We start from the raw sequence: 72,089 nt of genomic DNA on the forward strand, positions 1-72,089 counted from the left end.
GACAGACAGACATGTTCATCACCATTCATTTAACAATCTAAGTGACAATATAGAGGTTTAGAGGAGGATACAGGCAGGCAGAAGGTACTCAAGCCCTGGCTGTCAAATTCAACAAATATCTTCATAATTAGATTGATGTTCGTTAATGAGATTTGGAATGCCAGTGAAATGTGTGATTCTTTTATAAACTGGAGAGATTGGCAGGTGCGTTCCTATCTCCAACTAGCATTTCCCTCTATTAATTCCAACATAAATGATGAATACGTCCACCAACATACAGCTACATGAGCAGAATTTATAATCCATGGAATTTATGCTATAATATGGACGTGTGGAATCTATTAAACAACCAACTGAAACAACGCTGTAGTCTACGGCAGGTTGACGGGATACACCTGTGGAATCGACTGTATGCTACTGTAGTCGACTCTCCTCTCTAATCACAGTAAGAATGGCAGTAAGTGATGTGTTCACTGCACAACCCCGCCAGTGGATTAGCATTGAATCAATTCATTAAATGTTTTCAGCCATTCACAAACTTTCTTGTCTCCTACAAAGTTGTATTCTGTATTGACAATTATTTTGTTCAGAAGTCTCTGTCTGCCATTATCCTGTGGATAATGGCCTCTGTCCCAGTGCATTGTGGCTCTAGTCAGATATCAACTTCAAAGACATTCAATAAAACAAATAACAGACAAATCCTACTGTTTTAATGAGGGCTGAGATGCTAATAAGCCCATTGCTTTCTATTCCACTGTGGCGTGCGTGCAGGGCCCTCTCTCACTGCGTCTCTGGCACAGAGGCATAGCTCCCAGAAGGCCGCGGGGGAGAGCGAGGAAGCAAGCGTTGTGGAGGAGGTAGAGGGCCCTCAAAAGTCTGAGACACTCTGACAGGCCAAATGAAGGGGAGTCACTGGGAGTCAGTCGCTGGGCATGGTGGGAGTCAGTCGCTGGGCATGCTGGGAGTCAGTCGCTGGGCATGCTGGGAGTCAGTCGCTGGGCATGCTGGGAGTCAGTCGCTGGGCATGGCGACGACAGCGCAGTGATTCAGTTCTGCTCTGCTCGTCAAGAGGCACCACTGACCCAAGAACAACCATGAAACACAATAAGGTGATAATGAGCAGAAGTAAGAGAGACGGAGCCAACCTCGCCCTGCCGCGCCTCGTCCACAGGTCCTACACTCTACTGCTAGCTGTAGTCATCCCCTAGTCTCTTGATCAACTCGAACGCTCGCTTCGCTGTCCTTAATTAATTAGCTCCCATGGTGAGAATACATTAGTGTCTGGAGTCTTGCTGCGTGCACACTTAATTCAATCGAAACAAACACTTTACGAACCAATTTATTCAAAAGGCACTATAAAATGGATCATGCAGAGCCGTGGCCTTCTTGAAGGATAAGCATGGGGATCTTCTCTAAGATAACTTCAAAGCGAGGGAGATGGGAGAACGCAGGGATTTCATTTCTGGCTTTCATTTGACATTTTAGTAATTTAGCAGACACTTTTATCCAGAGTGACCTACAGGACCAATTAGAATTAAGTGCCTTGCTCAAGGGCACGTCGGTAGATTTTTCACCTAGCCGGCTTGGGGATTCAAACCAGCAACTTTTTGGTTACTGTCCCAACGGTCTTATCCACTAAGCTACTTGCCGCCCCGCCCCTTTCACACAGAAAACAAATCAAACATTGGCAGGCTCCAAAGGCTTGTGAGCGTTCCCTATTTGAAAACAATGCAGATGATTCCCAGTGGAAATCAGCACCACGCCACTCTCAGCGTGAGCCGGGCGGCGCTATTGTTAGCAAGTTGTGACGCGAGACACCTATAGAGAGACCACAGCATGCGTCCCCCATGCCCTCACAGAGCTCTAACAGAGTCAAACAACAGGATCATCTTCCATTGTCTAGAAATTAGAAACACAACCACGTATATAATCAGGTAGACAAACGGGTCGTTCAGGACAGGTATTCACACACTAATCACAGTATCCAACTGCAAAACCTCCCCTCTAAAACCTGCCATTACTGCCAAGCTTATCCTCTGTGAGTGCTCAGTGAGGGGCCAAGAAAAATACCTAACTTCACACATAAACCTTCACAAACCCCCGATGCCCAGGTAAACACAGAAGACATGGAAGAGAAGGGACCAGAGGAAAACACTGTAATTTCACTGAAATAGATATTCTCATTGGCAACAATCACAAAATCATAGTAGGCATACTACAAGGACGTTCGTTAGGAGTGAAGAAGAGTCCTAGGCGGGATGCACTTCCCTACAGTAACCTGCTCTCTCGGATAGTGGTGATGGTTTCAGAGAGACGGCTAGCGGAAGATAAGCCAGCGGGATAGAGGGAGGAAAAGAAGAAGGAAGAGAGCTGATCTGTCAATCAGATGGGGGTGCAATGCCAGGCAGAGAAGCATGGCTGACTGACTTAGCACAGTGAGAGAAAATTAATCTGATCAAAGTCCTGATCAGGAGCCAGTGTTGATTGCTCCAATGCTCTGGGTCCATCCAAAAACGCTTCTAATTGGTGAATTAAGTTACTGAGACCGTGTTCAGTGACATTCAGCCAGACTGACTTGGTAGCACTGACATGAATGTTAAGTCAAGAAAAACAGCATGTGCATCAAAACAACTGAACTGCAAGTGCACTTCAAATGACCACTGTCTATTTGTATCTGTTCATTTTAGATAGGGGTTAGGTAAGTGTTAGGTAGTATTAGGTAGGGGTTAGATAGTATTAGGTTGGGGTTAGATAGTATTAGGTAGTATCAGGTAGGGGTTAGATAGTATCAGGTAGGGGTTAGATAGTATTAGGTAGTATTAGGTAGTATCAGGTAGGGGTTAGGTAGTATTAGGTAGGGGTTGGATAGTATTAGGTAGGTGTTAGATAGTATTAGGTAGGTGTTAGGTAGTATCAGGTAGGGGTTAGATAGTATTAGGGAGGGGCTAGATAGTATTAGGGAGGGGTTAGATAGTATTAGGGAGGGGTTAGATAGTATTAGGGAGGGGTTAGATGGTATTAGGGAGGGGTTCGATAGTATTAGGTAGGGGTAAGATAGTATTAGGTAGGGGCTGCGACCTGGCCAAGATAAAGCAAAGCAGTTCGACAACATACAACAACACAGAGTTACACATGGAGTAAAACAAACATACAGTCAATAATACAGTAGAAAAATAAGTCTATATACAATGTGAGCAAATGAGGTGAGATAAGGGAGGTAAAGGCAAAAAAGGCCATGGTGGCAAAGTAAATACAATATAGCAAGTAAAACACTGGAATGGTAGATTTGTAGTGGAAGAAAGTGCAAAGTAGAAATATAAATAATGGGGTGCAAAGGAGCAAAATAAATAAATAAATAAATACAGTAGGGGAAGAGGTAGTTGTTTGGGGTAAATTATAGATGGGCTATGTACAGGTGCAGTGATATGTGAGCTGCTCTGACAGCTGGTGCTTAAAGCTGGTGAGGGAGATAAGTGTTTCCAGTTACAGAGATTTTTGTAGTTCGTTCCAGTCATTGGCAGCGGAGAACTGGAAGGAGAGACGGCCAAAGGAGGAATTGGCTTTGGGGGGTGACCAGAGAGATATACCTGCTGAAGCGCGTGCTATAGGTGGGTGCTGCTATGGGTTAGATGGTATCAGGTAGTATTAGGTAGTAATAGGTAGGGGTTTGATAGTATCAGGTAGGGGTTAGGTAGTATTAAGTAGCATTAGGTAGGGGTTAGATAGTATTAGGTAGTATTAGGTAGTATCAGGTAGGGGTTAGATAGTATTAGGTAGGGGTTAGGTAGTATCAGGTGGGGGTTAGATAGTATCAGGTAGGGGTTAGATAGTATTAGGTAGGGGTTAGATAGTATTAGGTAGGGGTTAGGTAGTATTAGGTAGGTGTTAGGTAGTATTAGGTAGTATTAGGTAGTATTAGGTAGTATTAGGTAGGGGTTAGATAGTATTAGGTAGTATCAGGTAGGGGTTAGATAGTATTAGGTAGGGGTTAGGTAGTATTAGGTAGGGGTTAGGTAGTATTAGGTAGGGGTTAGATAGTATTAGGGAGGGGTTAGGTAGTATTAGGTAGGGGTTAGGTAGTATTAGGTAGGGGTTAGATAGTATTAGGGAGGGGTTAGGTAGTATTAGGTAGGGGTTAGGTAGTATTAGGTAGGGGTTAGATAGTATTAGGTAGGGGTTAGATATTATTATGTAGTATTAGGGAGGGGTTAGGTAGTATTAGGTAGGGGTTAGGTAGTATTAGGTAGGGGTTAGATAGTATTAGGTAGGGGTTAGATATTATTATGTAGTATTAGGGAGGGGTTAGGTAGTATTAGGTAGTATTAGGTAGGGGTTAGATAGTATTAGGTAGGGGTTAGATAGTATTAGGTAGTATTAGGGAGGGGTTAGGTAGTTTTAGGTAGTATTAGGTCATTTTTATAATTTTGTAATTTTTGTTAGCATCCCCATTAGCTAACGCCGTAACGCTAGCTAATCTTCCTGGGGTCCAACACCAATTAACAAGACATTACAAACAACCACAATCAAAACTCCACAAACATTCAACAAGTAGACAATACAGATAATTACCTGACAGGAAACACATTTAACATTCAGTTGATACTTTCTATTTCCTGTCCAGTCATATGGTCTATCACATTAGATGTTCTTTTATTTTTTTCTTGAAGGTGGATTTACTTTTTGCCTGAGGAATATGGATTGGTAAAAAGTTCCATTCAGCTATAGCTCTATATAAAATTGTAGATTTAAGGCGATTTGTCCTTGGCTTGAGTTGTTTTAGCTGCCCTGAATTTGCCTGTCTGGTTTGGTGGTTATGCGTTTTGCTAGTATGTACTAATTGGACTGAAAAATAATATGTTTTTTTTGAAAAATATAATATTTCGAAAGAAAATCTGAAGACTAGATAGCAATTTGGCGTCTAGATTATCTGTACCAAGCGATTGAAAGAGTCATCCAAAAGAGACAACAGCAATGAAATTCAAACCTGCATTGCCTCTCCTTCATGATACAATCTGTTATAAGGGTATATGACATGGAGCCATCAGTTGCAATCATAGCATTCCTCAACTTGTCCACTTTGCCTGTAAAATATTAATTAAAGTAGTCTGTGATGTTGTGTGGTTTTGTAATAAATATACCCTCTGATTCAACAAAAGAGACGGACATGTTTGAATTCCTACCCATAATAGTGTTCAACGTTCTCCACAGCTTTTTCCCATCACCCTTTACTTCATCAATTTTGTGCTGATAGAATCCCTTCTTCTTTCCTTCGTTTAGCTTGGTCACAAGATTTCTTCATTTACAATAACTTTGCTTATCAAACAAAGTACCAGATTTATCTGCAACTTTTTTGGCATCATAACGTTGAATCATTACATTTCTCAGCCCATCATCAATCCATGGGGCACCATTTGACCTCACAGTGCATTTTCTTGAAGGGGCATGCTTATCAGCTATACTCATGAATAACTTCATAAACAAACTTAGTGACATTTCAGGATCATCCTTACTACAAACTTCTAACCATTGCACATTCTTAATCTCATAGGTAGGGGTTAGAAAGTATTAGGTAGGGGTTAGGTAGTATTAGGTAGGGGTTAAGTAGTATTAGGTAGGGGTTTGGTAGTATTAGGTAGGATCAGGTAGGGGTTAGGTAGTATTAGGTAGGGGTTAGGTAGTATTAGGGAGGGGTTAGGTAGTATCAGGTAGGGGTTAGATAGTATTAGGTAGGGGTTAGATAGTATTAGGTAGGGGTAGGTAGTATTAGGTAGGGGTTAGATAGTATTAGGTAGGGGTTAGATAGGATTAGGTAGTATTAGGTAGTATTAGGTAGTATCAGGTAGGGGTTAGAGAGTATCAGGTAGGGGTTAGGTAGTATCAGGTAGGGGTTAGATAGTATTAGGTAGGGGTTAGATAGTATCAGGTAGGGGTTAGGTAGTATTAGGTAGGGGTTAAGTAGTATTAGGTAGGGGTTAGGTAGTATTAGGTAGTATTAGGTAGTATCAGGTAGGGGTAGGTAGTATTAGGTAGGGGTTAGGTAGTATCAGGTAGGGGTTAGAGAGTATTAGGTAGGGGTTAGATAGTATTAGTTAGGGGTTAGGTAGTATTAGGTAGTATTAGGTAGGGGTTAGATAGTATTAGGTAGGGGTTAGATAGTATTAGATAGGGGTTAGGTAGTATTAGGTAGTATTAGGTAGGGGTTAGATAGTATCAGGTAGGGGTTAGATAGTATTAGGTAGGGGTTAGATAGTATTAGGAAGGAGTTAGATAGTATTAGGTAGTATTAGGTAGGGGTTAGATAGTATTAGGTAGGGGTTAGATAGTATTAGATAGTATTAGGTTGGGGTTAGATAGTATTAGATAGGGGTTAGATAGTATTAGGTAGGGGTTAGATAGTATTAGGTTGGGGTTAGATAGTATCAGATAGGAGTTAGATAGTATCAGGTAGGGGTTAGATAGTATCAGGTAGGGGTTAGATAGTATTAGGTAGTATTAGGTAGTATTGGGTAGTATCAGGTAGTATTAGATAGTATTAGGTTGGGGTTAGATAGTATTAGATAGGGGTTAGATAGTATCAGGTAGGGGTTAGATAGTATCAGGTAGGGGTTAGGTAGTATTAGGTAGGGGTTAGGTAGTATTAGGTAGGGGTTAGGTAGTATTAGGTAGTATTAGGTAGGGGTTAGATAGTATTAGGTAGGGGTTAGATAGTATTAGATAGGGGTTAGATAGTATCAGGTAGGGGTTAGATAGTATCAGGTAGGGGTTAGATAGTATTAGGTAGGGGTTAGATAGTATTAGGTAGGGGTTAGATAGTATTAGGTAGGGGTTAGATAGTATTAGGTAGGGGTTAAATAGTATTCGGTTGGGGTTAGATAGTATTCGGTTGGGGTTAGATAGTATTCGGTTGGGGTTAGATAGTATTAGGTAGGGGTTAGATAGTATTAGGTAGGGGTTAGATAGTATTAGGTAGGGGTTAGATAGTATTAGGTAGGGGTTAGGTAGTATTAGGTAGTATCAGGTAGGGGTTAGGTAGTATTAGGTAGGGGTTAGATAGTATCAGGTAGGGGTTAGGTAGTATCAGGTAGGGGTTAGGTAGTATTAGGTAGGGGTTAGGTAGTATTAGGTAGGGGTTAGATAGTATTAGGTAGTATCAGGTAGGGGTTAGGTAGTATTAGGTAGTATCAGGTAGGGGTTAGGTAGTATTAGGTAGGGGTTAGATAGTATTAGGTAGGGGTTAGATAGTATTAGGTAGGGGTTAGATAGTATTAGGTAGGGGTTAGATAGTATTAGGTAGGGGTTAGATAGTATTAGGTAGGGGTTAGATAGTATTAGGTTGGGGTTAGATAGTATTAGGTTGGGGTTAGGTAGTTTTAGGTAGTATCAGGTAGGGGTTAGGTAGTATTAGGTAGTATCAGGTAGGGGTTAGGTAGTATTAGGTAGTAGTTAGGTAGTATTAGGTAGGGGTTAGGTAGTATTAGGTAGGGGTTAGGTAGTATTAGGTAGTAGTTAGGTAGTATCAGGTAGGGGTTAGGTAGTATTAGGTAGGGGTTAGGTAGTATTAGGTAGGGGTTAGGTAGTATTAGGTAGTAGTTAGGTAGTATCAGGTAGGGGTTAGGTAGTATTAGGTAGTATCAGGTAGGGGTTAGATAGTATTAGGTAGGGGTTAGATAGTATTAGGTAGTATTAGGTAGTGGTTATAGTTTTACGTAGTATTGGGTAGTGGTTAGGTAGTATTGGGTAGTGGTTAGGTAGTATTAGGTAGGGGTTATAGTTTTAGGTAAGGGGATAGAGGGAGGAAGACTTCCACCCCCACCACATTTCCCTCTCGGCTTCATTATTACGTCCTTCCCCCAATCTCTGTCCTACCTGACTCGTCGTCAGACTTGTGTTCGTTGTCGGAGTCGGTGAGTGTGAGGGCTGAGTTCTCCCTGCTGGAGAGGCCCGAGCTGCGGCGGGACTTGATCGCGTGACCCCCCCACAGCTGTACGGCGCGCTCCGGGGACATGACCCCCTCCGGGTCGGAGTCTGGATCGGAGCCGGCGCTGAGGGAGTAGCCCCGCTGCAGCAGGCCCAGCTCCGAGTGAGAGGAGTGGTAGGCAGCCTGGTGCTGGGTCTGGGTCTGGGCCTGTTGGTCACTCACTCCCAGCTCCGCCAGCGTGAAGCTCCCTGAGAACAGCAACAACCCAGTTAAACCAGACATATTATTCTAGGAGATTTCTTGGGGTTGGCAAGCTAAAGCAGGCATAAAAAGAGAAGTGACATTTAGGTGTGTTAATGTTTGCATTTCCTTAAAAACAGCATCTGAGATAAAGGGCACCATATGCAAGCTCAGAACCCGCACTATATACAAAGAGCTATATTAGAAACTCCAGGAATAAAACCAAGAGAAAACCAACTATGCAGATCTGAAGATAAGCAATGAAATCAATGGTGGGAAATGGGCCAGAGATGTCATTTTCATTATGACACATTTGTCTGACTGGTCGATGTGTTCCATTGTCAGAGAGATGTGAAAGAGTGAGAAATGACACATGACAGAAATAAAGAGATGAGATATACCAATGGTCCAGGTTATATGACAAAATACCCCATGGTTTGTAAAGGATTGATTGAAAACAGGGGTGCATTAAGCATGGTCGGGCAGCAGGAATTTAAATAAATACCATTTTAAAGTGATAGTATTATGTGAAGTTTGAGGGGGTTGGGGGAGTAGGGCTGTGGCGGTCATGATATCTGGTCAGCTGGTGATTGTCATTCAAATAACTGCCAGCCTCACGTTAATTGACCATTAATTAACATACAGATGTCCTCAAATTTGTTGGTACCCCTCTACAAAAAAAAATGAAGGCACAATTTTCTTTTAAATAACTTGAAACTGACAAAACTAATTTGCATCCACCATTGTTTATTCCATATTTAATAGGAGTCAGACCTTGCTTTAGATGTTTTATTCAACATATTATTGTAAATAATAAAACAAATGAAAATGGCATGGACAAAAATGATGGGAACCTTAACCTAATATTTTGTTGCACAACCTTTAGAGGGAATCACTGCAATCAAACATTTTCTGTAGCTCTCAATGCGACTTCTGCACCTGTTAACAGGTAGTTTGGCCCACTCTTCCTGAGCAAACTGCTCCAGCTGTCTCAGGTTTGATGGGTACCTTCTCCAGACTGCAAGTTTCAGCTCTTTCCATAGATGTTCGATAGGATTCAGATCAGGACTCACAGAAGGCCACCAGAATAGTCCAATGTTTTGTTCTTATCCATTCTTGGGTGCTTTTAGCTGTGTGATTTGGGTCATTATCCTGTTGGAGGACCCATGACCTGCGACTGAGAAAGAGCTTTCTGACACCGGGCAGTACGTTTCGCTCCAGAATGCCTTGATAGTTTTGAGATTTCATTGTGCCCTGCACAGATTCAAGGCACCCTGTGCCAACCGCAGCAAAGCAGCCCCAAAACATAACCGAGCCTCCTCCATGTTTCACTGTAGGTATGGTGTTCTTTACTTTGAAAGCCTCATTTTTTTTCGTCTGTGAACTTAGAGCTCCAGTTTTGACTCATCTGTCCAAAGGACATTCTCCCAGAAGGATTGTAACTTGTCAATATGCATTTTAGCAAATTCCAGTCTGGCTTTTTTATGTTTTTCTTTCAAAAGTGTAGTCCTCCTGGGTCTTCTGCTCAAAAAGCAATGGATGGTGTGATCAGAAACTGACGTACCTTCACCTTGGAGTTCAGCTTGTATCTCTTTGACAGTTATCCTTGGTTCTTTCTCTACCATTCACACTATCCTTCCGTTCAGTCTGTGATCGATTTTCCTCATGCGGCCGCGCCCAGGGAGGTTGGCTACAGTTCCATGAACCTTAAACTTCTTGATAATATTTGCAACTCTTGTCACAGGAACATCAGCTGCTTGGAGATGGTCTTGTAGCCTTTACATTTACAATGCAATGTCTATTATTTTCTCCTCAGACAAATCTCTCCTTTGCTTTCTCTGGTCCATGTTCAGTGTGGTGCACACAATGATACCAAACTGTTCAGTGACTACTTTACTCCGTTTAAATAGGCTGAATGACTGATTACAAGATTGGAGATATGTGTGATACTAACTAAAGAAACAAAGTAGTTTGAAATATCACTATAATCCAATTATTTATTATCTTTTCTAAGGGGTACCAATAAATGTGTCCAGGACATTTGAGAATCTCTTTGTAGAATAAGCAATAATTCATCTCTTTTCACAGCTTCTTTGCTTTATTCTATGACATACCAAAGGCATGCGAGTATATATGAAAAGATTGCTTTTAATTTCATCACTTTTCAGGAGGAATGAAGCATTATTTCAATGAGCTGTCAGGGTACCAACACATTTGAGCAAGTCTGTAAATGTGTTTAGCATCTCCGGCTGCCATGCATAGCCTACAAGCCACTGATACGGACCTTCGGAACGTCTACATTTTAAAACGACTAATATTTTTCCCCAAACTATTTGAGGGAGTGTGCACATGCGGCTATTCTGTGTTGAGTGTTTAAGAAATAAACAGGTCCTCCTATATGCTTAATTCTGAGTTATTTATGCAACTTTAGATGTGATACAAATATTTGGCTATATGTTTTGTTTTCTAATACATTCTAAGGCTAAATGATGCAACAAATTACGATTTGAATAAAGTTGCTTGAAAGGGAAGCGCTCTGCTCTGTTTATCTCGCAGGCTGTACACACTTCATCAGTCTCTCATTCACAATTTGATGAGCACTTGATAATATTCTCACCCAGTATTCTCAATTTAATCTGGTCTGTACATATAGCCAACTTCTTTAAAAATAGCCTAGCTGTGAATGGTATGTAACCCAATAACAAGGCATGCCTACAGTTGGGAATGTGTGGCAAGTCTGTCAGTGAACAGCGTGCAGACAAAACAGGCCTTTAGCAATATTTCAAATACAATTGTGTGAAAACACAGGTTGGAAGGCAAATGGCTCTTGCTGAAAAGAGTAGACTAATCTGTCTGAAGGCTACCAAAATATTTGATCAACTTTCAACAGTGGAGGCTGCTGAGGGGAGGATGGTTCATAATAATGTCTGGAATGGAATAAATGAAATGGCACCAAACATGTAAACCAGGTGTTGGATACCGTTCCATTGACTCCATCCTGGTCATTATTATGAGCCGTCCTCCCCTCAGCAGACTCCACTGACTTTCAAATATTGTTTGACAAAGTAAAATGAGAAAGAGAGAGTGAGAAAGAGAGGGAGAGATCAGCTTTTGACACGAACGCGTCGACCGTCACCGGCGAGCGAGCTGCGCATCAGAGTCAGTGAAAATGGAAAGCATTTTTTAGAACGATTATTTCCTCCTCATATTGTAGCCTACAAAATGTGTGTCTCCACCGACATGGGCTATTGATTATTGGCTATTGGCGCATTCAAGACAAGGTTGTTTTTATTGATCTCAGATTCTCAGTTTGTCAAAGTATTTCGATAATTTGTGCGATATTAAAAAAGATTCTGCCAGTCTCCTGTCGTGGGGGCACCCCCTCCTTCTCCGTGGCTGACGTGAGTAAAACATTTAAACATGTTAACCCTCGCAAGGCTGCTGGCCCAGACGGGATCCCTAGCCGCGTCCTCAGAGCATGCGCAGACCAGCTGGCTGGTGTGTTTACGGACATATTTAAAATCGCTCCCTATCCCAGTCTGTTGTCCTCACATGCTTCAAGATGGCTACCATTGTTGCTGTACCCAAGAAGGCAAAGACAACTGAACTAAATGATTACCGCCCCGTAGCACTTACTTCTGTCATCATGAAGTGCTTTGAGAGGCTAGTCAAGGATCATATCACCGCCACCTTACCGGCCACCCTAGACCCACTCCCATTTGCATATTGCCATAACAGGTCCACAGATGACGCAGTCGCCATTCACTGCACACTGCCCTATCCCATCTGGACAAGAGGAATACCTACTATGTAAGAATGCTGTTCATTGACTACAGCTCAGCATTCAACACCATAGTACCCTCCAAGCTCATCATCAAGCTGGAGGCCCTGGGTCTCAACCCCGCCCTGTGCAACTGGGTCCTGGACTTTGACGGGCCGCCCCCAGGTGGTGAAGGTAGGAAACAACATCTCCACTTCACTTCGCCACTGCCTGTTCACACCGCTATCATCCAGAAGGCGAGGTCAGTACAGGCGCATCAAAGCTGAGATTGAAAAACAGCTTCTATCTCAAGGCCATCTGACTGCTAAACAGCAATCACTAACTCAGAGGCTGCTGCCTATATTGAGACCCAATCACTGGACACTTTAACAAATGGATCACTAGTCACTTTAAACAATGTCACTTTAATAATGTTTACATATCTTACATTACTCATATCATATGTATATACTGTATTTTAAACCATCTACTGCACCTTGCCTATGCCACTCGGCCATCGCTCATCCATATACTTATATGTACATATATACTTATATGTACATATTCTCATTCACCCCTTCAGATTTGTGCGTAATAGGTAGTTGTTGTGATATTGTTAGATTACTTGTTAGATATTACTGCACCGTCGGAACTAGAAGCGCAAGCATTTCGCTACACTCGCATTAACATTAACATCTGCTAACCATGTGACCAATAAAATGTTATTTTATTTGATGTAAAATTACTTAGAATTGCATGAAAGGCGTTTTTAAAAAGGACACTTTTTTACAGGATCCTAGGCTGCTAAAAATGTTCTCCATGTGTGCAACTTCTGTAAGTGCCTCTACTCTACAGCTCTATGCCACTAATGTGATGATATGCATGCAATGCCTTATTATAAAAGGTGACTTTTTTTATCTCATGCGTTCCGGTACCTCAGAGCCCTCCAGGTCACCCCCCCCCCCCCCTTGAGCTCACATTTGGTTCTGGCACCTCCCGATTTACGAATTAAGCACTGGTCTTTACATATACTAAATAATATGTGTGAAATTAGTTTTGATTTCGACTGGTCCATTATCATGTACCTGTCGGAACACGGGGCAGAGGGATAAAAAGACGTCATCCCTATGCACTTGAATAGCCAATGGAGGACGCTTTTCCTGTGGTTCATTTTCATGCCAGCCAAGTAGGCTGTAAAGAAAAGCAATGTACTTAATATTAGGTAAAGTGAGATATAAATATAGTAGGCCTAGCCTATGGAAAGTTGATGGAATCCTCCTCTTTTTAATAGAGGCCATCAAAACTCTTTTCTCACACAATTGCATAGCATAGCCTGTAGAAATGTTGCGCAACAGGAACATGTATTTAACTCCATGCATCAAACAGCTATGAGGAGCTGTCTCTCCCTTCGCAACAGGTGATCCTATTCCGCTCAAACTCTGAATGCTAGGGCTCTCATGAAGTGTTTGATTTGATTTTTAATTGCGTTTGCATTGATGTCAGAGTGATTAGAGAGACAATAGAGTGCTGAGTACCGGCCATTAGCGACTGGCCATTAGCAAGTTTGGCAGGCTACTAATGACCATCTTCAGAATCAGAACACAGTTTTGGAGAAGCCTAGTTACCGTGACGACTCCTGACTGTTGGTGTGGCAGAAATACGGTCAACGTAACAGCCCTGCTTTCTGGAAAGAGGAATGCATCAGCAATAACATGGAACATGACTCTGCTCTTAACAAATCACAAACACACAGGATCAACCACCAGGTGTATGTGTTGGTGGCAGAAGGGAAAAGGTGGCAGTTCTGAGTAATGGATAGAGAACTAATAGTTGCAGCACTGCTGCATGTCAATGTGAAAACTACAACCTCCCCCATCTCATAAACAATCCCTTAATAAGGTACTTAAACTATGTGTTGAGACAGCCAGTCCGAGGAAGAGGTATGGGTGATCTACACTAGTTGCGCAAGGTGGCTGGTAGCCTTGCGGTCAAGAGAGTTGGGCCAGTAACGGAGGTGAAATGTTTGTCAATATGTCCTTGAGCAAGGTACTTAACCCTAATTGCTCCTGTAAGTCGCTCTGGATAAGAGCGTCTGCTAATTGAATAAAATGTCATGTGTAGAGTGGACATGGGTGCCAGGACAAAACAAATTACCTGAAATTAGAAAAACAACAGCAATGGTTTCAGCTTCAGGATAAGAAGCAAAAAGGATCAACCAATAAATTTTTCGCTGCACTAATTAAAACAATGCTGTGAATGCAATCTCTCACAATCAGCTGAAAAGAAGGAATACAATTAATAAAATGAACTCATTATAGATAACTGCAGTGAATTAATGATAAACAACATTAAAGGGACAGTCTTAGAAAGGACAAAAGGGTTGTATACTGTACTGTACCTTTAAGATATCAGGAATAGTATCACAGTACAATTATGGATATATCAATCATAAAGGAAAAGTAATCATGATCAATGTGGACGTATGTGTGTACTGTATAGACAAGCAAAAACACGAGATGATTGTACACAGCTCATAATCTCAGATCGAAAGCTCTGGGATTTCCAGACAAGACACCTTGTACAATTGTGAATATTAGATATTAGTATGGTGTAAGATGTGTATGAAATATTACAACATTTAACACGGGCATGATAGAAATATTAACACAATTAATGTAAAAACTATCGATATAAAAACAACGAAATGTGGGAAGAGTATCTGGATCCACCCATAGAAGGGGTAAGGGGAGTTGGTTTGGTTACTTGGGACGGGACACTGGAGTGCTCTTTACTGGTACTCAACAGGTACAGTAAGAGATAGGGGCAGAGTAGGAAGGGCAGATGCAGGGGATACTGGTCCAGCGTGACTGTGGCACATACCTGTGTAGTGCATACCTGTGTAGTGCATACCTGTGTAGTGCATACCTGACAGGAAATAGCTAATGCCGATGGGACCCAGCTCCACGTAGGCTGGGTGGGTAAGCAAGAAGACAGCACAACTCTACCATCAGTCACAAAAGATTCTCTGTACTGTACCGAACTGGATATCTCGTCTAGTATGGTTGTAATTTGTAAAACTTCTGCATTCTTATTCACACACGCTAAGATGTGGGAAAAAACTATACAATTAGAATGATAATGGTGATGTCACAGAAGCCTTTTCACTCTATTTCTCAACTGAAAACAACTGAGCTCTTTCACAAAGCCCCCAAACCAGAGCACCTATCTGGACCTTTGTTTAACCAGAATAGCAAACACGGGCGTGCAAAACTGATGATACAGACCAGATGTTTGACACCAAGCTTCCATTGATTAATGAGGGAGAAAGACAAGGTCATTTCTCTGACAAACACATTTTAGTCACGGCCCAGAATCTCCCTCAGTCCCAGTGTTGATGCACACACTTTACATATCCACAAACACTCAGGCCCTGCGAGCCAACAGCCCCTTTCAACGAGGTGCTGAAATAGGAGAGAGGAGGAGGCAAGGTCATTTGTAGAGAGACCTGTTTCTATGGCAACACAGCATTGTTCGCATGCCAGCAGGTACGACATTACTTCACTCGTCTCCTTTCAGGGCTCTCAAACGTCCTGATTGATGGCCTCATGCATATGCAAATGAGCTGCATGTCCAGGACAAGCAGAGTGTTTGTGGTCTGAAAGAGAGATAACATGAGTGCGTTAGCTGAGGTGACCAGGACAGACAGAGTGTTTGTGGTTTGAAAGAGAGATAGCATGAGTGTTAGTGGTTTGAAAGAGAGATAGCATGAGGGGGTTAGTTGAGGTGACCAGGACAGACAGATTGTTTATGGTCTGAAAGAGACATAACACGAGTGGGTTAGTTGAGGTGACCAGGACTGTCAGATCTAACTGCACATGACTGAACCTACAGCGATACGGGCCGTGTCCAGTGACAAACATGATGAAAAACATTTGTGTTGGAGCTTGGAGCTTGGAACCAGTAATGCTGGCTGAGCTGAGTAGCGCTGATTGAAAAAGACACCCAATATTTCCTGTGACAAAATCAATTTATTCTCAGAATGATACAACGAACAACCTAAGCCTCATAGCAAAAATCTAAATTCTGGAGAGCCCTAGGCAAGTCTGGGTTGTTAATATAAGTAATAATGCCAGAGATTTTGTTCCAAAGAAAAGTCCCTGCTGAGCTGAAATGGTGGACTCCCAGTCGCTTTCTCTGAAATGACTTCCGTTCTCAGGTACACAGGAGAACAGACCTTAATGAAAGCTCATAACTGTAATGAAATTGAATATGTTTCTTTCATTTTCTGTCCCAGAACTCCTTTCTTGCTTCACTGCATTTTCCCTGATTTGAGTTGAGAAAAAAACAAGGTGCAGCAGGGGAGAGAAGTTTGGAGGCATAAATGACGTATGGGTTTCACTTAAGTCTGAACATCAAGCGGAATTCAGACTTGGCATGCCTGGTTCTAATCAATGTCATTTATCTGCATTTCCTAGGCAAAAAGAGCAAAAACTTTCTTATTAAACTCTGCTCATGGCACATCTTCGATATCTATCAGCTGTACAGTGTCTAATCTCTCTCATCCATGTCCACACAGTGACAATGATCATCCTCATCATCATGTCCTCGTTGCTGCATTTAACATGCTCTCTGATCCTCAGTCACTTCGCATAGAGCGTGTTGGCGCATTGCTTTTCGGTCAGATCAGAGTCTGTGGGATGGAGTTTCAACCTTATGGATGCCCATTAAGGTCATGCCAGAGTGTCTTCTCCTGCTCGCCGCCTGATTGTTGAGCAGCTGTCTCTTTTATTCATGAGATTGCTCTTTGAGTACGTTTCCTTAAGTGTATTCTCCAGCCCATGGAGAACTCAAGAGTCCTCCATCACTGTATCAGGGTTCCACTCCCACCGTCATACTGCTGTGTTCCCTTATCTTCTCAGATGAGGAAGCAGCTCCCACCATCACTGTCACATGTGACTCGTTTCAGGAAGACAGGCGTATGTCGCACGTCACTACTTCACAGGAGAGGCTTTTTTTGGCAGAGATGCCTTCTGCAACATGTGAACTTTCATGTGCCTTAATAACAAACTTGTATGCCATCTGTAAATACAAATACACTTGCTAAACTACGAGCCTAGTTGGTTTAGCCACAGAAAAGTCTGGGACCTTCCCACAATCCATGATTGGCTGAGATAATGGATGGGCTGAACATGCCGAGAGAGGAGTTCAGATTGGTCTGCCATGTAGCACGCTTCTGTCCATCACATGAACTGCTCAGTATGTGTAGTAGATAATCCTTGCTACTCCGGCTGTTTTAAAATGTATAACGTTAGCCATAGAGAACTGTAAAAGTGTTGCTACTGCTCTCAACAACAGTGCTTCCCAGAATTTAGCAGGCTCTAGCGACAAAGTGGGAAAAAGTTGTCATGGACTGATGTTACTTTATGCACACGGTTGACTGGAGTGACTTGACACAACAACGGGCTAAACAAGCTGTAGCTGTAGCTACAGGTAAGAGTCTAGCTACATTATCAGATATAAGTTTATCATTTTGTCAGGAATAGTTTTCATTACAAGTTTAAGTGTACTGTTAGCTAGCTAGCGAACGTTACGTGTATGATCTGCGTAGTAATATTATTAATGTCTCAGGAAGCCATTTGCACTCCCTGTGGCTCAGTTGGTAGAGCATGGTGTGTGCAATGCCAGGGTTGTGGGTTCGATTCCCACAGGGGGGCAAAAAAAATGCATGAAATGAAATGTATGAATTCATTACTGTAAGTCGCTCTGGATAAGAGTGTCTGCTAAATGACTAAAATGTAAAATGTAAATGCATTCCTAGTTATTACCTAATGTTAGCTAGCTAGCTAACATTGAACCTAGTTGGTTAGCTTTAGCTACCTGCAGATTCATACTCCAGCATTTCATGGACGGTGGCTAGCTATGCCAATCCATTTGTACTGTAGCTATGGGTTGGGATTATGGTTAATTAATTCGCTAGCTAGCTACATGTCTAAACAAAAGACTTCACTTTGAAAGAAAATGAGCACATGACCCATCAAGTTAGCCAGGTGTGTCTTGGGGGTGATTATAGCATTTCTTTCCCATGACCCATCAATTTAGACAAGTGTCTGGGTAAACATCATCTCATAATTATACAACTATTTATACAATATTTTTATCTGGACACTTTCAAAGTCAGATTAGGATATAGGCCAAGGAATAGATGGTGTATTTTTATCTGGAGTTTTCCTCATTGTAGGCTACTACTTTCACCACTTTTAGTCTTGAAATATTTGGTTGCTAAGAGGGTGTGAACAATGCTGAATAAGTCTAGACAAACAAGAGCTCTCCAGTAGGTGCACCTAAACATTCAAGGGCCATTTTCTCAAAAGTTGGGGTTACACTTTTGTGAAATACTTTCCCCATTGTTCCTCAACTGCAGTGTATGATATAACATTTTGTAGCTGTGAGTCTCTAGTTTTATCCAATGTAAAAAATAAATAAAAAAATCACAATTTTCAAATTGGGTCACATATTGCTGTGTTGCCTTTTTAACTTCTCTGGTGAGGAGCTCCCAGCAGCACTTTTGCTGAGGATGAGTATACTCAGTATTTCATGTACAGCTGATTTGGACTATAATAGCTTGGAGGTTCATGGTTAACAAGATGCATTGCTCTCTGGCTTTTATTTGTTTTATTTGAACTTTATTTAACCAGGTAAGTCTTTGACAATACATTCTCTTTTACAATAACGACTGACTAAAATAACTGTGCAGCAAAAACACTCCATGCAATAACAGAATAAGCAAAAAGACATATTTGCAACACAGTGTTAAAAAAAAACAGGGGACACAAATAATATCTACTGACTCTAAAAGCAGTCACAGGGTGGATAACCAGGTGATGTAAACTGATAATGAAACTAGGGATGGAGATTAATTGGTTGAGTTTTAAATCCTGTTAGAGTTTATTCCAGTCAGTAGCAGCAGAGTGTTTAAATGTTTTGAAGCCAGAGTTGGAGCGGGATGGGGGAACAGAAAGGGAGATGTAGTTAGTAGAGCGTAGGCTGTAGGAGGACTGGGAGAAGGAGAGGAGTTGAACATCGACAAGGTCTAAAAACTATTCATTTAAAACAACTTTTGTTGGAGTTGAAGTTGCTACACTGTTCAGAAAAAGCTGAGTTCAGACAGAAGGAAATGGCTGAAAAGATATGAAAAGGTTGAGGAAGAACAAAGCCAGTAATAGCTTTTACTGGCTTGAAGCTAATTATCTTAGCAACAGGGGCTTAGTTGTGGCGAAGACATTAAGGGCTACTGTACCCTACCATGCTCATTTTCCAATCCAAGCTAATTTGCACCCATTCCAGTGCATCGTTCATCTTATACAAATAATGAGGGAACCACTGGTGTGGGTTCTGACTGGGACCCAGAAAGCTAATAGCACCTCTGGAAATGCAAGGAAACGCACTGTGGAGCTGGAATTACACTGGCTCCCTCCCCTTGGCATGAACAATAGCTCATTGCTAAATCAACGCAGATCTCTCCTAAAAGCACCACTGACTAAGATCTGAGCCTCCATTAGTAAACCATTGTGCAGATTTATGAAATGCAGCCAGTCTTAATGACACACTGTAAACCGCTATACCACTGGAGTACCACTAAGGCTAGCTCATAGCAGAGATCTGGAGGAGCACAGAACAACTCTTTTTCTTGTTCTAAATCCTGGATTGTGCTGGAGACAATACCACACTACAGGGCCAGTAGAGGCAGGAAGGCCATTGGGCCAAAACGAGATTACGACCCATGGCTGCAGTGTTCTGAGGCCAAGTCTTTTGTCGATGCTGTACTTCAACAGATAACCATATCAATGCCGCATGGCCATACATGAGGCAGAAGCAGCCAGAGAGCATTTCACAGAGGAAGAGGTCTCTATAGTCCTGACGAGATACAGGACAGGCCTGCTCACAGAACTACATGGAAACATAGATGCACTGCTTGCCCTCTCCTCAGAAAGGCAATGATGGAGACTCATGGTGCCAACAAGTGTTCCCCAGCAGGAATTCTGATATATCTTTTTACTTTTACCCCTTTTACACCCCAATTTCGTGGTATCCAATTGGTAGTTACAGTCTTGTCCCATCGCTGCAACTCCCGTACGGACTCGGGAGAGGCGAAGGTCGAGAGCCATGCGTCCTCCAAAACACAACCCAGCCAAGCCGCACTGCTTCTTGAGACAATGCCCGCTTAACCCGGAAGCCAGCCGCACCAATGTGTCAGAAGAAACACCCTGTACACCTGGCGACTGTGTCAGCGTGCATTGCGCCCGGCCCGCCACGGAGTCGCTAGAGCGCAACGGGACAAGATCATCCCTGCCGGCCAAACCCTCCCATAACATGGACGACGCTTGGCCAATTGTGCACCGCCCCATGAGTCTCCCGAACCAGGATCTGTAGTGGCACAGCTAGCACTGTGATGCAGTGCCTTAGACCACTGCACCATTCGGGAGGCCCCTAATTTTTTTATTTTTTTTTACGCTGATCTTAACTTTGTTTGTCCATAGCTGTTTTCGGTCATTTCCTATGACCAAAAACAGCTATGGACATCAGAACAGCAATAAATAACTTCGATTTGGATGAAAATGCCTCTAATCCCCGGAACTCGAAGGAGGAAGCGGAGTATTCACAACCCTGAGTCAATAATTTATTGAAGCACCTTTGGCAGTGATTACAGTCTTTCTGGGTAAGTCTTTCTGGGTAAGTCTCTAAGAGCTTTCCACACCTGGATTGTGCAACATTTGCCCATTATTCTTCATGAAATTATTCAAGTTCTGTCAAATTGGTTGTTGATCATTGCTAAATAACCATTTTCAGGCCTTGTCATAGATTTTCAAGTAGATTTAAGTCAAAACTGTAACTCGGCCACTCAGGAACATTCACTCTCTTCTTGGTAAGCAACTCCAGTGTTGACTTGGCCTTGTGTTTTAAGTTATTGTCCTGCTTATTTAATCTCCCAGTGTCTGGTGGAAAACAGACTGAACCAAGTTTTCCTCTAGGATTTTGCCTGTGCTTAGCTTCATTCCGTTTTTGTGTTCTTAAACTCCCCAGTCCTTAACGATTACAAGCACACCCATAACATGATGCAGCCACCACTATGCTTGAAAATATGGAGAGTGGTACTCAGTAATGTGTTGTATTGGATTTGCCCCAAACATAACATTTTGTATTCAGGACAAAAAGTGAATTGCTTTGCCAAATGTTTTGAAGTATTACTTTAGTGCCTAACTCCAAATAGGATGCATGTTTTGGAATGTTTTCATTCTGTAGAGGCCTCCTTCTTTTCACTCTTTCAATTAGAGTAGTATTGCTGTCACACCTGCTTCCGCTTCCCCTCCCTTGCGCTCGAGGGCAACAGGCTACCCTTCTTTACATGCACCTGTCACCATCATTACGCGCAGCAGTGCTCATTGGACTCACCTGGACTCCTTCACTTTATTGATTAACCCCTGTATATCTGTCTGTTCCTCGGTGGTGTTCCCTGTGTCCGGATTAATTGTTGTTATGTGTTCCTGTCCAGACGCTGTTCCTGTTCCGTTTCATGTCCGTCAGCTATTAAACCTTCACTCCCTGTACCTGCTTCTCATCTCCTGCGTCGATCCTTACAATTGTGGAGTAACTACAATGTTGTCAATCCATCCTCAGTTTTCTCCTTTCACTGCCATTCAACTCTGTAACTGTTTTAAAGTCACAATTGGCTTCATGGTGAAATCTCTGAGCGGTTTCCTTCCTCTCCGGCAACTGAGTTAGGAAGGACACTTGCATCTTTGTAGTGACTAGGTGTATTGATACACCATCCAAAGTGTAATTAATAACTTCACCAAGCTCAAAAGGATATTCAATGTGTGCTTTTTAACTTTTAACCATCTACCAATAGGTGCCCCTCTTTGCGAGGCATTAGAAAACCTCCCTGGTCTTTGTGGTTTAATCTGTGTTTGAAATTCACTGATCGACTTACATTTAATTGTATATGTGCGGTATAGAGATGAGGTAGTCATTCAAAAATCATGTTAAACACTATTATTGCACATGCAAATTTTGTGACTTGTTAAGCTAATTTTTACTCCTGAACTTATTTAGGCTTGCCATAACAAAGGGGTAGAATACTTATTGACTCAAGACATTTAAACTTCTCATTTCTAATTAGTTTGTAAAAAAAAAAATCAAAACATTACCCCATAATGTCAAAGTGGGGTTTTGTCTGTATGCCAGTGATAAAATTATTCTATTTAATACATTTTAAATTCAGGCTGTAACACAATGAAATGTGGAAAAAGTCAAGGGGTATGAATATTTTCTGGCACTGTACAGGCACTGTACATCTCGCTGGTTTTTCTATGCATCATCAAGACCAGAGGGCAGTCTCGGGTAAGACAAAGTGAGGAGGGGTGTGTCTCTTTGCTAACAGCTGGTGCGCAACCTCTAATGTTAAAGAAGTCTCAAGTTTTTGCACGCCTGAGAATAACATATGATAAGCTGCAGACCATACTATTTACCAAGAGAGTAAATAGTCCGCACTCAACGAGCTGTATAGGGCCGTAAGCAAACCAGAAAATCCACAACCAGAGGCGGCATTTCAGTGGCCGATGATTTTAATGCAGAGAAAATGAAATCCGTTTTACCTCATTTTTACCAGCATGATCACCTTTACTCTACACACAAAAAGCATACAAGACTCTGCCTCGCCCTCCCTTTGGAAAATCAGACCATAACTCTATCCTCCTGCTTCCAAGAAAAAACTCAAACAGGAAGTACCAGTGACGCACTCAATAAGAAAGTGGTCCAATGAAGTGGATGCTAAGCTGCAGGACTGTTTTGCTAGCACAGACTGGAATATGTTTCGGGATTCATCCAATAACATTGAGGAGTTTACCATATCGGTCACCGGCTTCACGAATAAGTACATCGACGATGTCATCCCCACAGTGACCGTACATACCCCAACCAGAAGCCATGGTTTACAGGCAACATCCGCACTGAGCTAAAGGCTAGAGCAACCGCTTTCAAGGAGCTAATATGGTCCACACACACCAACACCCTTGTGAAGAAGGCACAACAATGCCTCTTCCCCCTCAAGAGACTAAACATATTTGGCATGGGCCCTCAGATCTTCAAACAGTTATAATGCTGCACCATTGAGAGCATCTTGACTGGCAACTTCTTGACATCCGACCTCAAGGCGCTATAGAGGGTAGTGCCTACATCACTTGGGCCGAGCTCTTTGCCATCCAGAACCTTTAAACTAGGCGGTGTCAGAGGCAGGCCCTTAAAATTGTCAAAGACTCGAGCCAAATCATAGACTGGTTCTCTGCTACCTCGCGGCAAGCAGTACCGAAGCACTAAGTTTGGAACCAACAGGACCCTGAACAGCTTCTACCCACAAGCCATAAGACTGCTAAATATACTGAACAAAAATATAAACGTGTTGGTCCCATGTTTCATGAGCTGAAATAAAAGAGCCCAGAAATATTTCATATGCACACAAAGCGTATTTCTCTTAAATTTGGGGCACAAATCTGTTTACATCCCTGTTAGTGAGCATTTCTTCTTTGCAAAGATAATCCATCCATCTGACAGGTGTGCATATCAAGAAGCTGATTAAACAGCATGATCATTACACAAAGGCCACTCTAAAATGTGCAGTTTTGTCACACAACACAATAACACAGATGTCTCAAGTTTTGAGGGAGCGTGCAATTGGCATGCTGACTGCAGGAATGTCCACCAGAGCTGCTGCCAGAGAATTAATTTTTTATTTCTCTACCATAAGCCACCTGCAACATTGTTTTAGAGAATTTGTCAGTAAGTCCAACTGGTATCACAATTTTTATTTATTTAACTAGGCAAGTCAGTTAAGAACATATTCTTATTTTCAATGACAGCCTAGGAACAGTGGGTTAACTGCCTTGTTCAGGGGCAGAATGACAGATTTGTACCATACCAGCTCGGGGATTTGAACGTGCAACCTTTCGGTTACTAGTCCAACGCTCTAACCACTAGGCTACGCTGCCACCCCAATGCAGACACCACGTGTAACCATGCCAGCCCAGGACCTCCACATCTGGCTTCTTCACCTGCGAGGTGGTGTGAGATGACCCACCCGGATAGCTGATGAAACCGTGGGTTTGCACTACAGAAGAATTTCTGCAAAAACTGTCAGAAACAGTCTCAGGGAAGCTCATCTGCGTGCTTGTTGTCCTCACCAGCGACTTAACCTGACTGCATTTCGGCGTCATAACCAACTTCAGTGGGCAAATGCTCACCTTCGATGGCCACTTGCAGGCTGGAGAAGTGTGCTCTTCATGGATGAATCCTGGTTTCAACTGTACTGGGCAGATGGCAGACAGCATGTATGGTGTCGTGTGGGTGAGCAGTTTGCTGATATCAACGTTGTGAACAGAGTGTACAATGGTGGCGGTGGGGTTATGGTAGGAGCAGGCATAAGCTACTGACAATGAACACAATTGCATTTTATCGATGGCAACTTGAATCCACAGAGATACCGTGACCGATCCTGAGGCCGATTATCATGTCATTCATCCACCGCCATCACCCTATTTTTGAGAATGATAATACATTGCCCCATGTTGCAAGGACCTGTAAACAATTCCTGAAAACTGAAAATGTCCCAGTTCTTCCATTGTCTGCATACAAACCAGATGTCACCCATTCAGCATGCTCTGGACCGATGTGTACGACAGCGTGTTCCAATTCCCGCCAATATCCTGCAACTTCGCACAGCCATTGAAGAGGGGTAGGACAACATTTCACAGGCCACAATCAACAGCCTGATAAACTATGTGATTGAGATGTGTCTCGCTGCATGAGGCAAATAGTCACACCAGATACTGACTGGTTTTCTGATCCACACCCCTACTTTGTTTTTAAGGTATCTGTGACCAACAGATGCATATCTGTATTCCCAGTCATGTGAAATCCATAAATTAGGGTCTAATGAACTTATTTACATTGACTGATTTCCTTATATGAACTGTAACTCAGTAAAATCTTTGAAATTATTGCATGTTGTGTTTATATTTTTGTTCAGTGAAGTCAACCAAATAGCTACCCCGAATATCGGCATTGACCCTTTTGACTCATCACATACGCTGCTGATACTGTATATTATCTATCAAATCAAACTTTGTCACATGCGCCGAATACAACAGGTGTACACCTTACCGTAAAACGCTTACTTAAAAGCCCTTAACCAACAATGCAGTTCAAGAAAGAGTTAAGAAAATATTTACCAAATAAACTAAAGAAAAAAAATAATAAAAAGCAACACAATAAAAGAACAATAACGAGGCTATATACAGGGGGTACCGGTACCGAGTCAATGTGCTGGGGTACAGGTTAGTAATGAGGCTATATACAGGGGGTACCGGTACCGAGTCAATGTGCTGGGGTACAGGTTAGTAATGAGGCTATATACAGGGGGTACCGGTACCGAGTCAATGTGCTGGGGTACAGGTTAGTCGAGGTAATATGAACATGTAGGTAAAGTGACTATGCATAGATAATAAACAGCGAGTAGCAGCAGTGTAAAAAAAAATGGAGGGAGGGGTGGAGGTGGAGGTGTCAATGTAAATAGTCCGAGTGGCCATTTGATGAATTGTTAAGCAGTTTTATGGCTTGAGGGTAGAAGCTGTTAAGGAGCCTTTTGGTCCTAGACATTTGGTCCGACCACTTGCCGTGCGGTGGCGGAGAGAACAGTCTATGACTTGGGTGACTGGAGTCCTTGACAATTTTTTGGGCTTTCCTCTGACACCGCCTAGTATATAGGTCCTGGATGGCAGGAAGCTTGGCCAAAGTGATGTACTAGGCCGTACGCACTACCCTCTGTAACGCCTTACGGTCAGATGCCGAGCAGTTGCCATACCAGGCGGTGATGCTGGTCAGGATGCTCTCGATGGTGCAGCTGTAGAATTCTTTGAGAATCTGGGGACTCTTGAGGGAGAAAAGGTGTTGTCATGTCCTCTTCACGACTATCTTGGTGTGTTTGTACCATGATAGTTCGTTGGTGATGTGGACACCAAGGAACTTGAAACTCTCGACCCGCTCCACTACAGCCCCGTCAATGTTAATGGGGGCCTGTTTGGCCCGCATTTTCCTGTAATCCACGATCAGCTCCTTTGTCTTGCTCACATTGAGGGAGAGATTGTTGTCCTGGCACCACACTGCCAGGTATTTGTATTTGTATTTATTATGGATCCCCATAAGCTGCTGCCAAAGCAGCAGCTACTCTTCCTGGGGTCCAGCAAAATTAAGGCAGTTTATACAATTTTAGTGTGTGTGTGTGTGTGTGTGTGTGTGTGTGTGTGTGTGTATACACACACACATGTGTCTGTGCCAATGTTTATGTTGCTTCACAGTCCCCGCTGTTCCATAAGGTGTTTTTTATCTGTTTTTTAAATGTAATTTTACTGCTTGCGTCAGTTACTTGATGTGGAATAGAGTTCCATGTAGTCATGGCTCTATGTAGTACTGTGTGCCTCCCATAGTCTGTTCTGGACTTGGGGACAGTGATGAGAACTCTTGTGGCATGTCTTGTGGTGTATGCATGGGTGTCCGAGCTGTGTGCCAGTAGTTTAGACAGACATAAATAAAAGTAGTGATGAAGCCAGGAGAGATTGACATGCATATTATTAATATTAGCTCTCTGTGTACATCCAAGGGCCAGCCGTGCTGCCCTGTTCTGAGCCAATTTTCCTAAGTTCTTTTTTGTGGCATCTGACCACACGACTAAGCAGTAGTCAAGGTGCAACAAAACTAGGGCCTGTAGGACCTGCCTTGTTGATAGTGTTGTTAAGAAGGCAGAGCATCGCTTTATTATAGACAGACTTCTCCCCATCTTAGCTACTACTGCATCAATATGTTTTGACCATGGCTGTTTACAATCTAGTGTTACTCCAAGCAGTTTAGTCATCTCAACTTGCTCAATTTCCACATTATTTATTACAAGATTTAGTTGAGGTTTAGGGTTTAGTGAGTGTTTTGTTCCAAATACAATGCTTTTAGTTTTAGAAATATTTAGGGCTAACTTATTCCTTGCCACCCACTCAGAAACTGCAGCTCTTTGTTGAGTGTTGCAGTCATTTCAGCCGCTGTAGTAGCTGACGTGTATAGTGTTGAGTCATCCACATACATGGACACTCTGCCTTTACTCAAAGTCAGTGGCATGTCGTTAGTAAAAAATGTTAAAAGCAAGGGGCCTAAACAGCTACCATGTGGAATTCCTGATTCTATCTGGATTATATTTGAGAGGCTTCCATTAAATAACACCCTCTGTGTTCTGTTAGACAAGTAACTCTTTATCCACATATTGATGCAGGGGGTGTAAAGCCATAACACCTACGTTTTTCCAGCAGCAGGGCGCGACCCATCAGGAAGTCCAGGGCACAGGGACTATGGTGGTTTGCTTGAAACACATAGGTATTACAGACTCGGTCAGGGAGAAGTTGAAAATGTCAGTGAAGACACTTGCCAGTTGGTCCGTGTATTCTTTAAGTACACGTCCTGGGAATCCGTCTGGCCCCGCGGCTTTGTGAAATTTGACCTGTTTAAAGGTCTTGCTCACATCGGCTACCGACAGCGTTATCACACAGGCGTCCTGAACAGCTGGTGCTCTCATGCATGCTGGTTGGGATATGTACGTACGGTCACTGTGGGGACGATGTCGTCGAAGTACTTATTGATGAATCCGATGACTGAGGTGGTATACTCCTCAATGCCTTTGGATGAATCACAGAACATATTCCAGTCTGTGCTAGCAAAACAGTCCCGTAGTGTAGCATCCGCATCATCTGACCACTTCCGTATTGAGCGAGTCCCTAGTACTTCCTGCTTTAGTTTTTTGCTTGTAAGCAGGAATCAGGAGGATAGAATTATGGTCAGATTTGCCAAATGGAGGGCAAGGGAGAGCTTTGTATGCATCTCTGTGTGTGGAGTAAAGGTGGTCTAGAGTTTTTTTCCTGTGGTTGCACATGTGACATGGTAGAAATGAGGTAAAACAGATTTAAGTTTGCCAGCATTAAAGTCTCCGGCCACTAGGAGCGCCACTTCTGGATGAGCATTTTTTTGTTTTCTTATCCTGTTGCCTAGTCCCTTTTCCCCTACCTCTATGTACATATCTAGGTCAATTCCCTTGTACCCCTGCACATCGACTCGGTACTGGTACCCCATGTATATGGCCAAGTTATTGTTATGCATTGTGTATTTATTATTCATGTTATTCTCAAAATGTTTATTATATTATTTTCCCATTTCACTCTGCATTGTTGGGAAGGGCCCTTAAGTAAGCATTTCACTGTTAGTCTACACCTGTTGTTTACGAAGCATGTGACAAACATTTGATTTGATTTAACACTAATCCAGATGCTTATAACAAGTCCCGCTACGCCCTCCGACGAGCCATCAAACAGATGGCGTCAAAGCATCAATACAGGACTAAGATTGAATCCTACTACACTGGTTCTGATGCTCAACGGATGTGGCAGGGCTTGCAAACTATCATGGAGAAACCCAGCCGCGATCTACCCAGCTACGTGAGCCTACCATCCGAGCTAAATGCCTTCTATGCTCACTTCAAGGTAAGCAACACTGAACCATGTATGAAAGCACCAGCTGTTCCGGACGAATGTGTGATCTCGCTCTCCGTTGCCGATTTAAGTAAGACCTATAAACAGTTTAACATTCACAAGGCCGCGGGGCCAGACTGAATACCAGGATGCGTACTCAGAGCTTGTGCTGACCAGCTGGCAAGTGTCTTCACTGACATTTTCAATCTATTCCTGACCTGGTCTGTAATACCAAATTGTTTCAAGCAGACCACCATAATGCTCCAGAAAATGACGCATAGTGCCTAAATGACTATCGCTCCATAGCACTCACATTTATAGCGATGAAATGTTTTAAAATACTGTTCATGGCTCATATCAACACCATCATCCCAGACACCTTGGAGCCACTCCAATTCTCATACCCCAACAGAGCCACAGACGACAGGTCGAGAGCTTCAATTCCTCTGTGTCCACATCATAAAGGAATTAACATGGTACACACACACACCCCCACACAGTTTTGAAGAGGGCATGACAGCGCCTCTTCCCCCTTGGGAGGCTGAAAAGATTTGGCATGGGCCCTAAGATCCTCAAAAAAGTTCTACAGCTGCAACAATGAGCACATCTTGACCAGTTGCATCACAGCTTGGTATGGGATCTGCAAGGCACCAACCACAAGGCGCTACAGATGGTGGTGAGTATGGCCCAGTACGTCACTGGGGCCAAGCTCCCTGACATCCAGGACCTCTATACCAGAGGGTGTCAGAGGAGGTCTACATTTTATTTGAAAGAGCCACCCAAGCCACAGACTGTTTTCTCTGTTACCGCACGGCAGAAACCAACAGAACCCTGAACAGCTTCTACCGCCAAGCCATAAGACTGCTAAACAAGACTGCTAAATAGTTAATCAAATGGCTACCCAGACTACCTGCATTGACCCTTTTTTGCATTAATTCTCTTGCACTGACTATGCACACACACACACAGTTGCCTAGTCACTTTACCCATACCTAAATGTACATAGCCACCGCAATTACCTCGTTTCTTTACACATCGACTCGGTCCAGGTACTCGCTGTATATAGCCATGTTATTACCTCGTTCCCCTGCACATCGGTCCAGGTACCTTCTGTATATACTCATGTTATTACCTCGTTCCCCTGCACATCGGTCCAGGTACTCCCTGTATATAGCCATGTTATTACCTCGTTCCCCTGCACATCGGTCCAGGTACTCCCTGTATATAGCCATGTTATTACCTCGTTCCCCTGCACATCGGTCCAGGTACTCCCTGTATATAGCCATGTTATTACCTCATTCCCCTGCACATCAGTCCAGGTACTCCCTCTATATAGCCATGTTATTACCTCGTTCCCCTGCACATCAGTCCAGGAACTCCCTGTATATAGCCATGTTATTACCTCGTTCCCCTGCACATCAGTCCAGGAACTCCCTGTATATAGCCATGTTATTACCTCGTTCCCCTGCACATCAGTCCAGGTACTCCCTCTATACAGCCATGTTATTACCTCGTTCCCCTGCACATCAGTCCAGGTACTCCCTCTATACAGCCATGTTATTACCTCATTCCCCTGCACATCAGTCCAGGAACTCCCTGTATATAGCCATGTTATTACCTCATTCCCCTGCACATCAGTCCAGGAACTCCCTGTATATAGCCATGTTATTACCTCATTCCCCTGCACATCAGTCCAGGTACTCCCTCTATACAGCCATGTTATTACCTCATTCCCCTGCACATCAGTCCAGGAACTCCCTGTATATAGCCATGTTATTACCTCATTCCCCTGCACATCAGTCCAGGTACTCCCTCTATACAGCCATGTTATTTTTTTACTTGTCATTGCTACTCACTCTGTATTTATTCCTTATGTCACTATTTCTGTTGTTTTACGAAGCATGTGACAAATACCATTTGATTTGATTTGAATGGTGTGCTAATGGCTTAAGGGCTTAAGGGTAACACCAGCATTGAGGGGCATTCTCCATAGCAATTATAGTGAATCTCCCTTACTGAATCTCACACTGCCACACTTCCAAGTTTTGTATTCACTCAACATGAGGAAGCTAGTCAAGGTTAAACTTGAATGTACTCAAACTACTCCTTTCAAATGTTCTAAAAGTTGAGGTCACTATACCACCAATGAAGTTCCCAGCACTGCCTTACATTCTTTTTCTTCGCATAGTGAATTATTCACGTCGTATGGTTCAGAAAGATACCAAGTTTAAAGTATTGAGCTAATCAAATGTGATGACTTGTGCTTCCTTAACCCATCTGCGAAGACAAGACGTGAATGCCTTGTGTCAACTGCTCATTAGTACAATTGTGGCATTCATACATAAACATATTATGCTATTCATGGTTCTTTGTAATCAAGAATGCACAGGTAACTTACAAAATAATGTAAACACTAGGGATACAAAGTATACTGAAAGCAAGTGCTTCCACATAGGTGTGGTTCCTGAGTTAATTAAGCAATACAATTAAAACAAAAAAAAAGTTTTATTTAACCCTTATTTTACCAGGTAAGTTAACTGAGAACACATTCTTATTTACAGCAACAACCTGGGGAGTAGTTACAGGGAAGAGGAGAGGGGATGAATGAGTCAATTAACATTAACATCCCGTCATCTATAAAAATGCTGGGCAGGCAAAAGAAAATTGTGATTATTTTGGCTACCATGGCTATGCCCCCATAGGAAGACAATGCCCTAATCCACAGAGAACAAGTGATCATTAAAATGGTTTGATGAGCATGAAAACTATGTAAACCATATGCCATGGCCGTCTCAGTCACCAGATCTCAACCCAATTGAATACTTATGGGAAATTCTGGAATGGTGCCTGAGACAGATTTTTCCACCACCATCAACCAAACACCAAATTATGGAATTTCTTGTGGAAGAATGGTGTCGCATCCCTCCAATAGAGTTCCAGATATTGCACAATTCAGGGAAATTTCCAGAAATCCTGGTTGGAGGCTCACATCCTGGTTGGAGGCTCCCATCCTGGTTGGATCCTCCAACCGTTATTTTGGGAAAACCAGTGAATTTATTGAAAGTTCCAGGAATTTTGCAACCCTAGTCCAGACACTAGTTCTGGCTTGTTCTGGTCCAATGCCCTATTAAGACACTTTATGTTGGTGTTTCGTTTATTTTGGCAGTTACCTGTACATTTGTAAACTACCATTCAAAAGTTTGGGGTCACTTAGAAATGTCCTTGTTTTTTAAAGAAAATTAAAAAAAATGGTCCATTAAAATAACATAAAATTGATCAGAAATACAGTGTAGACATTGTTAATGTTGTAAATGACTATTGTAGATGCTGGCCTTCTAGGCAGAGTTCCTCTGTCTAGTGTCTGTGTTCTTTTGCCCATCTTAATCTTTTCTTTCTTTTGGCAGGTCTGAGTTATGGCTTTTTCTTTGAAACTCTGCCAAGAAGGCCAGCATCCCGGAGTTGCCTCTTCACTGTTAACATTGAGATTGGTGTTTTGCGGGTACTATTTAATGAAGCTGCCAGTTGAGGACTTGTGAGGCATCTGTTTCTCAAACTAGACACTCTAATGTACTTGTCCTCTTGCTCAGTTGTGCACCGGGGCCTCCCACTCCACTTTCTATTATGTTTAGAGCCAGTTTGCGCTGTTCTGTGAAGGGAGTAGTACACAGCGTTGTATGAGATCTTCAGTTTCTTGGCAATTTCTCGCATGGAATAGCCTTCATTTCTCTGAACAAGAATAGACTGATGAGTTTCAGAAGAAAGGTCTTTGTTTCTGGCCATTTTGAGCTTGTAATCGAACCCACAAATGCTGATGCTCCAGATACTCAACTAGTCTAAAGAAGGCCAGTTTTATTGCTTCTTTAATCACAACAACAGTTTTCAGCTGTGCTAACATAATTGCAAAAGGGTTTTCTAATGATCAATTAGCCTTTTAAAATGATAAACTTGGATTAGCTAACACAAAGTGCCATTTGAACAGAGGAGTGATAATGGGCCTCTGTAGATATTCCATAAAAAAAATTAAAAAATCAGACGTTTCCAGCTACAATAGTCATTTACAATATTAACAATGTCTACACTGTATTTCTGATCAATTTGCTGTTATTTTAACGGACAAAAAAAATTGGCTTTTCTTTTAAAAACAAGGACATTTCTAAGTGACCCCAAACTTTTGAACGGTAGTGTATGTCTCCATGTAAAATGTCCGAGTGAACCAAGATAAAGTCTCCGGTCAATCAGACCTACAGTATACCAAGGAAACAGAAAACGGTGCAGCCACCTCCCCTATAACCTAACGAACGACTGGCCTTTACACCCTTAACCCAACATTCACATCACACCCATCCTCAAAGTGAAAGAAACCCTTCCTCTGTCTGTCTCATACTCTGCCCTCTGAGGGAAACAGGGAAAATAGGATAAGGGAGCTAGAAATGACAAGTGAGAATAAATGGTGTTCCTAAATGGTTAAGGTGATATACTGACTGTATATGGGGAGAGAGAAGGATGAAAGATCACGATCTGTGCACTAGAGCTGAGAATGCATTGTGACGTCACTAATGGAATTATCAAGCTAACAGTGCACAGTCTCTGAGGTCTACAGTATTAAAACCACACTGAAGCCCTCTCACACTAAAGCCCTCGCGCTGACCTACAAAATGTCATCTCACCATCCAATCCCCTGTTTTTGCTGTATGCTACTATTACCGTGAGCATTGAAATGAATCAATGGCCTACTGAACCTACACAGTGCATAATGTACAGAACAGGCTTTGAGGTGGATACGGCAGGAACAAATACACTGAATTGCATGTCTCCTGCCCTCTGCCATGTCTTCAGATCACAGTGGCACGGCCATGACCTGGGATTTGTGGGAAACCTGTCCTAGTGTACTGCTCCGCTCGCCATTTCCTCACACTCACGCTGTTTAGCCCCAGACCCCCCCCCCCCCCCCCCACCACAGCTCTCTCCTCCCCCCTAAAGGCTCATTTATATTCCAGCAGTCTCTTCCAGACACAGAGCACACCAGCAGCCACAACACCATCAATACTGCATCCCATCTTAGCCTGCACAGCCCGCACACAGCTCCTTAAGCCAAAGAGGACAAATGGTCTTCTTGACTATGAAAATGATAATCTCGGTGACAACTCATGTAATGAAGTCACTCTGGATTCTCACAATGTTAATGGCAGTGTCTTCCGCCACTCCTCTCCGTCTGTCCCAGCTCTATTTCGCTATCAACATTATATCTTGTTGTCTGTATATCACTCAATATTGTATTCTAGACATGTTTTTGTGATGTTCTGGATTTTGACTGGAACATGTATAGGGCACACACACACACACACACACACACACACACACACACACACACACACACACACACACACACACACACACACACACACACACACACACACACACACACACACACACACACACACACACACAATGCGGCCAAATTAGAATAGGCTAAACGACATTGGCGCTGTGTTCGGGGTAGAGCTGTGTTTGGTAATGGTTGAACCGGGGAGCAGAAGTACATGACAGCAGATGTTGCATGGAGCCAAACTGCTCTTAAGGGAGTGGTTGGCTCGGCTTTCCGCGGCTGTGAAGGCGTGCATCAGCCCTGGTTCATTAGGAGGATCTCCTGCTCTACCTGAAATCCTCCACCATATGGCTGTGGTTGACACAGGGCCCCCACACACACACCCCTGAACACTGACTGCAGAGTTCAAGCTGTACACGCAGACACTTATATGCCTTCATTTCTCCACGGTGACTGATGACCCACATCACCTGCCAGGAAATAGGTGACTAGAAGGTGGAGGGAATAGATGGTGGAGGAGAATAGAGGGTGGAAGGAATAAAGGGAATAGAGGTTGGAGGGAATAAAGGGAATAAAGTGTGGAGGGAAAAGAGGGAATAGAGGGTGGATAAAACAGAGGGAATAGAGGGTGAAGGGAATAGAGGGTGGAGGGAATAGAGGGTGGAGGAGAATAGAGGGAATAGAGGGTGGAGGAGAATAGAGGGTGGAGGAGAATAGAGGGTGGAGGGAATAGAGGTTGGAGGGAATAAAGGGAATAAAGTGTGGAGGGAATAGAGGGTGGAGGAGAATAGAGGGTGGAGGAGAATAGAGGGTGGAGGGAATAAAGGGAATAAAGTGTGGAGGGAATAGAGGGTGGAGGAGAATAGAGGGTGGAGGGAATAGAGGGTGGAGGAGAACAGAGGGTGGAGGGAATAAAGGGAATAAAGTGTGGAGGGAAAAGAGGGAATAGAGGGTGGATAAAACAGAGGGAATAGAGGGTGGAGGAGAATAGAGGGTGGAGGAGAATAGAGGGAATAAAGGGAATAAAGTGTGGAGGGAATAGAGGGTGGAGGAGAATAGAGGGTGGAGGAGAATAGAGGGTGGAGGGAATAGAGGGTGGAGGAGAATAGAGGGTGGAGGAGAATAGAGGGTGGAGGGAATAGAGGGTGGAGGAGAATAGAGGGTGGAGGAGAATAGAGGGTGGAGGAGAATAGAGGGTGGAGGAGAATAGAGGGTGGAGGGAATAGAGGGTGGAGGAGAATAGAGGGTGGAGGGAATAGAGGGTGGAGGAGAATAGAGGAGAATAGAGGGTGGAGGGAATAGAGGGTGGAGGAGAATAGAGGAGAATAGAGGGTGGAGGGAATAGAGGGTGGAGGAGAATAGAGGGTGGATAAAACAGAGGGAATAGAGGGTGGAGGAGAATAGAGGGTGGAGGAGAATAGAGGGTGGAGGGAATAGAGGGTGGAGGAGAATAGAGGGTGGATAAAACAGAGATACCTCTGGATCGTGCATTCTTCTGCTTCTTATGTAGCAGTCATAAAATAAACAAAAACGGGACAAGGCGAATAAATTGATTATTGTCATTGTACTTAATTACCACGTTTTCTGCGTTAAACTATGTGAAATATTGGCCTGTTGGAAACTACAACTCCATACTATGTTGCACAGTTCAGGCTTGATCCAATTTATCTCTAGAGAAACTGCACACTGAGTTCACCAAACAATAAACAAACAACCCCCAAAAACGATGTTGGTCAATTAGTTGTATAAAAACAGGAAAATAACCAAAATGTCAATTAATTGCTCAGCACTACTCTTTTGCCCTCAATTCTGTCTCATAACATCATATTCATAAGGTTGACATCTCAACTAGCTATCCATGGTAAAGTCTCTCCATGGTAAAGTCTCTCCATGGTAAAGTCTCTCCATGGTAAAGTCTCTCCATGGTAAAGTCTCTCCATGGAGTAAAGTGCTGTGTGGTGTTTGAGTGAGGTGAGGACAAGGTGAGCCATGGCTTCGGGTGTGGGAGGCAGACTGTTTAGTATCTTCAGTGGGTTTCTACAGAGCTGCATATTCAGAGAGTCCATCCTGCATGACTCCTGTCTTCCTTTGATCTCTAACAGAGTTCCTCTCACAGGGCACACTGAATAATGCTGAGAGCGAGAGATGCAGTTCTGTGTGCAACCTTAGAAGTAAATTCCACATCAAACCCATCTCAGAACCACAGGCAAAAGCCTAGGTTGTGTCACCATACCTACAAAGTGAAAAAGTCAAATTAAAACTTCACAATAAAACCTGCACCCACTGTGTATTTGTTTCTGTACTTATTAGGGATCCCGATTAGTTCCTGCCAAGACAGCAGCTTCTCTTCCTGGGGTTTGTTATGGATCCCCATTAGTTCCTGCCAAGACAGCAGCTTCTCTTCCTGGGGTTTGTTATGGATCCCCATTAGTTTGACAACTTGTATTTTTACTTCACTACATTCCTAAAGAAAACGTTTTAATCCCTATATTTCCCTGACACCCAAAAGTACTCGTTACATTTTGAATGCTTAGCAGGACAGGAAAATGGTCCAATTCACACACTTATCAAGAGAACATCCCTGGTCATCCCCAATACCTGATCTGAAGCATTTACATTAACGCAAATGCTTTTTTTTGTAAATGATGTCTGAGTGTTGGCGTATTCCCCTGGCTATCCATAAATTTAAAAAACAAGAAAATGGTGCCACCTGATTTGCTTAATATAAGGAGTTTGAAATGATTTATACTCTTACTTTGATACTTAAATATATTTTAATAATTACAGTTACTTTTGATACTTAAGTATATTTAAAACCAAATACTTTTAGACTTTAACTCAAGTAGTATTTTACTGGGCGACTTTCACTTTTACCTGAGTTATTTTCTATTAAGGTATCTTTACTTTTACTCAAGTATGACAATTGGGTACTTTTTCTACCACTGCATTTAACTACGGGGTGGCCAATCTTATCTCTGCACAGGTGCATCTTTTAACGCTACAGTTTGCTGCTCCTTTACATTTTCAACCATCTCGGTAACGCGCCTTTTCAACAGTTCTGGCAGACAGTTCTGGCAGACATGTATTTGATCTTTCAGATGATTGTGTTTTTGTTAGGCAATCCATTAAATAAAGTCTGCGAAATTCTGAGGAAAGCCTCCTTCACATATTCCACATTAGTAAATGGTTTTCCATGTTTAGCAATGCACTGAGCAACTTTGTAGCTTCCCCCTGTAGCTTGGTTTGACTGCATATAGATTTGTAAGCACACTCCTTTGCTTTTCATACCTGGACACGGCCTTCTTGATTCCTTCAGCCTTGTTCTCCTCATCCTTGAAGTTTTTCTCATGTCTCGTTTCAAAATGACGCCATACACTTGATGTCTGACAAACAACAGTTTTACAACAGAGAGTGCAAACAGATCGGTCCTTCTGTAAAACGAATCCATATTCCTTTGTCCAAGAGGCAATAAGTGAGCGGATATCTGCCTTATTTTTCTTTGCTGATGACATTTTGCACCCTGAACTTTTTTAAATATCAAAAAACGCTTGCTACCTGCTAGCCATGTGAAAAGGAATCTCTCATTTTCAATGCTGCCTTGGTTTTGAATTATGCGGGACAGGTAGGTAGTCTTCCACTGAACTAATAATATGAAACTCCTGCAAAACCATGAAAGTACAACCGATTGGAAAACGTACTGCAAATTGGCTAATCAGGTTTCACATACCTTGGGAACTACAACATTGCAGTGAATTCCAATTAAATTTCGAAACCAATGCATATAATTTCAATTATTTTCATCAAAAACATAGGAATCACTACAAAACATATTGTATGATCTCTTATACACTATATTAGGCCCAGCCTTTGGAACTTTGTTTTTTCTAGATATGGCTATTATATTGAGATTCTACATCCGATGGATTTGGATGCTATAAATCAAATTTCTGCAGTATTAGTAAAGATGTGATCAATACATGTTGATTATTTAATTCCTGTGCTGTTTGTAACTACCCTGGTAGGCTGACTGACAACCTGAACCAGGTTGTAGGCACCTAGTTACAGCTTGAAGCTTTCTCTCGAGTGGGCAGCCTGATGAAAGACAGTCAATATTGAAATCACCCAGAAAATATACCTCTGTTGATATCACATACATTATCAAGCATTTCACACATTATCCTGATACTGACTGTTAGCACTTGGCTGTCTATAGCATCTTCCCAACAGAATGGGCTTTAAATGAGGCAGGTCAACTTGTAGCCATATTACTTCAATAGTATTTAACATGAGATCCTCTCTAAGCTTTACAGGAATGTGGTTCTGAATATAAACGGCAACACCTCCACCTTTGCATTTCTGTCTTTTCTGTAGATGTTACAACCTCTGGACGGGCTCGTCCCGTATGCGGGATCAACATCCAGCGAAAAATCCTATCGCCATTTTCTTTACAAAATGTAATAATATATTTTTTTTCAAATATAGGACTATTGTATATCGTTTTATAGATACACCTCTCCTGAATCGAACCACGTCGTCCGATTTCAAAAAGGCTTTACAGCAAAAGCAAAACATTAGATTATGTTAGAGGAGTATATCGTAAAAGTAGCCACATAGCCATTTTCCGACCAACCACATGCATCACAAATAACTAAAAAAACAGCTAAATGCAGCACTAACCTTTGACAATCTTCATCAGATGACACTCCTAGGACATCATGTTACACAATACATGCATTCTTTTGTTCGATAAAGTTCATATTTATATATAAAAACAGCATTTTACATCGGCACGTGACGTTGACTAACTAATTTCCCTCAAATGCATCCGGTGAAACAGCGCTACAATTTACTAAATTACTATTCGAAAACATTTTTAAAATGTAATATTGTCATTCTAAGATTTATAGATTAACATCTCTTGAAAGCACCTGTAATGCCAGATTTAAAAATAACTTTACTGGGTAATCACACTTTGCGATAAAAGGGGATGCGATACTCAGAAAAATAGGCTACCGTTACAGGTCAGCGCCATCTTGGAACAATCGCATATCAAATCTACTCTTGTATACTATTGTCAATAATCCCTTACCTTTGATTATCTTCATCAGAAGGCACTTCCAGGAATCCCAGGTCCACAACAAATGTATTTTCGTTCGAAAAAGTTAATCCTTTATGTCGCAATAGCTTGTTGTTGTTAGCGCGTTCTGAAGGCTGCTCCAAAAGTACCGTCGTGCGCGGGACTTCTCTCTCAACAAAATGCATTTTTTTAAAATTTAAGTTCGTTCAAACATGTCAAACGTTGTAAAACATAAATCTTTAGGGCCTTTTTCAACCAGAGCTCCAATAAGATTCAAGGGGGACGATTGCATTGTCTTTCTAAACGTTTCGAAAGGGGAGGGTAGCCAGGGGCGCCGGCGTCATAATGGTGATGGCCCTCTCCATGTGACCACTTTCCACAGACTCTCATTCTGTCAGTTTTCACAGTAGGAGACTCAAACCACTTTGTAAAGACTGGGGACATCTAGTGGAAGCAATAGGAAGTGCTCAATGAACCATAGCTCATGGTGTGATTTATAGGCAAAGTGATGAAGTTGAGTCCGCAATTCAGAATTCCACATCCTGTTACGATCTGTCTCGGGGTTTTGACTGCCATATGAGTTCTGTTATACTCACAGACACCATTCAAACAGTTTTAGAAACTTTAGGGTGTTTTCTATCCACAAGTATTAATTATATGCATATCCTAGCTTCTGAGTTTGAGTAGGAGGCCGTTTAAAATGGGAACAAATTGTTTTCAAAAATTGCTGTAGCGCCCCCTATCCTAGGCGACCGTCAAGAGGATAACCAATTATCTAAGTGAGTTTCTAACAAATTGTGAACCGATTCAGGAAACTAGGCATATGTCGCAAGTCACGACTTCACAGGAGACCTGTTTGAACGTAAAAAATACATTTTTTAATCAAAATGCATTTGTTCGAATTTTGACAGAAAGTGGTTTCATTTCAAGTGTACTGTTAGCTAGGTAACGTTAGCTGGCTGGGTCGCTAGCTAACGTTGTGTATGATCTTATTTTTCGCATCTCAGACACATTTGCTTGACTAGTTATAGCCATAGAACCTGGTTGGTTAGATACCTGCAGATTCATGCAGGGTAGTAATGTCATGAGTTATGATTATGGTCCATTGTTTAGCTAGCTAGCTAGCTAGCTAGCAACATGTCTTAACAAAAGGACTCCATTATGCAAGTGTCCATTTCAACAGAATGTCACTGCAACTGTTGATAGACGTACTAGTTGGTAAATTTGCTCTGGCCATCTACTCCGATTTCAGACCACGGTTAAGATAGTCTAGCTAGCTACATTTTCAGATATTACACGTTTCTAATTTTGACAAAGTGGTTTCATTTCAAGTGTACTGTTAGCTAGCTAACATTAGCTGGCTGGGTCGCCAGCTAATGTTATATGTTTGATCTTATTCTTCGTATCTCAGACACATTTGCTTGACTAGTTATAACCATAGAACCTGGTTGGTTAGCCTCCTGCAGATTCATGCAAGGTAGTAATGTCATGAGTTGTGATTATGGTCCATTGTTTAGCTAGCTAGCTAGCAACATGTCTTAACAAAAGACTCCACTCTAATTTTGACAAAGTATTTTAATTTCAAGTTAGTGTACTGTTAGCTAGCTAGCTAACATTAGCTGGCTGGCTCGCTAACTAATGTTACATCATGCATTAGGATTCATTGTTTACCTAGCTAGCTATTTAGCTACATTTCTTAACAAAAGACTCTCATCTTAGTGTGCCAGAGGGCAGAATAACTGATGAATGTTTGAACGCTCAAGACCCGTTGAATATGTCTGGTGTCAGTAAACGTTGGCAACAAAGCGTAATTAAATTGTTGCCAGCAGCACTGTTACAGTCACCAACGCTCTGGATGACATGAAAACTGCCTAAACTGCTCTGCTAGGGGTAGTAAAATCATCAGAGTGGGGTGTTCTCTCATTATGTGTCTGCAAGTAGCTAGCCAATGTTAGCTTGGGTGCTGTCGTTGACTGTCGTTGTGAGGTCAGAGCGTCAACCCTACTTATTGGCCAGAGCGTCTAGTGTGCGTCTGAATGCGAAACACACAATCTGACAGCACAGTTGCAGTCACCAATGCTCTGGATAACATACTGTAACAGCCTAACCAGCTCTGCTATGGCGAGTAATGTTCAGTGAGCTGTTCTCTCTCGCTTAGATGTCTGAACTATGCTGAATGGGTGTAGACAAAGAAGGGCTCTCCAGTAGTAGTACCAAAACATTGAAAGACGTTTTTCTCAAAAGTGAGTTTACAAGTTGATCAACTTTTAATGCAGAATTACTTTCCCATTGTTTCCTCAAATTCAGTGTATGATATGCCATTTTGTAGCTCTGAGTCTCTACTTCTATCCAATGTAAAAAAAAAAAACAGCTGGTTGCTACATAAGACCAGATCCAGATGGTGAGTCACAATTATTGATTTCATGAACCTTGTTTCTTAAGCTACGTATGTTAAAGTGGGCAATTTTTAGCAATTTTCTGGGATGCTTGATTGTTTTCATTGCTTTACTGGGAAGCTTAGCGAAGGTAGACATGCTCATGTTATTTATGTTAGTGCAAGGTGAGTTGCACACAGTGGATTTCCTACTAGGGCACACCGCCTTAGTGCTAACAGTATAACTCTGGTTCATAGACACATGATTACTGCATACAACAGCTGATGGTTTTGCAGAGGAATTCAGGGCAGTAAGAGGGACATAAATTGTTGTTACTTACATTGTGTCTTCCTTCGCCCCTTGGCCAATGTACATTTGCTGAAACATTATGAACACTCAGCGACACAATGGTAGGGATTAACTGAGCTGGGCTTGGATCACTGATAAGTCATTGTCTCAACGCAGCCTTATAATGCTGTGAAAGGAACCATGAACCCGAATGATTTGGGTGGATGCCATCCTCCTTATGAAACAAGCTTTGTTTCCAGAAGGTATCAAAATTGTCAATAAATCATACACCTATAGAGCCAAAGCTGCATAACCTAGGTCATACATGGTAGTGAACTCAGTATAATTATTAGTCAGTAAAAGTCACATAACATTTTTCATGTTAAAGATTAATTATGAAGTGAGAGAGGATTTGTAGGTAGCACCTGGAAGTGTCTGCCCTCTGTTCTGAACGTCAATTAACCTATCAACTAGTGGTACTTTTTTTTATAACAACAGAGTACTGAACTCTAAAGGAAGCAGTGTGTATTAAACTCTAAAGGAAACAGTGTGTACTGAACTCTAAAGGAAGCAGTGTGTATTAAACTCTAAAGGAAGCAGTGTGTATTGAACTCTAAAGGAAGGAGGGTGTATTGAACTCTAAAGGAAGGAGGGTGTATTGAACTCTAAAGGAAGGAGGGTGTATTGAACTCTAAAGGAAGGAGGGTGTATTGAACTCTAAAGGAAGGAGGGTGTATTGAACTCTGAAGGAAGCAGTGTGTACTGGACTCTAAAGGAAGGAGGGTGTATTGAACTCTAAAGGAAGGAGGGTGTATTGAACTCTAAAGGAAGGAGGGTGTATTGAACTCTGAAGGAAGCAGTGTGTACACCACGGTATCTGTTGTCATGAGAGGGCTGAAACCCTTCAGGATGTTTTGTGTTTTGTAGAGCTAAGAAATACCTTTCACCTTTAAAAATAAAACACGACAGTGAATCTAACCATTTCGATTTTACAGTTGAGATATGGCAGCAATCACTATTGATTATTTCCACTAACAATAATGAATGATTACAGACAAGTGTTAGGAAACCGCCTTGCGACTGAATGTCTTTGATTGGGGAATGACTTTTGTTATCCATTTCACTCCAGTAGAATGATATTCGAAAGTGTCCGTCATTTAAAATAAGGTTTATATATGAATTGATGACTTGTTAGGGTGACAAAAGGAGAAAGGGTGATAGACTATGACCAACTGAAGTTTGTCTTTGCTGTGTTTCAATGACTTTCTAGATGTAAACTTTGGTGGTGCAGGGAGCCAGCAGCATTCCATTCTATTAGGACTGACTCCCTCTCCGCTGAGTGTACGGGCCAGAAGCAGCCCAGCCTGTGTATGATGTAGCTTATCTCTCCTCCCAGACACTAATACGCCTGCCCACCATCTGACTTGTGTGTCCATGAGCCCAACAGAGATGTGTTTGATCAAATGAATCAACGTGAGAGTTACAAAATTGTGCATACAAAAGTGGTCATCAAACTTTTCTGAGCCGAGATCACTTTCTAAGTCAAAATGGAGGCTAAGATCTACTGCAAAATTTAAAAAAATAAAAATACGACATGACTTAAAAAACGTAAGCCTATACAACATCAACCAATTAAAAACAGTTATGTAGCAAAAAGGTTTGTGCAGTAGTCAACAGGCTCAATACATTATCTCTGCATATTGTCTATTCTTGAATTGCACTGGGGAGGTGGGAGGTTCCCTTTAGTAAACCATCATCAAAAACACACGCTGAGGAAGGGAAAGCAGTCCCGACAAGCGGCTAATAGGAAGACCCTGTGAAACGGGAGGAATGTATGAAAAAAAATCCCAGTTCAGTGGAGACAGACACAGAAACAGAGACGTGGAGCTCACCTTGTCGGACGTACTCCTGGTGTTCGTGGTGCACCAGCTCACCTTGGCGGACGTACTCCTGGTGTTCGTGGCGCACCAGCTCAGCCACACAGCCCCCGTAGTGCAGGTGTGTGTCGCGGTCATAGGCTTTGAGCGTCTCGCTGGAGCTGTAGGACTTCTGGGTGGCCACGCGGCACTCCTCGGGCTGCAGGGATGCAGTGGCGTTGTGGAAGTCCTTCCTGCAGCGCCCCCGGGTCAGAGAGCGGTGCGGACGCTCCTTCATGTCCATCTCCACGGTGACTGGCGCTGCTGCTCTTAGGGGATTGGTTCAGGTCAAGGCTCTCAGCTGTTAGGGGTGACAGCAAGGGAGGGGTGAGAGAGAGAGAGAGAGAGAGAGAGAGAGAGAGAGAGCGCAGAGTGGAGAGAGAGAGAGAGAGAGAGAGAGAGAGAGAGAGAGAGAGAGAGAGAGAGAGCGCAGAGTGAGCATGAAAACAGACACACCGAAGTAATGCGTTCACTTTCTAAAATACTAAAATCATGCTGCACTGAACTGCAAGACAGAGTAAAAAAAGGACTGAAGACGATAAATGCTGGTTCAAAGCCTGTGTTGTCTTAGGTAAGGTTCTTAACTTCAGTACCTATCCTCCTACACAATGAGATATAATCCCTTATGCTGCCTGTGAGAGTCAAACTGTTTCTGAAGAAATGGAAAGAAATATACCACACAAGCATTTAACAGTGCGCGTCTATTTTGGAGACGTCATGTCGACAGAATGAGAGCCCCATGGGGATTGATTTAGTTGTCCCATTCCACATCTCCTGCTGAGGTTAAAGATATATACAGACACTTATCAACACCTGACTGACTACACTGTCAAAACACAGTCAGAACACCCCCCCCCCCCCCCCCCCCCACCCCACACACACAGCGAGCAGGCAGTCTCAACAGGAGGGACGAGGACTGGGGATACTCACCATGTCTCAGGCTCATTATCACTTGGTGAGTAAGTTATTTTCTGACTAACACAGTGAAGAGAGAGAGAGAATCATAGCTAGAAGGCTCTGCTGGAGGGAGGAGGCATCCTTCCAGACGCTCCACATTGACACCAGCCCACTCTGCATCTGTCTGTTAGGCTGAGGCTGTGCTAACCCAGCCAGAAACCAGCCAGGGCCTCCACCACCACCAGCTACTGAGAGGAGCAGGAAACTATGGCCTCAAAGAGCAGGTAGTATAATGCATCTTTTTTTAAATAGTAGACTTCTGTTAGAACAAAACAGTAAGATTCCTTTTTTGATCCAGCTTAATGTTCACACAGCAACAGGTTCAAGTGAATTGCACAAAATAATAGTACAAAAGGACTATTATTTGAAGCTCACAGACATACGTTGGAAAGATTGTTATTAAGTTGTCCTTGTTACACTTTAACAACCGATAAGCAGTGTATGAAAAAACACTTATTTTCTCTTAACCTTTTGTAGTTACAAATGTTTCCAGGAAACAAGGAAAACTCTATTGATAACAGCTTGCATAGGAAGCTTTTGAACATTGTCTTAAAGAGATTCTCCGGTACTTATGTATACTTTTTAGCCAGTAGCTCTGAAAGAAGCGCTCATGAGCCAAAAGTGGTCCCCGAACATTTCACTACCTGTGCAGATATGTGCACCACGTCACTGCTCACTCTCTCGCTCTGCTGTGTGTGCATCTTTCTACCTGTCAGTCAAATGGAGAGGGGCTGAAGCTCATTGGCTAGAACTTAAATTGCTAAGGGGCTGGCCCAGGTGGGGGGAAATTCAGGGAAAATGGCGCAGCACAGCTTCCAGAAAAACATGGGATTTTGTGGTTAATTGAGGTAAAACAGTAACTCTGTTAATTGATTATGCATGTATGAACTATGCATTGACACATCCAGCCTAAAGCGGGGAGGTTTAAAAAACATTTAGAAGTCAAAGTTCTGCAGCATTTCTTTAATTCCACTGACTGAGCTTGTTGCTCTGGGCAGATCCATACTTTTAATAAGGTTTTATTTGAAGTGTTTACATAATCAAGAGGAATCTCCGCTCTGGGCATTGATTACCAGCAGTACTTATACTCACAAAGGCCTCATCATGTGAAGTGGTAAACACTGGCGCTCATCTGGACTGACAATAATAACCCACTCAACAATAGACAAGGAGAGAGTCATGATGACAAATAAAGGCTAGTTTATTTTATGTAGGTCTCTCATGTACTATGACTCCAGCCAACCTTGCTTGTGGTCACAGATTGAGGGATGGGATTGTGTTCAGTAGGACAAAAGGATCCATGCTGGATTGTCAAAGATCAGTTTGAGAGCCAGGAGAGACTCATGGTGGAGCCTCGGGGCAGAGAGAGAGACGTGGATCGAGTGGTGAAACAGCATTAAGGAGGAGCGGTTAGAGCCGAATGAAAACATCAAAGGCAGGGATACGTGAAGCTATATGAGGTATTGTAGCAATTATCAAGATGAAGTGCACTAAGGGTTCTTATTAAAGAGCTTTCAACCTGGACCCGGTTTCCCAAAAGCATCTTAAGGCTAAGTTCATCGTAAGAACCTTCGTAGGAGCATCGTTAAATCTCAGAGTCTTTTCCCAAAACCATCATTATTGACGTTGCACTTGAAAACACTCGTAATCCAATGGCTAACAGGTAAGTGTGCCATCAGATGCTTTTTTTCCACCTCCCGCATCACATTATACACCAAGGATCTCATATAACATAGAATCACATGGTTTATCCGTCTCTCTGTGACTGCCCATCATTTCAGAACAAAGTTGACTACCACGAATACAAAGTTGTCAATGTCTTTGCAATTTATACAAACAAGTGCTTCAAATGAAACCTGAGATGACTGCATTCAAATATACATTGAGTGTACAAGGCATAAGGAACACCTTCCTAATATTGAGTTGCACCCCCTTTTGACCTCAGAACAGCCTCAATTCATTGGGGCATGGACTCTACAAGGTGTCGAAAGTGTTCCACAGGGATGCTGGTCCATGTTGACTCCAATGTTTCCCACAGTTGTGTGAAGTTGGCTGGATGTCCTTTGGGTGGTGGACCATTCTTGATACACATGGGGAACTGTTGTGCGTGAAAAACCCAGCAGTGTTGCAGTTTTGGACACAAAGTGTTGTGCCTGACACCTACTACCATACAATGTCTTTCCCATTCACCCTCTGATTGTGGATTTAATAAGTGTATTTAATAAGGGAGCGTAGCTTTCACCCTGATTCACCTGGTCAGTCTATGTCAAGGAAAGAGCAGATGTTCTTTATGATTTTTTTACACTGAGTGTAAATAGACTACAGTAGGCTATATACACCTATTTCATTTATATTGAAAACATTTAATGTTGAATAAATTGAGTTATATTTTGCTACCTGTAGGCTACCGTCTGTAATTTGTCTCAATATATGTCATGATGTGTAGCCTAACGTGTGCAATGACGGGCCAAATCATATTCATTTTTGTTGGGTAAGCATTCAGTGGCGTGTATTCATAGGGGCCAAGGGAAGCCAGCCTTCCCCAAAACATTTACGAAGAAAACAATAATTTAAAAAATATCTTTTGTCCCTCTGTTTTTTTTATAATTTTCCTTCAAATCGCAAGAAGCTGAATGCATTTCACCGGAGAAAGCTTCCGAGCGAACGAAAGAGTGCCCCTCTGTCTCTGTATGTGTAGCCAATCTATCTGATACAGTCTGGTCAAAAAGAGTATGACGTTGTTGCCACACATAGCATTGAATGCAAGGGAAGCCAGTGAGCATTTGGCCTTTCTTCATAAAGCTTATATAAAATAATAGCCAATCAGCGTTGCACTAAACTGAACAAGCTCAACCGTGAATGGTCCTGGCGCACCAACATTTTTTTATAATAATAAAAAAGTGTCAAGGGAAGCCAGGTGGATTTGGCTTCACACCAATCGCATCAAAAACCAAACATGATTGACAGAAAAAAACGGGAATTGTTGCATCTCGTTGTGCTGCTTTCCTCCAGTGGCCAGCTAGCAAGCTAAAATTGTCCCTTTGTTAAATTAGACATGGATGGAGATACGGATTTGGACTGATGGCGATTCTTGCCTAAGAGGATGGAAGTTCTATATGTAGCTAGATGTAGTTGGCAAATGTTAACTAGCTGATTCATTATTGCCCATAAAAGAAAGTTAGGTTAGCGAGCAAGCATTTTAGACAGGTAGCCTCGGCAACATGAAAGAGGATGGCAAATAAAACTAAATGCATGCTATTCAACCGATCATTGTCCGCACCCGCCCGCCCATCCAGCATCACTACTCTGGACGGCTCTGACTTAGAATACGTGGATAACTACAAATACCTGGGTGTCTGGTTAGACTGTAAACTCTCCTTCCAGTCTCACATCAATCATCTCCAATCCAAGTTAAATATAGAATTGGCTTCCTATTTCGCAACAAAGCATCCTTCACTCATGCTGCCAAACATACCCTCGTAAAACTGACCATCCTACCGATCCTCGACTTCGGCGATGTCATCTATAAAATAGCCTCCAACACTCTACTCAACAAACTGGATGCAGTCAATCACAGTGCCATCCGTTTTGTCACTAAAGCCCCATACACTTCCCACCATTGCGACCTATACGCTCTCGTTGGCTGGCCCTCACTTCATACTCGTCGCCAAACCCACTGGCTACAGGTCATCTACAAGTCTCTGCTAGGTAAAGCCCTGCCTTATCTCAGCTCGCTGGTCACCATAGCAGCACCCACTCGTAGCACACGCTCCAGCAGGTATATCTCACTGGTCACCCCCAAAGCCAATTCCTCATTTGGTCGCCTTTCCTTCCAGTTCTCTGCTGCCAATGACTGGAACGAACTGCAAAAATCACTAAAGCTGGAGACTCTCATATCTCCCTCACTAGCTTTAAGCACCAGCTGTCAGAGCAGCTCACAGATCACTGCACCTGTTCATAGCCCATCTGTATACAGCCCATCTATCTACCTCATCCCCATACTGTATTTATTTCTTTCTTTATTTATTCTGCTCCTTTTGCACCCCAGTATCTCTATTTGCACATCTACCATTCCAGTGTTTAATTGCCATATTGTAATTACTCTGCCACCATGGCCTATTTATTGCCTTAATTCCCTTATTTGACCTAATTTTCACTCACTATATATAGACTTTTTGTTTTCTTTTTTTCCACTGTATTATTGACTGTATGTTTTGTTCATTCCATGTGTAACTCTGTTTTGTATGTGTCTAACTGCTGTGCTTTATCTTGGCCAGGTCGCAGTTGCAAATGAGAACTTGTTCTCAACTGGCCTACCTGGTTAAATAAAGGTGAAATAAAATAAATTAAAAATTGTTGTTTCTTTCTAAGTAGGGTGAGTCAACAGGTTTTTTTTTATTCTTGCAAGCGCACACACACACACACACACACACACACACACACACACACACACACACACACACACAGAGAGAGAGAGAGAGCGAGAAATCAGTACCATGGACAGCCATATCATATTTAGCTTATGTTGATTGGACTAAATAGATTTTTGTTATCTTTTAGTTGTCACTGTATTAGAAGCATAGGTGAGTTGATGATGTTGAAATGTTAAAGTTGAAATGGTGCTGAAATATTGAAGGCACCTCCTGTTTTCTTCGCGCCATGGTTCTAAATCAGTAGTTTAGTAGTCCGAAAATGTCAAACATTAACTTTCTTGACCATGCTGTAGATCATGTAACTGTATGTTACATGCAATATGTTTTGTGGAATTCATCTCTCCGGTTTGTGGCTCAGTTGGTAGAGCATGGTGTGTGCAATGCCAGGGTTGTGGGTTCGATTCCCACGGGGGGCCAGTACAAAAAAATGCATTAAATAAAATGTATGAAATGTATGCATTCACTACTGTAAGTCGCTCTGGATAAGAGCGTCTGCTAAATGACTAAAATGTAAATGTAAAATGATGAAACACAGGTGTTGAATTTATTCTGCCATTGTGTCTTCTTATTGTCTCGGACTTAGGGGTATATATCACGGTGGCAAGGGATATGAACTAACAGGTTATAGAGCAAACAACGCAATTATCACAACACATAGGTTGTAATACGGCTATTTTTGTCCTGGCTTGGCTTCCACAGTGAGTTTACCCACACATTGTTACTGTAAGCATTAGAATAAGCCTCCTCGATATTTGCAGCCGTAGGTGGTAATATCTCTCTTAGAGCTGGCCCGTCATCAGTATTGTGAAATAATTCGAAATTTAATGGTGATTTGAATTGAGAAAGCTGATTCCGAGAGCAGCCCCGCCTTTCTTTCCATCCTATCAGTATCGACACATGTTCCAACGTCACACTCAGCGACTGTTCTCTCTGAGTGGTGTTTCGGGAAACATGCGCTACATTGTCGGCTGTTGTAGGAAAGAGGCACCGCTAAAAATACTCGTAAACCTAAGTTCCATTGCTAATTGGAACCGGCCCTGCATAACTTAAGCAAGAGACAAGGACTGAATGGAATAACCTGCAATAATTACTTAAGCCCTTTTAACCACAACGATTCTAGGACAAATTGATCCTCAAGCCAGTCTACTCTCAATTACATCATATCAGCACATAATTATGAATGTAAACATGGGGACTTGAAAACAGTTCATGCATCTGGATAAGGAGCGGAGACTTAATTGACTCATTAATCCTTTTAAAACTTGTGTGTGACTATGTGTCTGTTTTGGAGAGAGAGAGAGAGAGAGAGAGAGAGAGAGAGAGACCTCCATGGAAAGTGGCACGTAAACAACAGAGGGATTTAAGATACAGTTCAATAAGGGAAAGGGAACATCATAAATGTGCATGGGCCCCAGTCAGTGCCAGATGAAGAGAAAAAACTATCTTGTGAGCTCACCATGGCAGCAGCAATCCACATACTCCATTTAAACTAATCCCTAAATCCACATTGGGCAAACCTCTCACTACCTTAATCTGCCTGTAAACAAAGGGATTTGAAAGGGTGTTGTGACTGTGACCAGAGCTGTGATACCAGCGGTGATTCAGACACACCATGCCTGGCAGAGGACGGACACTTGTGGGTCCTGATGGTTTAATTGTAGCTGCCTGGAGGGTGGGGAGCCATGTTGGGGAGAGTTGGGAGCTCGTCCAACAGGGGTGGGGAGAGTCGGGAGCTCGTCCAACAGGGGTGGGGAGAGTCGGGAGCTCGTCCAACAGGGGTGGGGAGAGTCGGGAGCTCGTCCAACAGGGGTGGGGAGAGTCGGGAGCTCGTCCAACAGGGGTGGGGAGAGTCGGGAGCTCGTCCAACAGGGGTGGGGAGAGTCGGGAGCTCGTCCAACAGGGGTGGAGAGAGTCGGGAGCTCGTCCAACAGGGGTGGGGAGAGTCGGGAGCTCGTCCAACAGGGGTGGGGAGAGTCGGGAGCTCGTCCAACAGGGGTGGGGAGAGTCGGGAGCTCGTCCATCAGGGGTGGGGAGAGTCAGGAGCTCGTCCATCAGGGGTGGGGAGAGTTAGGAGCTCGTCCATCAGGGGTGGGGAGAGTTAGGAGCTAGTCCAACAGGGGTGGGGAGAGTTAGGAGCTAGTCCAACAGGGAAATGACTAGAGAAAAGGGGAGGTGGAAAAAAAGGACAACATGCACCAGGGAGGAAGAGGATTAGGAAGAGGGTGTGGAAGAAGACGATGGTTTGGAATAGGAAAATTATGTGGAAGTGGAAGAGGATGTAGAAGAGGAAGAATATGTGGAAGAGGATGTGGAAGAGGAAGGAGATGTGGAAGAGGATGAGGGTGTGGAAGAGGACAATTATGTGGAAGTGGAAGAGGATGTGGAAGGAGGTGGAAGAGGATGAGGGTGTGGAAGAGGACGAAGATGTGGAAGTGGGCAGCCTGCCAGGAAACAAGGGATAGTACAGGAAAGTGGATGTGAGGAAGGAGAAAGAAAGAGGGGGAGGAGAGGAAGACAGGTTATGGTGCAGAGAGCTCAAAATAGAAAGAGACCAGTGGGTAGAGGTAGAGGGTACCTGAGGATTTGCTGTGGATCAACTGAGCTGTGATGTGCCCTCAGGCACTCAAACTGGCGGTAGTCTCTGGAAGAACAGAGGTAGCCTGGCTAGACAGACAGAGAGACACATAGCTGGCTGGCTAGGGAACCACAATAACATCGAGCGTCTTTGTTGGAGTCTAGTGAGTAATGTAACTGACAGACTGGTAAAGTGCTTTTAATTGAGCTAAAGCTGCTACTTCAAGGTGAGAATTCAATAAACATGTATGGCATTTCACTGATTGATTACTGAGTGGCAGTGAAAGTTTCTCTCCCTTCTCACTACATGTTATTTTCATTTCAGTGTTTCAATAATTCATTTTGATGATTCAAGACAGTTTTTCTCTGTACTGAACTTCAGGCTAAGATATCTCTAATCCCTCCACAGATGCTCAGGTGTGCCTTAAGCAATTCTATCTATTTGACCTTTTGCAAAGGTTCTTGGAGATAGGATAGAGTATTTTTACCTTTCAGAGAGCCATCAGTTTGGAAGGATGGAAGCAGCCCAGCTGTGGCAGACCTGAGCACAGCCTCAGGGGTAACTGAGTCCTCTCTTAGTTTTCCCTGTCTACTTCATCAAATGCAAAACAATACTGACCTGATTTGAGTGAAGGAAATCGTATGTTTCCAGTAGTTTTCGCTAGCTCCAACTACTGTGTAGGACAATTCCAGTTACATATACTGAGCCATCCAACAGGCAATGTGTCAATACAGGACTAAGATTATATTATTATTTTTTACATTTATTTTGTGTTATTGACTGTACGTTTGTTTATGTTTAACTCTGTGTTGTTGTTTTTGTCGCACTGCTTTGCTTTATCATGGCCAGGTCGCAATTGTAAATGAGAACTTGCTCGCAACTGGCCTACCTGGTTAAATAAAGGTGAAAAAAAATCAAAACTGGACTAAGATCAAATCCTACTACGCTGGCTCTTACGCTAGTCGGATGTGGCAGTGCATGCAAACTATCAAGGATTAAAAAGGGTAACCCTGCCGCAAACTTCCCAGTCACGCAAGCCTACCAGACGAGCTGAACGTCCTCTATGCTCACTTCGAGGCAAGCAACACTGACCCATGCATGAGAGCACCAGCTGTTCCGGACGAATGTGTGATCTAACCGATGGGAGTAAAACCTTTAAACAGGTTAACATTCATAAGGCCGCAAGGCCAGCCAGATTACCAGGACGCGTACTCAGAGCATGCGCAGACCAGCTGGCAAGTGCGTACACTGACATTTTCAACCTCTCCCTGACCCAGCCTGTAATATGTACATGTTTCAAGCAGACCACCATAGTCCCTGTGCCAAGGAACACCAAGGTAACCTGTCTTAATGACTATCGCCCCGTAGCACTCACATCTATAGCCACGAAATGCTTTTAAAGGCTCACATCAACACCATCATCCCAGACACCCTGGACCCACTCCAATTCACATATCGCCTCAACAGATCCTCAAATGACACAAGCTCTATTGCATTGCACACTGCCCTCTCAACACCATAGTGCCCTCCAAGCTCATCACTAAGCTCAGGACCCTGGTACTGAACACCTCCGTCTGCAACTTGATCCTGGACCTCATGACGGGCCACTCCTAGGTGGTGAGGGTAGGTAACAACACATCCGCCACTCTGACCCTCAACATGGGGGCCCATCAGGGGTGTGTGCTTAGTCCCCTCCTGTACTCCCCGTTCACCCACGACTGTGTGACCGCACATGACCAACAGCATTACATTTTACATTTTTTTTTGTTGTCATTTAGCAGACGCTCTTATGCATCATTAAGTTTGCTGATGACACAACGGTGATAGGCCTGATCACCGACAATGATGAGACAGCGTATAGGGAGGAGGTAAGTGATCTGGCAGTGTGGTGCCAGGACAACAACCTCTCCCTCAATGTCAGCAAGACAATGGAGCTGATCGTCCACTACAGGAAATGGAGGGCCGAGCACTCCCCCATCCTCATCGACAGGGATGTAGTGGAGCAGGTCGAAAGCTTCAAGATCCTCAGTGTCCACATCACTAAGGAATGGTCCGCACACACCAACACAGTCGTGAAGAAGGCACGACAACTCCTCTTCCCCCTCAGGAGGCTGAAAATATTTGCCATGGGCCTTCATATCCCAAAAAGTTCTACAGCTGCACCATTGAGAGCATCTTGACTGGCTGCATCAACGATGGGTATGGCAACTGCTTGGCATCTGACCGCAAGGCGCTACAGAAGGTAGTGTGTACGGCCCAGTACGTCACTGGGGCCAAGCTCCCTGCCATCGAGGACCTCTAAATCAGGCGGTGTCCCAAAACAATTCTCAAAGACTCCAGCCACCCAAGTCATGGACTGTTCTCTTTGTTACCGCACCGCAAGCGGTACCGATGCACCATGCCTGGAATCAACAGGACCTGGAACAGCTTCTCTCCCCAAGCCATAAGACTGATAAATAGTTAACCAATCGGCAACTGTTTATTATTTATCCTGTTGCCTAGACACTATATGTACATACTGTATCTACCTCAATTACCTCATACACCTTTACATCGACTCGGTACTGGTACCCAGTGTATATAGCCAAGTTATCATTACTCATTGTGTATTTTTTCCTTGTTTTATAATTGTTCCTATATTTTTCTCTCTGTATTGTTGGGAAGGGCCCCTAAGTAAGCATTTCACTCTTAGTCTACACCTGTTGTTTACTAAGCATGTGACAAATAAAATTGTATTTGATCTGAATGATGAGGAACTATTTCGGCCCAAATTGCTTTGATGTATTAAAACAGCCATCTTCATTTAGTGTGCAGGTTGGCTCCCACTCAGGGCTGGATGAGAGGCTTTTGTGAGGAGCACCTGTAATGATGTATGAGGTAGTGCTGAGAGGATGGTAGCCCCATCCAGAGGACTGCTCCACAGGCCACCTCAGCCTCCCACCCCCCTGGAGATAATAGAGATCCTCTCCAAACACATTAGATTCCCCATGAGACAGCCCTCACAAGTGGCTGGAGTGGCCTGCACGCTCCTCTCCCAAGTGCCATAGAATTATAATGCAGACACTAGTCGAGGCACTGGCTATACAATTTACACCGCGCCTGTGTCCTTCACAATCTCATTATTTGCCCTATTTTTGTTGAGGATTTTCCACAATGTGAAAAATTGGGCATTTTTCGTTCATGAGCATGGAAATAGAATCACTTCTCTTTTGTCTCTGCAACTGAACATTTTCACCATAAAACCATTTGGTGCTACTAACAAACCTATGGGCACATTGTGACTGGGACTGTTGGTTGGTTGCGTAGTAACTAATCAGATCAGCCTTGGCAAGGGCTTGGATACAGGATATAAATATTGTGTATATTTTTTGCTTTGTATTTGTAAATGTTATAAATGCGTATGATTTGTGTACAGGCAGGGCTCCCTTGAAAAAGAAGACTTGTTCTCAATGGGATTTCCCTGCTAAAATAAAGGTTAAATAAAATAAATAAAAATATCCCCACCAGACTCAAAGAGGAGGAAATTATACAAGGTATGAGTCACATTATGAAAGACAGGTTCACATCATTATTGTGTAGCTATTCACAAACAATACTGTCCTTATTCATCATCTGTCATCTATTTACAGCACAGGATAAATTGACAAAATGGAGGATGAAAATGTATGCCAATACAGGTCATACCAATGTGTATTACAGAATCCTGCATATTCCATCAACTCAATGACAACAGATGTACAGTTGAAGTTGGAAGTTTACACACACACACACACACACACACACACACACACACACACACACACACACACACACACACACACACCTTAGCCAAATACAGTTAAACTCAGTTTCACAATTCCTGACATTTAATCCTAGTAAAAATAAAAATAAAATAAAATTTGATTTTAAAAATTCCCCGTTTTAGGTCAGTTAGGATCACCAGATTATTTTAAGAATGTGAAATGTCCGAATAATAGTAGTAGAGAGAATTATTTATTTTAGCTTTTATTTCTTTCATCACATTCCCAGTGGGTCAGAAGTTTACATACACTCAATTAGTATTTGGTAGCATTGCCTTTAAATTGTTTAACTTGGGTTAAACGTTTCTGGCAGCCTTCCACAAGCTTCCCACAATAAGTTGTCCCATTCCTCCTGACAGAGCTGGTGAAACAGAGTCAGGTTTGTAGGCCTTCTTGCTAGGATTGAGGTCAGGGCTTTGTGATGGCCACTCCAATACCTTGACTTTGTTGTCCTTAAGCCATTTTTCCACAACTTTGGAAGTATGCTTGGGGTCATTGTCCATTTGGAAGACCCATTTGCGACCAAGCTTTAACTTCCTGACAGATGTCTTGAGATGTTGCTTCAATATATCCACATAATTTTCCTGCCTCATGATGCCATCTATTTTGTGAAGTGCACCAAAGCACTCCCACAACATGATGCTGCCACCCCCGTGCTTCACGGTTTGGATGGTGTTCTTCGGCTTGCAAGCCTCCCCCTTTTCCCCCAAACATAATGATGGTCATTATGGCCAAACAGTTCTATTTTTGTTTCTTCTGACCAGAGGACATTTCTCCAAAAAGTACGATCTTTGTCCCCATGTGCAGTTGCAAACCATAGTCTGGCTTTTCTATGGCGGTTTTGGAGCAGTGGCTTCTTCCTTGCTGAGCAGCCTTCCAGGTTATGTCGATATAGGACTCGTTTTACCGTGGAATTAGATACTTTGTACCCGTTTCCTCCTGCATCTTCACAAGGTCCTTTGCTGTTGTTCTGGGATTGATTTGCACTTTTCACACCAAAGTACGTTAATCTCTGGAGACAGAACGCGTCCCCTTCCTAAGCGGTATGACGGCTGCGTGGTCCCATGGTGTTTATACTTGCGTTCTATTGTTTGTACAGATGAGTGTGGTACCTTCAGGCATTTGGAAATTGCTCCCAATGATGGACCAGACTTGTGGAGGTGCAAATTTTTTTTTCTGAGGTCTTGGCTGATTTCTTTTGATTTCCCCATGATGTCAAGCAAAGAGGCACTGAGTTTGAAGGTAGGCCTTGAAATACATCCACAGGTACACCTCCAATTCACTCAAATGATGTCATTTAGCCTATCAGAAGCTTCTAAAGCCATGACATCATTTTTTGTAATTTTCCAAGCTGTTTAAAGGCACAGTCAATTTATTGTATGTAAACTTCTGACCCACTGGAATTGTGATACAGTGAATTAAGTGAAATAATCTGTCTGTAAACAATTGTTGGAAAATTTACTTGTGTCATGCACAAAGTAGATGTTCTAACCGACTTGCCAAAACTATAGTTTGTTAACATGAAATTTGTGGAGTGGTTGAAAAACGAGTTTTAATGACTCCAACCTGAGTGTGTGTAAACTTCCGACTTCAACTGTATATACTATGTACCTAAAAAAATACTTTTTACTTCTGTTATCTGACAACACTGACTTTGTTTCTTCTTCTCTCCGTCATCCCTCTCTCACCGATCAGTCCTCTGGCATTGGCCCCACGGCCTGTATGCAACCTGCCATCACTGCAGCTACTGTCACCTTTCCACAGGGCTGAGTTGAGTTCAGACCTCAATTCTCCAGGAGGCCTCATTATCAGGAAACCATTAGTGGGAATTTGTTAAAGCCTCGGAGTCACACACAATCACCGGGTGTGGAGCTACGTTGGTGTGTTCTGGTTTCTGTCTCAGCATTGTTCAGAGAACATGTAGAGGTCAGAGAAAAAGACAAAAGGGCTAATTAAAAAACATCCCTCTGTTACAGTCTTTCTATTCTATTAATTTTTCCCGACACTATTCAGTCTGCATGCAGCACTCTGGAGCTACTGTAAAATCAGATACGTTTGATTTTTCTGTCAGAGGGAAAATTGTTCTTGGCCCAGACTTGGCATACAGTACAAAATGTATTCAGCAACAGCACAGCAATGATAACAATCTAGAAAAATCACGTACACGAGCATATTCTAAGTTTATTGCTCAATGACGATGAGACGAGGTGGGAGAGAGGAGCACTAAAACAGGGGGACTGTCAGGGAGACCGCGGAACTCTGCTGACTCCCCTCTCTGAGTGGAGGGGTTTGATATCCCTGTGTGTTGTAGTGATGCTGCCACCTGCAGCCACCTTCACTGGAGTGCCAAGTGACAACATCACACACAAGCCCAAACTGGGTCAAGTTGGTCCAGTCTGTCCTGGACTCGCTAACGGAGTTCGAGTACTGGGTAAAAAAAACAAAGCCTACTTCGCTCCCAGAAAAGCACCCGTGAAAATTGGAACGCATGACTTCCTCCCCGCCTGTCTGACTTCACAACCTGCCGTTAATGATCAAACGCGTCTCAGCCTAGTGGAGCTTCAAACAGCAGAGGGGAGGAAACACTGATGAGAGAGAAAAGCGGGCAGCCACTGTGTGCCATGTACTCTCAAAGCCCTATGCTGCCACAGTCTGTCCTAGGCACAACAGTGTGGAGTTTAATACTGAGGAGGTGGGGGGAATGTATAGTTAGTTACATTGCAATATTATTTTGGGACGATATAGTGTATATATATATAGTGTATATATATATATATATATATATATATATATATATATATATATATATATATATGATGGAATGTTATGAACTGTTTTGGTTTTGTGACTGATGTTCGTGACTGTTTGTTCCTAGAAATAAGAAATTGGATTTTGCGTATCGTCCCAAAATAATATATATTTGACTCGTAGTGTCTATATCGGGTTTTTTTCACAGTGAATGATAGCATTCGAATAAGCACGTTTATCAGAGCCATCCAGCAGTCCATTACAGCTGTGCTGCTTGATGTTCTAGTAAGCATCGCCTTGATATGCAGTCAGTGGAACAGCACGTTACCATGAAATAGATAAACCCAGACGTTCAGAATTATGTTCCCTTCTATCTCTGCGGATTGAATTGAATGCTCTAAAAACAGGAGTAGGTTGTCTGGGTCCATCACACAGTCGCAGTTCAGCCGCAATGAAATTAGCTCTACTGTACTGTAGACACTCAACCAACTCAATTACTGTATACTATGCCTAGGTTAAGGTGACTTGGATCTTACCATTCATAATCTTCAAATGCTTCAGACCAGGTGAATAACCGTTGTCATTGGGTTAGAAACAGATTAACAACAAAGTGATGAAAATGTTTTGGATGTTTGGTACTCCTGCCTCATAATCATGCATGCGACAGCTTGGTTCAGATTAATATGAGACAAAGAACCAGCAAAATCCAATTTCTTATTTCTAGGAACAAACAGTCACGAACATCAGTCACAAAACCAAAACAGTTCATAACATTCCATCTTTCATTGAGTGCCAAAGAAAGACTGGAAAATGAGATGTACATTTCTTTTGAGGAAAGTTCTTAAATCATAACCAAACTCAATGAAATGTTACATTTCTTTTACAGATCTTCAAGCATTTCAAACAAGCAGATCTTCAAGCCTTTTCCTTTGCCTTGTTCTCTCCAGGCATCTCTTTCTTTGTTTTCTTTGCGTGTTCTCCAGAGTTCTAATTGAGTATCTCTTTCAGAACTCTTGAAAAAACACTTAGGGATGTACAACACTAGCCAGGCTTACTGATAATATATCGTCAGGTGTATGCATTGTGTACATCCTGTGAAATGCAGACAAAAGCCAATTCTCAGAACACACTAACATGAAATGGATACGTGCCATGAGGAAAATAACATTAAAACAAATAGCACACAGGGCAAAAGTATGTTGAAATCAACATTCTTGCAATGTAATGTTTCATATGCATTCCAAAAAACTAGCCAGAAAGCATTCAGAGCCAAGCATGTGTGGTGCAATAGTGCTTGAGTTGAGAATATATATATTTTTTTAAGTTTAAATTCACTGGAATGAGTAGCAGAGGTATAAAGTACTTAAGTTAACATACTTTAAAGTAGTACTTAAGTCATTTTGGAGGGTATCTGTACTTATATAGTTTCACTTCACTACATTCCTAAAGAAAATAATGTACTTTTTACTCCATACATGTTGCCTGACACCCAAAAGTATGCTCAAATTCACACACTCAAAAGAACATCCCTGGTCATCCCTACTGCCTCCGATCTGGCGGACTCACTAAACACAAATAATTATTTTGTAAATTATGTCTGAGTGTTGAAGTGTGCTCCTGGCTATCCGTAAAGAAATAAAAAAACACAAAAATTGGGCGGTCTGGTTTGCTTAATAAACTCAGCCAAAAAATAAACGTCCTCTCACTGTCAACTGCGTTTATTTTTAGCAAACTTAACATGTGTAAATATTTGTATGAACATAACAAGATTCAACAACTGAGACATAAACTGAAAAAGTTCCACAGACATGTGACTAACAGAAATTGAATAATGTGTCCCTGAACAAAGGGGGGGTTCAAAATCAAAAGTAACAGTCAATGCAGCTGGTGGCCACACCAGATATTAAGTACTGCAGTGCATCTCCTCCTCGTGGACTGCACCAGATTTGCCAGTTCTTGCTGTGAGATGTTACCCCACTCTTCCATCAAGGCACCTGCAAGTTCACGGACATTTCTGGGGGGAATGGCCCTAGCCCTCACCCTCCGATCCAACAGGTCCCAGAAGTGCTCAATGGGATTGAGATCTGGGCTCTTCGCTGGCCATGGCAGAACACTGACATTCCTGTCTTGCAGGAAATCACACACAGAACGAGCAGTATGGCTGGTGGCATTGTCATGCTGGAGGGTCATGTCAGGATGAGCCTGCAGGAAGGGTACCACATGAGGGAGAAGGATGTCTTCCCTGTAACGCACAGCGTTGAGATTGCCTGCAATGACAACAAGCTCAGTCCGATGATGCTGTGACACACCACCCCAGACCATGACGGACCCTCCACCTCCAAATCGATCCTGCACCAGAGTACAGGCTTCGGTGTAACGCTCATTCCTTCGACGAGAAACGCGAATCCGAACATCACCCCTGGTGAGACAAAACCGCGACTCGTCAGCGAAGACTCGCCAGTCCTGTCTGGTCCAGCAATGGTGGGTTTGTGCCCATAGGCGACGTTGTTGCCGGTGATGTCTGGTGAGGACCTGCCTTACAACAGGCCTACAAGCCCTCAGTACAGCCTTTCTCAGCCTATTGCGGATAGTCTGAGCACTGATGGAGGGATTATGCGTTCCTGGTGTAACTCGGGCAGTTGTTGTTGCCATCCTGTACCTGTCCCGCAGGTGTGATGTTCGGATGTACCAATCCTGTGCAGGTGTTGTTACATCTGGTCTGCCACTGCGAGGACGATAAGCTGTCCGTCCTGTCTCCCTGTAGCACTGTCTTAGGCATCTCTCAGTACGGACATTGCAATTTATTGCCCTGGCCACATCTGCAGTCCTCATTCCTCCTTGCAGTATGCCTAAGGCACATTCACACAGATGAGCAGGGACCCTGTGCATCTTTCTTTTGGTGTTTTTCAGAGTCAGTAGAAAGGCCTCTTTAGTGTCCTAAGTTTTCATAGCTGTGACCTTAATTGCCTACCGTCTGTAAGCTGTTAGTGTCTTAACGACCGTTCCACAGGTGCATGTTCATTAATTGTTTATGGTTCATTGAACAAGCATGGGAAACAGTGGTTAAACCCTTTACAACGAAGATCTGTGAAGTTATTTGGATTTTTACGAATTACCTTTGAAAGACAGGGTCCTGAAAAAGGGACGTTTCTTTTTTTTTGCTGAGTTTATAAGAACTTTGAAATGATTTATACTTTTACATTTGATGTATACTTTAGCAATTACATTTACTTTTGATACTGAAGGATGTTTAAAACCTAATATTTTTACACATTTTACCTCAAGTAGTATTTTACTGGGTGACTAACTTTTACTTGAGTCATTATCTATTACTTTTACTCAAATATGACTATTGGCCACTTTTTTTGCTGTAACATTTTCAAAAGGCTGAATTCTGAGTATGTCTGATAATAACTAGAGAGAAAAGTTCAACAGCTCTGGAAACTGTTGACATTATAAAAGCCTTTACTGTCAGCAACTAAAAACGTTTTTGTGAAAAGATGGTCAATAAAAAAAGCACCTCATTTTAGCCCTGGGTTTCAAGTACCTTTATTTGGCCACACTAAAAATGGCAATTATAGTTCCTATAGTCTGGATTTAGCTATGGGTAATGTGTTGACATCCGTCCAAAGGGAGCCAAATAGAAACACATATACCGACAGCAATAACAGGGAAAAAATGTCAAACATAATTGGGCCCAAAAAGTCAATAGACACAATGATTTTCATTCTAATATCTGAAACAAGGAAATTATTGCATTGACTTAACTTTAGGCTAAAGTACCGAAGGCAAAAGCATCGGGACACAATTAGCAGTGTTAGACTAGCTACAGCATGAGGGTGATACATGAAGTATGAAGGAAATACAGACAATATATTATACTGTAGAGTCATGGGCCAGTCAGGGGCCAGTCAGGGGCCGGATGACAGAGAGTTGAGTAAGTGATCAATCTAAGGGAGAGAGATAATGTTTCTGGCCTAAACCCTTGAGGGTTATACTGTAGCAAGTCCATGGCTTATGTTGCTTTCACAGTATTTGCACAGGAGACTTTGCACACTGCTAGGTTGGTACATGAGTACAAATTGCATGTATTTGAACTGTGAGCACAGGAGTGTCAAAGGATACATGGTGCTGGTGCTGTCCTATCAATCCTCAGATGATCTGTCTTCCTCCATAAACAGAGGCTCATGCAGTGCATACACAATGTGTGTGTGTGTGTGTGTGTGTGTGTGCGCGCGCGCGCGCGCGCGCGCGTGTGTGTGTGTGTGTGTGTGTGAGTGTGTGTGCGCGTGTGTGTGTGAGTGTGTGTGTGTGCGCGTGAGTGTGTTAATGCTGAGCGATCAGTGCTTTTTGAGGCTGGTACGGTTTCTTTTTTAATTATTCTTCTTCTTTTTTTTAAAGTATTATTATTCTTTTTTTATTTTTATAAATACATTGTGGGTTCAATACTGTAACAACACATAATAAAACAATTGATGGTAGTGATTTGTTTTTTAGTATAATGACTTTATTATTAAATGAATAAATCCCCAATGAAGCTAGTGACCGCCCATTACTGCAGATCACATATTACTAACTCGTCCTTTATAAAATATTTCAGTTGTGTGTATAAAATATTTCAGTTGTGTGTATAAAATATTTCAGTTGTGTATATAAAATATTTCAGTTGTGTGTATAAAATATTTCAGTTGTGTATATAAAATATTTCAGTTGTGTATATAAAATATTTTGTTGTCAATTACTTTTATTCCAAGTCATCATCTCGTCTGGTCAGGCAGTAGCAGCCAGCCAGCCATCTATCTATGTACTCCCCAAATAGTCATCCTTCAGGCTAGTAGGCTAGCCTAGCTGGCTAGCGCCTGCGCTGATGAAATCACAATTTCAGTAGTTCTTCAAAATAGATAAGGCATACTTTGACTGCTCAATAACAACTATCAATCAATTAGATGTATTGTTGGGTAGAGTAACCCAAGCAACCGCTCTCTATCCCTCTGGTGTCTCTCTCTCTCTCCTCCCCTCCGTGTCTGTCTGTCTGCCTGCCCCACAGGCTTGCCCGGCAAGAACCAATGAGGACAGGCAGCTGTGGGCTCAATGGATTCTGGTCATTGTAGTTAATTACCACATTTCCTGCGCTTAACTATAAGGACTTAGAAAACATGTCCCAGGTAGAAATCTCAAACAGCGCATTAAGCGCACAGAAAAAAACCTACAGCACTAGTGTGTGTGTGTGTGTGTGTGTGTGAGCTTTTATCTTAGAAAAGCCAAAAATGATCTGAGTCACTAAGGCATACAAATTAATCAAGCCAATTGACTTTGAATTGCTCATTACTACACTGATTTTCAAAATTCAAGTGCTATCTCCAGGATAATCAAAGCCATTGCATGTCCTCAGATATCTCCACTTATGAGCTACTGCCAATTAAAGTGTGTGATGAGCTGGATTCTTTTGGAGACGTTGTCATTCATCTGAAGCTGGATGGAAAACATACCTGCTGCTATCAGCATTCTAAGGTGCGAGAGAAGAATCTCATCCCCAAGAATCAACAAGCTCTTTTCTGATTTGAAATCTCAATGCTGGTAATCAAGGTACATGTTTCCGGGGGAAAGACTCGGTATTCAGTAGTGCCTCATTTTACCCAATACATCAGGCCTTCTGATTGATCTCTATTCCATTTCAAGGACATCAGTTCAGAGTCAGACAGCAACCAATTGCACAACACATTGGCCATGTCTGGCAATGGTGACTGAAGAGGAAAGAAACATCTCTCTCTCCCTCTCTCTCTCGCAGCAACTTCGAAGATTTTACTGAGTTACAGTTCATATAAGGAAATAGGCTCGAATCTATGGATTTCACATGACAGGGGACACAGAAATTCATCTGTTGGTCACAGATATCTTAAAAACAGTAGGGGTGTGGATCAGAAAACCAGTCAGTATCTGGTGTGACCACCATTTGCCTCATGCAGCGCGACACCTCCTTCACATAGAGTTGATCAGGCTGTTGATTGTGGCCTGTGGAACGTTGTCCCACTCCTCCTCAATGGCTGTGCGAAGTTGCTGGATATTGTCAGGAACAGGAATACGCCTTCGTACACGTAGATCCAGAGCATCCCAAACATGCTCAATGGGTGACATGTCTGGTGAGTATGCAGACCATGGAAGAACTGGGACAGTTTTAGCTTCCAGGAATTGTGTACAGATCCCTGCAACATGGGGCTGTGCATTATCATGCTGAAACATGATGTGATGGTGGCAGATGAATGGCACGACAATGGGCCTCAGGATCTCGTGACGGTATCTCTTTGCATTCAACTTGCATTCGATAAAATGCACCTGTGTAATGATAATGCTTTAATCTGGTTCTTGATATGCCACCTGTCCGGTGGATGGATCGTCTTGGCAAAGGAGAAATGCTCACTAACAGGGATGTAAACAAAATTGTGCACAAATTGACCGAAATGTACGTTTTTTTGTGCATATGGAACATTTCTGGGATCTTTTATTTCAGCTCGTGAAACATTGGACCATCACACATTGGACCATCACTTTACATGTTGTGTTTATATTTTTGTTCAGTGTATATAAATAAATAATAAAGGGGAGTGCGGACGCCCATATCGTACCAGAGGAACACTGCTCTCTGGAATCCATCAAATAGGTCATGCTAAATAATTCAAGACATGGTTTCCTCAGACAAATGAATAGGGGGCTCCTTCCTCTACTCTTAAAGGGCAACTCCACCACTTTTCAACCTTATTTTCATTATCTCCAGCACAATACAAGTGTCAACATATGTGAAAATGACACATTTATACATTTTGTAGAAACAAATATAAAGTAAAAAAGTTCTACTCGATGACATCAAAAGTAAAAAACATTTAAAAATATATATATTTTCAACCACAAGGAGATTAGCGGCGATGTGGGGAGCAAGAAAATTGCCTACCTTGGGCTAGAAACTCCTTGCAGGTTTTGAAAATCACTGTTTTTTGGGGGGTTTTTTTTAAACTTTTAATCATACCCTGTGATGTCTCAGAATAACTGTTTTATGACCTTCTTCACATATTTTTAACCACAAATAGAAATGCACTGTTTTCACATATGTTCATAATCTCCAGCACCAACCAATGTCTACATGAGGTTGAAAGTGGCGGAATATCCCTTTAAGTGATAGTCTGAACACAATTACATACTGTATGCCTTTAGTATGTGGGTCTTTTTTTGTGCTCTAATCGATGATCTGAGGGTTAAAATAACAGCTTGTTTCAACCACAAGAGATAAAACAGGTTCGCTCAACCCTGGTAAGAAACGGAATGATGATAGAATCCCATCCTGTGCTCCTTCGACCTCTGCTGTATAACATTAGTATTAGTAACCATGGTGAAAACAGTGGAAGTTTGTTTTTGTCTGGGCGACTGGTTTTGTGTTGTATTACACAGAGAACGCACATTTGATTGGATGGTAATAAAGTAGGCATGCAAATGAAAAGCACTAGTGTGGAGACAACAGTTTGCATGTCATGTCAATCACACAGAGAACGCTGCCTAGGTGAAAAAAAAGAGTAAGTTACAGAACCAAATCAAACAGTGCTTTGTTTCCAAGGGTCATTATTACATGTCAGCCTCAGACGGCAGCCATTTTCCTCTGCTAACCTCTGTGTGCAGGACTGGTAACAGGATTTAGAGAAATTGACATTAATATTCTCTGTATGCCCACCATCTTGTTCCAACATTTAATTAATGGAAAATATGCATGGCCATTATATTGCTATTCAAAATTCAGTTTAAAATGGTCTTAATATTTAATAAAAAACTATCATAATATTCAAACCTTTCTCAAAATTATTCAAACAAAACGAAAATGTAAATGTAGTATAAAATATGCACTAGAACTTCATCAATATGAAACCACATCTCAGAGGGGGTGTGTGTGTGTGTGTGTGTGTGTGTGTGTGAGTGTGTATTCAGTAGAGATATATAGGTGCTAACCCTATGTGAATAAAACAGTGAGGCTTTGACGGTATTCTCTTTGTAGCTTACACCTAGCAACAAAGGGTCCAATTATGTGCTATAGCTCCACAATGACAATGCCTAGCCAGCAGGATAAATGTTTTGTGAGCCAAGTCCAATAGCAATTTTGTGGTGTCACAGAAACACAACATAAAACAAGGATGCAGGTGTTTGGAGCCTGACCTGAATTTCCACACATTTTTACTGGCTTCACACAGTTAGAACTGCAACATATCAAAACCGTAAATAAAATCTACGCTAACATTACTACGCCTCAAAAAGGTAGTTGTACAAACAAGGCAAGACAACTGAGGTAGGTAGGTAGGTAGTTACTGTAGGTAGGTACTGTAGGTAGGTAGGTAGGTAGGTAGGTAGGTAGGTAGGTAGGTAGGTACGTACTGTAGGTAGGTAGGTAGGTAGGTAGGTAGGTAGGTACTGTAGGTAGGTAGGTAGGTTGGTAGGTTCTGTAGGTAGGTAGGTAGGTTGGTACTGTAGGTAGGTAGGTAGGTACTGTAGGTAGGTAGGTACTGTAGGTAGGTAGGTAGGTAGGTAGGTAGGTAGGTAGGTAGGTAGGTAGGTAGGTAGGTACAGAGGTCACCAAGCTCAACATAGCTTCAGTGTGTAAATCAGCTAGAAAGATGTGTCGGCATCGAGTAATTGTCTCTGGCCCCCTCCCAGTTAGGGGGAGTGATGAGCTCTACAGCAGAGTCTCACAACTCAATCGCTGGTTGAAAACTGTTTTCTGCCCCTCCAAAAAGATAGAATTTGTAGATAATTGGCCCTCTTTCTGGGACTCACCCACGAACAGGACCAAGCCTGGCCTGTTGAGGAGTGACGGACTCCATCCTAGCTGGAGGGGTGCTCTCATCTTATCTACGAACATAGACAGGGCTCTAACTCCCCTAGCTCCACAATGAGATAGGGTGCAGGCCAGGCAGCAGGCTGTTAGCCAGCCTGCCAGCTTAGTGGAGTCTGCCACTAGTACAGTCAGTGTAGTCAGCTCAGCTATCCCCATTGAGACCGTGTCTGTGCCTCGACCTAGGTTGGGCAAAACTAAACATGGCGGTGTTCGCCTTAGCAATCTCACTAGAATAAAGACCTCCTCCATTCCTGCCATTATTGAAAGAGATCGTGATACCTCACATCTCAAAATAGGGCAACTTAATGTTAGATCCCTCACTTAAAAGGCAGTTATAGTCAATGAACTAATCACTGATCATAATCTTGATGTGATTGGCCTGACTGAAACATGGCTTAAGCCTGATGAATTTACTGTGTTAAATGAGGCCTCACCTCCTGGTTACACTAGTGACCATATCCCCCGTGCATCCCGCAAAGGCGGAGGTATTGCTAACATTTACGATAGCAAATTTCAATTTACAAAAAAAAACGACGTTTTTTGTCTTTTGAGCTTCTAGTGAAGAAATCTATGCAGCCTACTCAATCACTTTTTATAGCTACTGTTTACAGGCCTCCTGGGCCATATACAGCGTTCCTCACTGAGTTCCTATCGGACATTGTAGTCACAGCAGATAATATTCTAATTTTTGGTGACTTTAATATTCACATGGAAAAGTCCACAGACCCACTCCAAAAGGCTTTCGGAGCCATCATCGACTCAGTGGGTTTTGTCCAACATGTCTCTGGACCTACTCACTGCCACAGTCATACTCTGGACCTAGTTTTGTCCCGTGGATCTTAATGTTTTTTCTCATAATCCTGGACTATCGGATCGCCATTTTATTACGTTTGCAATCGCAACAAATAATCTGCTCAGACCCCAAACAAGGAGCATCAAAAGTCGTGCTATAAATTCTCAGACAACCCAAAGATTCCTTGATGCCCTTCCAGACTCCCTCTGCCTACCCAAGGACATCAGAGGACAAAAATCAGTTAACCACCTAACTGAGGAACTCAATTTAACTTTGCGCAATACCCTAGATACAGTTGCACCCCTAAAAACATTTGTCATAAGAAACTAGCTCCCTGGTATACAGAAAATACACGAGCTCTGAAGCAAGCTTCCAGAAAATTGGAACGGAAATGGCGTCACACTAAACTGGAAGTCTTCCGACTAGCTTGGAAAGACAGTACCGAAGAGCCCTCACTGCTGCTCGATCATCCTATTTTTCAACTTAATTGTGGAAAATAAGAACAATCCGAAATGTATTTTTGATACTGTCGCAAAGCTAACTAAAAAGCAGCATTTCCCAAGAGAGGATGGCTTTCACTTCAGCAGTAAGAAATTCATGAACTTCTTTGAGGAAAAGATCATGATCATTAGAAAGCAAATTACGGACTCCTCTTTAAATCTGCGTATTCTTCCAAAGCTCTGTTGTCCTGAGTGTGCACAACTCTGCCAGGACCTAGGATCAAGGGAGACACTAAAGTGTTTTAGTACTATATCTCTTGACACAATGATGAAAATAATCATGGCCTCTAAACCGTCAAGCTGCATACTGGACCCTATTCCAACTAAACTACTGAAAGAGCTGCTTCCTGTGCTTGGCCCTCCTATGTTGAACATAATAAACGGTCTCTCTATCCACCGGATGTGTACCAAACTCACTAAACGTGGCAGTAATAAAGCCTCTCTTGAAAAAGCCAAATCTTGACCCAGAAAATATAGAAAACTATCGGCCTATATCGAATCTTCAATTCCTCTCAAATAATTTTGAAAAAGCTGTTGCGCAGCGACTCACTGCCTTCCTGAAGACAAAAAATGTATACGAAACGCTTCAGTCTGGTTTTAGACCCCATCATAGCACTGAGACTGCACTTGTGAAGGTGGTAAATTACCTTTTAATGGTGTCAGACCTAGGCTCTGCATCTGTCCTCGTGCTCCTAGATCTTAGTGCTGCTTTTGATACCATCGATCACCACATTCTTTTGGAGAGATTGGAAACCCAAATTGGTCTACACAGACAAGTTCTGGCCTGGTTTAGATCTTATCTGTCGGAAAGATATCAGTTTGTCTCTGTGAATGGTTTGTCCTCTGACAAATCAACTGTAAATTTCGGTGTTCCTCAAGGTTCCGTTTTAGGACCACTATTGTTTTCACTATATATTTTACCTCTTGGGGATGCCATTCGAAAACATAATGTTAAATTTCACTGCTATGCGGATGACACACAGCTGTACATTTCAATGAAACATGGTGAAGCCCCAAAATTGCCCTCGCTAGAAGCCTGGTGTTTCAGACATAAGGAAGTGGATGGCTGCAAACTTTCTACCTTTAAACTCGGACAAAACAGAATGCTTGTTCTAGGTCCCAAGAAACAAAGAGATCTTCTGTTGAATCTGACAATTAATCTTGATGGTTGTACAGTCGTCTCAAATAAAACTGTGAAGGACCTCGGCGTTACTCTGGACCTTGATCTCTCTTTTGAAGAACATATCAAGACTGTTTCAAGGACAGCTTTTTTCCATCTATGTAACATTGCAAAAAATCAGAAACTTTGTCCAAAAATGATGCAGAAAAATTAATCCACGCTTTTGTTACTTCTAGGTTGGACTACTGCAATGCTCTACTTTCCAGCTACCCGGCTAAAGCACTAAATAAACTTCAGTTAGTGCTAAATACGGCTGCTAGAATCCTGACTAGAACCCCAAAATTTGATCATATTACTCCAGTGCTAGCCTCCCTACACTGGCTTCCTGTTAAGGCAAGGGCTGATTTCAAGGTTTTACTGCTAACCTACAAAGCATTACATGGGTTTGCTCCTACCTATCTTTCCGATTTGGTCCTGCCGTACATACCTACATGTACGCTACGGTCACAAGACGCAGGCCTCCTAATTGTCCCTAGAATTTCTAAGCAAACAGCTGGAGGCAGGTCTTTCTCCTATAGAGCTCCATTTTTATGGAATGGTCTGCCTACCCATGTGAGATATGCAGACTCGGTCTCAACCTTTAAGTCTTTACTGAAGACTCATCTCTTCAGTAGGTCCTATGATTGAGTGTAGTCTGGCCCAGGAGTGTGAAGGTGAACGGAAATGCTCTGGAGCAACGAACCGCCCTTGCTGTCTCTGCCTGGCCGGTTCCCCTCTCTCCACTGGGATTCTCTGCCTCTAACCCTATTACAGGGGCTGAGTCACTGGCTTATTGGTGTTCTTCCATGCCGTCCCTAGGAGGGGTGCGTCACTTGAGTGGGTCGAGTCGCTGACGTGGTCTTCCTGTCTGGGTTGGCACGTGGCGGAGATCTTTGTGGACTATACTCGGCCTTGTCTCGGGATGGTAAGTTGGTGGTTGAAGATATCCCTCTAGTGGTGTGGGGGCTGTTCTTTGGCAAAGTGGGTGGGGTTATGTCCTTCCTGTTTGGCCCTGTCTGGGGGTATCATCGGATGGGGCCACAGTGTCTCCTGACCCCTCCTGTCTCAGCCTCCAGTATTTATGCTGCAGTAGTTTGTGTCGGGGGGCTAGGGTCAGTCTGTTATATCTGGAGTATTTCTCCTGTCTTATCCGGTGTCCTGTGTGAATTTAAGTATGCTCTCTCTAATTCTCTCTTTCTTTCTCTCTCTCTGAGGACCTGAGCCCTAGGACCATGCCTCAGGACTACCTGGCATGATGACTCCTTGCTGTCCCCAGTCCACCTGGCCGTGCTGCTGCTCCAGTTTCAACTGTTCTGCCTGTGGCTATGGAACCCTGACCTGTTCACCGGACGTGCTACCTGTCCCAGACCTGCTGTTTTCAACTCTAGAGACAGCAGGAGCAGTAGAGATACTCTCAATGATTGGCTAGGAAAAGCCAACTGACATTTACTCTTGAGGTGCTGACTTGTTGCACCCTCGACAACTACTGTGATTATTATTATTATTATTATTATTTGACCATGCTGGTCATTTATGAACATTTGAACATCTTGGCCATGTTCTGTTATAATCTCCACCCGGCACAGCCAGAAGAGGACTGGCCACCCCTCATAGCCTGGTTCCTCTCTAGGTTTCTTCCTAGGTTTTGGCCTTTCTAGGGAGTTTTTCCTAGCCACTGTGCTTCTACACCTGCATTGTTTGCTGTTTGGGGTTTTAGGCTGGGTTTCTGTACAGCACTTTGAGATATCAGCTGATGTAAGAAGGGCTATATAAATACATTTCATTTGAGGTAGGTACTATAGGTAGGTAGGTACTGTAGGTAGGTACTGTAGTTACTGTAGGTAGGTAGGTAAGTAGGTACTGTACAGTGGCGGTTGGTGACTTAAGATGAGGGAGAATGTTTTTTGTTTTTTTTATGAGCATGGCCTTATTTCTATTACAGCATATTGGATGTCATTCATATTCCATTCACCCAGTTCAATGTAACAGCGACAGGTTTAGGCTACTACATAATACTCTAATGTTCCCTAAACCCATCATGACGTTGCTACAACCTAGCCTATGAATGAAAGTTTACAACGTAGGTGAAAAGGCCGAGAGAAACATTTGAGTAATCAAGGTGACAGACAGTGACACATTCAATATCGCCTTGAATACTCTTGCCTGCATCTAGCTGATCTAGGGTGTAATCATTAGTCATTAAAAGTTGCAAACTAGATTTTATATTGAACAAATTTAGGTATGTTTATCCCCGTTTCGTTTGATCCCGTTTAAGAAGCATTTTTCATACAAACAGCATGATTATTTTGCTTGTTGTATAATTCCTTCTCGCATCTACGCGCTCTCATGTCTGTGACCAGGCGAGAAAAAAAAAACTTTCCAAGTCAAACCTTCATAGCATAACCGCTAACCGCTCCACACAACCTACATCGTTGTCACCATATTAGCTAACGTCACAGTCATCACCGTAGCTAGTAAGGCTGGTCGTTACATTACAGACACCCCTCTGAAAATACATTGTTATTGTTATGTCCAGTAGAGGGCACACACTTAGTACTCGCGGGATTTTTAAATTGGAACGTTCTGCAAAGCACCTAAAGATCTTGTCAATGTGCCCAACTGTCAGCAGCACTGATGTCATCTGACATAATGGGAGAGCTCAAGCCCGAGATATCTGGCAGATTCCCTAATAGTTGTTTCAGTGTTTTTTTGTAAATTGAACCGTGTATTTTGCAATAAACAATA

General features: G+C 42.6%; 1 protein-coding gene across 1 annotated transcript; it reads right to left on the reverse strand.

Annotated features, from left to right (window-relative positions):
* Nucleotides 1–7,727: 7,727 nt before the first annotated feature.
* LOC123742502 (teneurin-2) lies at nt 7,728–43,810 on the reverse strand. Its single transcript, XM_045717389.2, has 2 exons — nt 43,487–43,810; nt 7,728–8,166 (listed from the first exon to the last, which is right to left on the reverse strand). Exons 1-2 carry the CDS (start codon nt 43,752–43,754, stop codon nt 7,838–7,840), a joined length of 597 nt encoding a protein of 198 aa, XP_045573345.1. The 5' UTR covers nt 43,755–43,810; the 3' UTR covers nt 7,728–7,837.
* Nucleotides 43,811–72,089: the final 28,279 nt, after the last annotated feature.

Source organism: Salmo salar, chromosome 04, assembly GCF_965601325.2.
Source record: "Salmo salar chromosome 04, fSalSal1, whole genome shotgun sequence".
NCBI lineage: Eukaryota > Metazoa > Chordata > Actinopteri > Salmoniformes > Salmonidae > Salmo > Salmo salar.

Coding starts and splice junctions, on each gene's coding strand:
- LOC123742502 (XM_045717389.2), bottom strand. CDS start 43,754: ATGGACATGAAGGAGCGTCCGCACCGCTCTCTGACCCGGGGGCGCTGC. Junction 8,167..43,486: donor CCAGGAGTACGTCCGACAAG/GTGAGCTCCACG, acceptor TGCTGTTCTCAG/GGAGCTTCACGCTGGCGGAG.